The 60,948-nt window shown below is 34.3% G+C and overlaps 2 protein-coding genes across 2 annotated transcripts; both read left to right on the forward strand.

Moving 5' to 3' along the window:
* Window positions 1-39,289: 39,289 nt before the first annotated feature.
* On the forward strand, window positions 39,290-44,132 carry LOC123699752. Its single transcript, XM_045646771.1, has 10 exons — window positions 39,290-39,454; window positions 39,754-39,952; window positions 40,180-40,272; window positions 40,348-40,577; window positions 40,727-40,925; window positions 41,046-41,138; window positions 41,252-41,481; window positions 41,721-41,937; window positions 42,583-42,690; window positions 43,737-44,132. The coding sequence occupies exons 1-10, from the start codon at window positions 39,293-39,295 to the stop codon at window positions 43,949-43,951; spliced, it is 1,746 nt and encodes a 581-aa protein (XP_045502727.1). The 5' UTR covers window positions 39,290-39,292; the 3' UTR covers window positions 43,952-44,132.
* A 1,153-nt stretch (window positions 44,133-45,285) lies between these two features.
* LOC123699891 lies at window positions 45,286-60,489 on the forward strand. The gene is made up of 22 exons (XM_045646939.1): window positions 45,286-45,306; window positions 48,084-48,291; window positions 48,970-49,059; window positions 49,564-49,799; window positions 50,002-50,200; window positions 50,431-50,523; window positions 50,615-50,844; window positions 51,007-51,205; window positions 51,437-51,529; window positions 51,612-51,841; window positions 51,997-52,195; window positions 52,453-52,545; window positions 52,628-52,857; window positions 53,421-53,619; window positions 53,741-53,833; window positions 53,913-54,142; window positions 54,381-54,576; window positions 54,797-54,889; window positions 56,197-56,426; window positions 58,244-58,460; window positions 59,274-59,381; window positions 60,061-60,489. Exons 1-22 carry the CDS (start codon window positions 45,286-45,288, stop codon window positions 60,273-60,275), a joined length of 3,702 nt encoding a protein of 1,233 aa, XP_045502895.1. The 3' UTR covers window positions 60,276-60,489.
* Window positions 60,490-60,948: the final 459 nt, after the last annotated feature.

Genomic DNA, 60,948 nt, shown 5'->3' on the forward strand with positions numbered 1-60,948 from the left:
AAGTTAATAATAATATACACACATACTTATTTTCATTATGATATTTTGTGCCGCTTACATAAAAAAAAAATTACCCGCACAAAGTACAAAATAACATGTGCGTGCCTTTCGAGAGGCCTCCGCGCCGTAGAAAACGAAGGTTTCGTTTACATAAAGATTTAGCAAAACCTCTTAAACAATTGTAGCCAGAAGGATAAAGTAGGTGTTGTAAATTGTTTTAGTAAACATAACTACACTGATACCAATGCATACGCGGGCTGGCTTTATTTCTCGAGCGTATGGTGCCTGTATGATAAATACACTGTACAGTGTACGGGTATACAGCTAGCGTCGTCCAGTATGTACTACTCACGTAGTCATGCATAGGACTGTAACTGCGTTATGCGAGACTAAATGTGATATTTTGTTTAGTCGATGCTGTAGATTATTATTTTGGGACATTTGTTTACATATAAATTTATTAATACTGATATGTAAGAACCTGCTTAGAGGATTGGTTAAACATGATTAAATGAGCTAAGAAGGTTCGATTCCCGATCAGCTCAGAATAGACTTGTCTGATTACAAAATAGAATTATACCAAATACCCACTTATATCTTATTTAATTACTCGATGTGAAGTTGCACGAGTATTATTTAAGATTATTCATTATTGCATAAAAGAAGTAATTAATGGCTATCACGCAAGGAACGTAAGTTTCCTAGACAGGCTAATTAGTAAATTACCAGATAATGCCTGGTGGTCAAGAAAAATCGGGTGACGCCCGTGTGTATTTTGTAATGTTATATCAGATGATGCCTGGTAGTACAAAAAAAAAAAAAAGAGTGACGCCCGTGTGTACTTTGTAATGTTATACCAGATGATGCCTGGCAGTCGTAATATAATTACAATACAGTAGTACCTGTAGTGATGTGATACGGGTGATGCTCGTTTAAAATGTTTATATTTTGGGTGATGCCCATATTATGAATTTTAAGAGGAGGCTCCCTTTCTCATTTCTGGCACTGAGAGACCGGTTACTGTACTAGATGGTAATACAGCCGTAATAAAGTTGAATATCGCGTGCGCTCTTTGATCGCGTTCGAGCTCGAAAAGTAAGTCTCAATTCTTATTTCTTTTATAACTAAGTAAGGTAATAATTAATCTAGAGAAATAATATCTTGGGATTCGATAGTAAACTCTATTTTCTTACTGTTAACATTTATTTTAGACGTAAAGTCCAAGTAAATCTTTAAAAATGTAATAAATAATAATCCTTAAAAAAGGCATAATTTTTGAATAAAAAAAAATAAATGAAACGAGTGAAAATGTTACAATTACGTAACTGTCTTGTACATCGAAAGAAAAAGACCCAATATCATATACTACAGTTTCATTTTGATTGTACGTGCGCCTGTTTCGGAATATTAATGCAAAAACACATAAAATTTAGGGAGCTTCCCCTTAAATACGCGATTTAAAAAAAAAGATGTGATAGTTAGTCATCATTTCATAGTGTTTCTTTTAAGATTTATTGTATCTTCGAAAATACTTATGGTTAGTATTGTTATCCAAATAAAAAATTGAATAATACAATTTTAAGATTATAAATAGTAAATGCTAAAATATTTACAGTAGTTTTTATTATTCGTATCTAAAAGTGACTTAATATTTTCGTAATTTCATAGCAGATTTTGTTAACAAATAATCATAATGATAACAATGCCTAAAATATCTGCGATAGGTATTGCACATTTAACCGACAACTATAAAGTTAGTCAGGTTAAGTGATAGTATAATAATCATAAACAGGGTAAGGTAATAAAACAATGAGCATTCGAAAACAAAAATAAATGGAAAGAGACATACAGAGTAGTCTCAATATTTATTATTTCAAACTAGCCACCTGGCAGACGTTGTTATGCTCTTTGCTCTTTCTTTATCGGTTCGTTAAACGAATTGGAATATGAATATTATCCGAATTGGTCAAGCCGATACGCCGCGCGCCGAGGTTTGAGTTTTACACTTAGCAACATAATAGGTATTTGGCTATTCATTTTTATTGTATATACTATGTGGCGTTGTAGTTGAGGTGGAAACAAAAAAAAAATAATAACTACTCACCATACAGTCGACAATTAATTTAGTTAATTAATAAAATAAATACAAATATCAGTAACAATAAGCGTCGTGGTGTGTCTAGGACCAAACCCTCCGGTAGGGCTCTTCCTCTTACCGATATAGGTGGACCTAACATGGAGTGCGCGTCTCGTTGCGAAGGCCAGGCGGTAGGGTGTCTTTAGGGTGGTCGCTGAATTCCTTCAACAGGAATTAAGGAGCCGAAGCAAGCAAGACGTAGAAGGATTTCCTCAGCGGGAACGTTGCAGTAATCCTTCAGCGCAATCGTAGCAATGTCGTAGTACTACTGAAGATGGGTCTTAAGCGGTATGTAGCATCGTATGAGGTTCCTTATCGGAACGTGGCAAGGACGCGACAATTCCCTGCGCGGGAACGTTGCAGGTATGTAGAAGCTTTCTAAACGGAACGTAGCAGTAATATAATGTAACACTACTCCCTCAGCGGAAATGTAGCACCCCGGTTTGGGGTTATAACACACTGTTAATTATTACATGTTGGAACGTTGAAAACAACTTTTACGTAATTTATACAATAATATACCGTAAAAGACAATACTTGGACAGTAGACAATTGGCATAAAATATGAATCGTTAATTGTAGATAATAATTACTTTGATAGATAGTGTATAGTGACAAACAACCTGCCAAATATACACTTAAATATTTAGATAGATAATAAAGGTCAATTTCAAGACGAACATTTAATGTAAAATAAAAAAATGGATCATAACCACATCATACCGCAAATATTGGTATATATGCAAGTGCATCTAGTTATTACTATATTAATAACGACTGTTTTTATAATTTAAAACACCAATTTTATTAAAGATGAGAAAATCAGCAACAGAAACATCAACGTGAATAGATTAATAAATATTTAATATTATAAAAGTCAATACCTACACTAATAATCTTATCTAAAAGTTTAAAAAGTTATTAAGAATTTTATAAGATTTACAACGTAGCAATTCATATAAAATCCAAGTTTTAATGGTGGTTTGTAAGACTGGTCTGATTTCATATTCATAAAGTACTTACGTAATACATCTTTTAAGAGCTCATATTATATATGAGAAATATCGTACTAGATTGAAAATAAAAAGATATTATCAATTAAGAAATACGTTAAAGATTTCTTGTCAAAAAAAAAAAATAAATAAATGTATTATCGCGAAAAGTTCACCATTCGTGCCTTAGTCAGAATATAAATTCCAAGTATTAATCTCTACAATATTGAGGTGGTAGTGGTATTGATTTCGAAATGCAAAATTGAATATTGCAAATACTTAATATAAATATAGGTAAAAAAAAATAATTGTATTATTGATTGTTACAGTTAACATTGTACAGTTAAAAAAAAACATTTTCAGACCATTAATGTGTGATTAATGTTTAGCCATTATTATTGTCATAAAGTTATCTTATTTTTCTCTTTTTTTAAACTGGCTATTACGTTGTCAGTAATACAAATACATACAAATGTTATCATAAGTAACAAATAAATTTAAAAAAATAAATAAAAAATGTCATCAACAAAATGATACATTGTGATTCGTTTTAGGTTCGTTACATTAATTAAATTTTAAATATGTGTTATTAATGTAATAACGATACAATGAACAACACCGCGTGTGTGTTGAGGTTACAAATAGAAGGTATAAAAAAAAGTAATAATCACGCTTTACTAAATATTAATTATTGTATTGTCAATAAATTGTTGTAATATTGTCACTGAAGTTAAATCTGTACGGTTTGGGTAGGTCATTAGCGAATCGAAAGGAATCGGTTGCATACAGTCATACGAACATACAGGAGAAGCTAAAAGCGGTTCAATAGAAGTCAATGGTACAATATAGTATGCTATTGTACTGTTGCAACTTGCAGAGCAAGCTCCACAAAGCCTGTAATTCTGTCAGAGTGATTTATACCCAAAAGTTGGTATTTAAATTATTGATAATTATCGAACTTAACATTGTAATACATGTGACATTTTAATATTGCGTGACCTATCGGAATTTATACAATTAGGAATTCAAATGCGAACCATAAATGCATGTCTCTGTATGAATTAAATATTTTTAATGCGCTATAAAAAAAAAGCTGCCACTTTCTAGCCTCTAAACTATCACCAAAAATATATCATAAATCGCTTTATTGCGATACTAAAGAGAGACGGACAAACGAATAGATAAACAAATCTTCCCTGTGCCTAAGGATCATATGATAACTTGTTGTTGCTTAAATAAGGATAAATAATGAACCAATTAATATTATGTTTGGTTAAAATTTTGCCGAATAATATTTATTATATTATTTAGGGTACAGATACCTATACATTTACATTCCGATTTTATTAGGTATATTGAATTAAAATTGGAACATATATTGTTTTAGTAACGAAGTACATATACAGAATATAGATATTAAATAATAACCGAGCATTTAAGTATATACCTAGTCTATAGGTATTTTACTTGGTAATAATTGTACCGAAGTTTTACTTAGATGGTTACTAATCCAATTATAAGGTCTACAGCTATTGTTTAATAATAATTTTAATATGTGGGAAAACAGTGGTAACTTAAATGGTGCAGATGCCGGTGCAGGTAAAGTGAATTAAATTATGCGTCAGAAGAAGCAGCATTCACCTCTTCTAAATGACCTGGAGTGCAGGTCATGATAAATAGTGAGGAAAAAAGAGAGAAGATAACCTATGTTAGTTCCACATCAACAAGGTAGTGCAATAGTCATGTAAGGAAAAAATAAAACACGTTAAGTACAGTACAGGATTTAGTCAAAAGTATAGTTAAGTTACAGAAGGAACATAGTTTAAACATTATACCTTACATATTATACATTAAGTTACCGAAAACGATTTCGTTCCATTGGTTAATAAATAAATAATGACTTAATAAACTTAAATACTTATAATTATACAACTTATTCATGATAGATTGTCGTATACTTAAATAAATTGCCATTATTGTTATTATAAATACCTATGTAAGATGTTACATTTCTATGATTTTGAAGGAGCAACTATGCCTATATTATATTCTTGCCGGCTCTTCTCTGTCGAGACGGCTTTCCGAACCAGTGGTAAATTCATATTTTTTCCTTATACTGACGATTTGAAAACGTTTCTGGACGAGGTCTGGTTGATGAATGAAGGTTTGAGTTTGAAAAAATTATTAATTAATATTGATTTGAATACATTATTGTAAAAATTATTATAATTTTGAATACACATTACGTATTGGAAAGAAAAAAGAAAAAAAAAAAAAAGAAAAGGAGAGATGTTGTATAAAGATAGAATTATATTACTATAGGCCAGGTGACACATTCTACTCTATCGCTGGTATGGAGCGGACGCGTCCCTGAGTTGTATGTACTAACTGATACTGGTGTTTAGGTATATAGACTAGCATACCCGAATAGAGCATATTTTATTTTATTTAATAAAATAATTGGAAAAAATTAAAAATTTCTAAAATAAAGGAGGGATGTAGTGTATGTGAGTGAAAGAGAGGGAAGTATTATGTCATCTCTTGCGCACGTGCAACGGTGACACCGCTCACACAGCGCAGTTGGCTGCAGGCGGTCGGAGTGAGAGGACGTGTGCGTCTAAGAGCCGATAATAGGGAAGGACATACACTACAGATACGAACGAAGATTGTAGTAAAAAGTGTTTATTATTTATTTTATACGGTTTGTTGATTGATCGTTTTATTTACCTATGTATGATCCATTAGTTGCTAGTGGTTAATAGTTATAATCTTCATCATCATCATCATCATCGTTGGTTGAATGTCGTCGAACTTTCGATTCTTCAACATGTCGGTGTCCGAGGTCTCACGACTGTGCCACCACTAAAATATGTGCCATACTTTATTTCAAATCTGGTTCATACCGGAAAAATCTGATTATATGCACTTCGTAATTCAGACCTCTTTATATAAACAGTCGTCGTAGTCGCTTGTCCTAGCTGGACAAATATAATAGGTACCTTGCATATTATTTTGCTCAGTAAATAAAAAAAATTAGAAACCGGTTCAGCAGTTTTTGAGCTTACTCGTCCTTTACAAAGTAGGTATATTAAATGATTTCCTCTTTGTAATATTGGCGGTTTCACCCGCGTGGCTCGCTCCTGTTGGTCTTAGCGTGATAATAATTATAAAGCCCATAGCCTTCCTCGATGAATGGGCTATCTAACGCTGAAAGAATTTTTCAAATCGGACCAGTAGTTCCCGTGATTAACGCGTTCAAACAAACAAACTATTCAGATTTATAATATTAAGTATAGATAGTCAAATCCCGAAGCACGGGCACTCGTAGGTTGGACTGGTCAAACCTCAGGTCTGGCATAATGACTTTATCAACTCCCAGATTGTAATTTATTACTAAAAAAAATTCGCCAATCGTTGTCTAGCTGCGGCGTCTTATGCGCGTGCGATGCCTATGCTGCGTTCTCCTACGCCCGAGACTGCTGACTTCAGTCAAAGGGTGAAATTCAAATGTATTTCGAGGATTGCTCGATGACTTTTGTCAAACCTAAGATAAAGCAGTCCTCGAAGAGATTGTGTTTCCTGATTTTACTATAACATATTATCAATATTGCTTTTGTATGAAAATCGGTAGCACAAGAGATTTATTTTATACTTCCATCAATCCTAATCATTAATATTACATAACATGGTAGTCATAAGGAAAATAGGAACAAAAATATAATTTAGATACCCGTTTTTCGGCGGGCTAATAAAAATAAAATAAAAAGATCATTTATAGGCTTAGGTGTTGATATTTCTAGAATGCTTTGAACCAGTATTTTTTTATTATATTTATCCTTGTATAATTTTAAATATTATTCATTAACTAATGTGTTACGTAATGTATTATGAAACCAAAAAGTTTAATGCCACTTTTTTGTCTATTTTTATGAATATTATATATTTATTTTTGAACTCTGTAACATTGAAATCTATAAGTCAATTTATAATTAAAAATTTTGAAAAATACAATAAATTGAACACGAGGCGGGATTTGAACCTACATCTTTAGACATTTTGGGGCGACGTCTCTTTCGGCCACCCGTGATCCCTATTTTTTCTATTCTTTACCTCCTCCTCCTATGGCCAACGGCCAACTGCTGCAACGTACAACGGCCAATGGCCAACGCTGCCCATTGTGAATCCTCTTCACAATGGGCAGCGTTGGCCCAACAAATAATTGTCGATGTTTGCCGCCATCACGGCGGCTATGAAAAAAATCAGCTGATCATCAGATCATAAATATCAATTTAAGTATAAATATCAATTCAAGCCTAGCCTTTATACTATCGTGATTGCCTCTACTGGCCCAACGCTGCCAATTGTGAAGAGCTGCCTATTAAAATGTATCTGTTGATGTTTAAAAACTAAAAATTTATTAACTCTGGCATACTTTCACACTTACTCATTTTATATTTCATACGTATGTTTGATAATAATCTTTTATTTAAAGTGAAAAGTTATTCATAGTTCCGCGATAATATTTCAGAAATATATCACATATAAAAGCAATATAAAAGTCATTTTCCTTTTTTAATAAATTTTCATAGTTTGATGATTCATATGTTCGTCTCCTAGGTACAGTGGTTGACCCATCGAGGGGTCCTAGATTCGATTCCCGGTGGAGACGAAGAAAAACAAATGTCTCGGTCTGGTAGGACACAAAGGGCTGATCACCTACTTGTCCCTAAAGAAAATCGATCAGTGAAACAGATGTATAATGCATCTGCCCCTTACCCCACTGGGATACATGATGATAGATGGACTTTACACAATTTTATCAAAATAATATGCGAAATACGCAATTTTAAAAAAACACAGGAGGAACGGTAATAATTATTGGAGCATTATAAACATTTTATAATGAGTAAGTACTATAGATAGTGCGCCGTGGTTATTATTTGTTATCAAATAATCACCTTTACAAGGCAATAGCGAAGTACACGGACGGCTCGAGCGGTCGGCGTCAACTGCTCGAGCCGTCGGTTGTTGACCGCTCGAGCTGTCACTACCAACCGCTCGAGCGGTTGATTTTTTTGACTAGTCAAGTCATTGATTTTCAGGGGGGAAGGGAGCCGTCGACGGCTCTAGCGGTCAACGGCTCGAGCAGTCAGTGTATGCCTCACGACCGCTCGCGAGCCGTCAACGGCACGGTGGAATTTCGTCATGCAGTTGACGGCTTGAAGCGGTCGCGACGGCTCGAGCCGTCACGTGTACTGCGGTGAATGAATGCCTATAGTTCACCGCGCGGTCGCGGCTTCAAGCGGTCGGTCTCAACTGCTTGAAGCGGTCCGTGTACGGCCGCCCTTATACCCGGAACTACATGATGAAATTCCATCGTGCCGTTGACGGCTCGCGAGCGGTTGTGAGGCATACACTGACTGCTCGAGCCGTTGACTGCGCTAGAGCCGTCGACGGCTTCCTCTCCCCATGAAAATCAATGACGCGACTAGTCAAAAAATCAACGGCTCGAGCGGTTGGTAGCGACGGCTCGAGCAGTCAAGAACCGACGGCTCGAGCCGTCAACGACCGACCGCTCGAGCCGTCCGTGTACGTCGCTCAGCCGTTAACTGCTCGAGCGGTCCGTGTACGGCCGCCCTAATATATAATATATAGGAAATTTGGAAGATTGTTTGAAATCTTATGTACCTTTAGGATTGATTTTATTTTTATAAGCTAAGTTTATAAGGGATGAAAGGTTTTCTCTGCAGGTGAAACCGCGTGAAAATTTTGATCGCTGTTTTAACATAAAAATGTTAAAACAATTATTATCCGATACGGAACGGAGACAAGTTAACAAAAGTATTTGCTATTAATTATGTAAGCCATCTTTTAAATACAATAAATAAGTTCAGTGGAACATTGTTAAATATTACTTCAGTTATCTTCCTTATTCCCAGTAGTTTATCTTGAAAATATATGTAATCGAGATTACATATATTTTATAGTTTACATATAGTTACTAGATTACATATAGTTTCGCATGAATGACTCGTCATTATTCAACTATGATATCGTTAATTGTAATTAGTTGTGTTATCATTTGAACAAAATTTGTTTTCAATAAATCGTTTACCTATAAAAACTGATAAGAGTCTTTTTTATATGTCCAGTATCTTCAATTAGAGCAGTACCTAGTTATTGAAAACAACACAAAATATGCTGTTACTTTTTGCACACATATACATACAATGGAGGTTTTTATAAAAGTTAAAATAAAACTCAAAATTAATTACTTACTTATAAATACATAGCAGATAGATTTTTTTCCGGATATAACAACAGTATCGTTGGGATATAAAATAAGGATGTTTAAAAAATTTATAGCCATCCATGATCCAGTTCAGAGATATATTCGTAATTTCATAGTTCAGAGAGATTAAAAAAAAATAACAATAGCTTTTTTGTTTATCATAATTTTATTAGCAGAATTATGCACATTCAAAAAGCATCTTATCGCTCGTTTATTATTTTTGTACAATCAGGAACAAAGTCCAAAGCAGTAGCGAATATACTTATATAAGACATTTTTGATATAAAAAAATCAATTACTGAAGAGTGAAGACCCGTAGATCCTAATAATTTTCAACCGTCCCAGTCCGTTAATTTTTTTCCATCTTCAATACTTTATGTATCCATTTCATTTTAAAAAGCTGGCAACGAATTTCATCATCATCATCATCAGCCCATATACTGGTGGGACACGGGCCTCCTATGAGGGTACAGGCCATAATCCACCACGCTGGCCAAGTGCGGGTTGGCGGATGACACATGTCGTCGAACTTTTTAATTCTTCGACATGTCGGTTTCCAAATTGGCAACGAATTTGTAGGTTATTTATTTACCTCTGCAAATGTTAATGGGCGGTGGTGGCTGCTTACCATCTGGTGACCCATCAGATCAATTGTCAACTTTTCATAGAAAATGCCTTAAAGTAGAGCTCTCTCGACATAAGCTCCGATGCTTTTTAGATTCGGTGACACATCTTATGAGGTCTCATAAATGCCTATAGCTGATTTTCTTACCACAGTCCACTACCTTGTTATCAACTTTCGTATTGAAAAATCTTTTATCAATACTAATATTATAAAGAGGAAAGATTTCATTGTTTGTTTGTTTAAATTGTAGACCCCGAAAATTATTGAACCGATAAAGAAGTAATTTTACGGTTATAACTCTACATTAGGTATACCTGATGAACATAGGCTATATTTTATGACGCACTAGCTGTGCCCTGCGGTTTTACCCGCAGTGCTCCACTCTTGTTGGTCTTAGCGTGATGATATAATATAGCCTATAGCCTTTCTCGATAAATGGGCTATCTAACATCGAAAGAATTTTTCAAATCGGATCAGTAGTTCCTGAGATTAGCGCGTTCAAACAAACAAACAAACTCTTCAGCTTTATAATAGTAGTATAGATAGATTTATCTCGGGCGGAGCCGGGACGAGCAGCTAGACTGACTTAAAGTAATCTACATTAATACCAACCTACATTTTCGCAAACCGCATTATGGATGCGTCAAGTTGTAGCTCGGGGGTTATTAACACGATTGCACTCTCATATCAAAATAAACAAACGAAGCTCACAAGAAACTACACGCTAGACACAATAAAATATTGTAGGAAATATAATAGTATAATCATAAACTAGTGGATGCCCGTGGCTTCGCCCGCGTGGTTAAAGGAAATTAAATAAATAGATAATAGCCTCTAATGAATGAATGAAATGAATGAATGAATGAATGAATGAAATACTCTTTATTGTACATACACAGTAGTAAATTTTGTTACATAGATAAGATAGCTTATAATATAGATGTACAAAGAGCGGCTTTATCGCTCGTGAGCGATTTCTTCCAAGCAACTCTATGTATGTATAGATATAGTGAGCAAGAATTAAAGAGTAGAGTAAGACAAGGAAAGAAGAAAGAGTAAACATAGACAAGTATTATACATAATGAAGGACACATAAGTTGATACATTAATATTACAATAAGATTAAAATTATACAGAAGGAAAGCTTAAATTTAGATTTATTTTAATGATTTGTCAGTGATCGAGCGAAGGTAGTAGTTCTTCAATTGACTTTTAAAGGAGTGAAGGGTCTGTGCTTTTCTTATCGTGACTGGCAAGGAGTTCCACAAGCGGATTGCTTGAACGGAAAAGGAAGAATGGAAAAAATTGGAAGAATGGGAAGGTATATGAAGGGTAAGATTTTCAGCTGATCGTAAGTTCGTATTCCTAGTGCCAAGGAATTCAAAATTAGCTTTTAAGTAGGAAGGTGATGTGGGATTAAAGATAATGGAATAAAGAGAGGCAAGGATATGTGTATTCCGGCGGAGGCGGATGGGGAGCCACTGAAGTCTTGACCGAAATTCCGAAACATGGTCATACTTGCGCAGACCATAAATGAACCGCACAGCAAAATTTTGTAACCGCTCAAGTTTATTAAGTTGTTCTTGAGTTAGATTAGTAAGACATACGTCAGCGTAGTCAAGGATTGGCAGAAGTAAGGATTGGGCCAGCAAAATTTTGGTGGGAATGGGAAGCAAATTACGCAATCGACGCAAACTAGAGGCGGCAGCAAATACTTTGGAACTTATGTTTTTAATCTGCTGAGACCATGACAAAGTTTCGTCTAGTATAATACCGAGATTTTTAACAGATTTACTGTAAGGAACAGTAGTACCATCAAGTACAATCGGTGGCAGAGTCGTCCAATTAATCCTAGAAAGGAGACTTTGGCTGCCAAATATAATTGTTTGAGATTTTGAAGGATTTAAACTCAGTCCAAAAGATTTACTCCAATCAGATATGTGTGAGAGGTTACGATTTATACAGTTCACAGCTTCAGGTAAATCAGTCAAAGTGGCTTGTGAATAAATTTGGAGATCATCAGCGTATAGGTGATAATGTGAGGTCAGTCTTGTGGTAACACAATTTATAAAAATCGCAAATAAGAGAGGTGATAGAACGCCCCCTTGTGGTACACCAGCACTTACGTCACACCAGGAAGAAAAAGTATTTTCAACCTTAACGCGTTGTCGACGGCCGTGCAAGTAGGAACGAAACCATTGCCACAGGGGATATATTGACGGAAAGCAGTACACTCAACAATACATCATTATCAACTGTATTGAACGCATTGCTAAAATCCAACAGTGTCAAAATTGTAAGCTCTTTGTTATCCATTCCTCGACGTATGTCATCAGTAATTTTCAAAAGGGCTGTAGTCGTACTATGACCGGGGCGGAAACCAGATTGATAGGGATCAAGGAGACAATTGGCATGAAGAAACTGGGATAGTTGTTGGTGGATGAGACGTTCAAGGAGCTTTGACAGGAAGGGTAAAATTGAGATAGGACGAAAATCGGATAGGGATGAAGGATTTCTTTTCTTAGGAATGCCTCTAATTACTAAATAGTTACTGGATAAATATAAGCCTCGTGCCTAACACTCTCTTGATACACAAGTCATACCACAAAATAGCTAAGTTACAGCGTGAAAGAAAAACAAACAGATAAACACTATCGCATTTATCCATACGAATATTATTAAATGCGAAAGTAACTCTGTCTGTCTGTTACTAAATCACGCTATAACTACTGAACCAATTTGCATGAAATTTGGTATAGAGATATTTTGATACCCGAGAAAGGACATACCTTCTACTACCTTCTAGGCTACTTTTTACCCCGGGAAATAGGTTAGTTTTTATCCCGGAAATCCCACGGGAACGGGAACTATGCGGGTTTTTCTTTGACTGCGCGGGCGAAGCTGCGAGTGGAAAGCTAGTAATATATAACTCAGAGCAGCATTTTTTGTTTACCAGATTGGATAGCTAGTCCACTCACAACCTCATTCCAGTAGGTATTAAATCCTTTATAAGAAATAAAATCAAGAAACTGTGAGATATATCGCCGCTAATAAAGCATAATTGCGTGGGTAAAATGATATGATATTAATCATGGTTGTGTTGGTGTACGGCTATCTGCACATATAATCGCTATACGGCATTGATAAATTAAAACATATGCAGTATACACCAAAAAACCTTTATAATAAATAAATAAGTTTTTTTTTTACTTTAATTGAATTACAGTTAGTGACGTAATATACACGCAGCGTACTTCATTCACTACATAGTACAAAACTAAGTCGCTTTCTCTGTCCCTATGTCCCTTTGTATGCTTAAATCTTTAAAACTACGAATCGGATATTGATGCGGTTTTAATTGATAGAATGATTCAAGAGGAACGTTTTAGTATATGATTTATTAGGTCTTAAACAAAGGGAGCGAAGCCGCCGTCGGACAGCTAGTAATAAATAATAATAAATAAATTAGGTAATAAAATAAATAAGGAATTTTTACTTAAATTGAATTACTGTTAATGACGTCATATGCAATATATTAAACAATGCTTTATCATCTTTTAAATGATTAAAAATTATTTCTCAGAAACGATGACTCTTACGGATATAGTTTCAACACTTTATAGATAACTGGATGGTCTATAATCCTACTAATATTATAAATACGACAGTGTGTGAATATGTAATATGTTTGTTAGTCTTTCACGCGAAAACCACTGAACGGATTTTGATAATACTTGGCACTGAATGAGCTTATGTAACAGAATAATACCTACATGAGCTACAGAAATACTTGATTGTTCCCGCTGGTTCGTCCGCAGGATAAATGATACGGCACGGCACAGCGTTAAAAATTTTCAACAGCTTAATGAAAAGCTGTTGAAAAAACTTAACGCTAAGCTGAAAAACAAAACAGCTATTAAAATGCTTTAACATTAATAATAATTGTAAAAAATAATATAAATTAAATGTCCATAGACAACATTACCATTGTGAATAAACAAGCAAATAACTTTATACCGAGTTATTATTACAACTACACATTAATTGTTATTGCTTTAGTTTTTATGCATTGTGTTACATAAAAACTGCATTCTAATACAATATTATAAAGCAGTAGAACTCAATCCATGTTGATATACCAATCATTCCATCCTACTTAATATTATATCCTACTTATATTATAAATGCGAAAGTTTGTGAGGATGTGTGTGTGTTTGTTACTCTTTCACGCAAATACTACTAAACCGATTACAAGGAAATTTAGCACACATATAGAGGATAACTTGGATTATCCCGGAAATCCTACGGGAACGGGAACTATGCGGGTTTTCTTTTGAAAACGCGGGTGAAGCAGCGGGCGGAAATCTAGTTAAATCATAAAGATATAACATATAATTGATAGAAACAGTTCCATACATTCTTTGAATAACATAACATTACAATTTCTTAACCGACTTCAAAAAAAGGAAGAGGTTATCAATTCGGCCGGTAGGTATGTTTTTTTTTTATGTATGTACACCGATTACTCCGAGGTTTATGAACCGATTTACGTGATTCTTTTATTGTTCGATGCGGAATGGTGTCGAATTGGTCCCATAAAAATTTTATTCGGATAGGCCCAGTAGTTTTTATTTTATCAGCATTTTTGTCTGTATTTGTAAATGTTGCAAGTGCAAGTTTGAAGTCGGTTGTTTTTAACGCAGTTATCACTTGGAATACCTACATGTAGCGACACCTCGCTCTGAATCGCACAAGCGAAATGTTTTCGCTACAGAGCATACATGCATACAACCCACAAGAGGATACGGCACTTATATATAAATATTTTTGATACTTAATATTCAAAGTAGGTATTCAGCGAACCCACAAGGAGATACGGCACTTATAATATATGAAAAAAATATTTTTCATTCGAAGTATTCAGCCGAATTGAAGCTATTATAAACTCATCGTGTTTTTAAAATATAATATGAAACTGACCAATATTATGTATTGTTTTATATAATTGTATAATCTTTATTATTTTTAAAATATTACCTAAGCTATAAAGATTTCAATTAATCATCGGTGTAATCACAATTATTGATAACTTGATGAATAAATAAAATAATACAAATATTTTTTTCAAAACTTTGAGTTCCGTATGTTTCTTTAATTTTAATAACTTGCTTTATATATTATAAAATTATATAGTTAAACCTTCCTCTTGAATCACTCTTTCTATTAAAGAAAACCGCATCAAAATCCGTTGCGTAGGTACCTAGTTTTAAAGCTTTAAGCACATATGGACATAGGGACAGAGAAAGTGACTTTGTTTTATACTATGTAGTGAATGAAGAGTACATTTATTTATAAGTCTTAAATCTACTAAATCTGTTAATATCACATAATATTATTATGATTTATAATAATATGCATATTCCGTTGGTCTAAGATTATATTGAAATGTATATTGGCCAATAATTTAGTTTTTCATAATATTTGCGGATCCCTAAATCACATTTTTGTTTTTTTTTATATGAATCACTAATTGCGGTATGTAAACTACATATTATTTCATATCAAAAATTCTAGAACTTTGTCACGTTGTACGACAATTCGAATATCTTATCATTTGTTTTTTCTTTTAGATAGCTTTTCAATAAATTATGAGTGTAAAAAATACAAACTATAGGTATGCATATAATAATGATGCCTATTTTCCTGAAAACTATGTAATTGTTTTCTAGTGTTTGATTTTACGCGAGTAGGTATTATACATTTAGAAATTAAAGACTTTTTAACGGATTTTAACCCATTGAGACCCAAGCGGCCCGATCGGTCCCAGACACAATAGATTTTCGCGATTTATTCATTGTATTACTTTCCCGACGTTTCGAACACTTTACAGCGAGAATGGTCACAGGGAGACAGACTCCCCGTAACCACGCTCGCGTTTAAAATCCGTTAAAAAGCATACATCGCGTTTAAAATCCATCTTTAATTTCTACATGTAATTGCTACTATCTAAATCATTCATATTGCATCTAAAACATTTTTTTTTTGCAACACAATATTGCATCTGTTTACCCATTGATGTCCAATGTCCTTTTTAATCAAATCCCCCATCAGTAAAGGGTATTAAAGATCAGTTAATACAAAATAAGTGCTTGTTTTCATGCAGATAATAAATTATATCGTATCCTTGAAGCCATCTTAGTCGTTAGCGTATGGGCGTCACAATCTGGAGTACTAGCTGTGCTTCGCGGTTTTATCTGCAGTGCTCCGCTCCTGTTGGTCTTAGCGAGATGATATATAGCCTATAGTCTTCCTCGATGAATGGGCTATCTAACACCGCTATCTAAATTTTTTTTTAAATCGGACCGGAGTAGTTCCCGAGATTTGCGCGTTCAAACAAACAAACAAACTCTTCGGCTTTATAATATTACTATAGAGATGTAAAATAAAATCCATACTAATATTATAAATGCGAAAGTAACTCTGTCTGTCTGTCTGTTACTCAATCACGCCTTAACTACTGAACCAATTTGCATGAAATTTGGTATAGAGATATTTTGATACCCGAGAAAGGACATAGGATAGGTTTTATCCCGGAAATCCTACGGGAACGGGTTTTTCTTTGAAAACGCGGGTGAAGCCGCGGGCGGAAAGCTAGTAATAAATAATTGAAATTTGCATTGCAAAAATACAAAATAAAATCTTATACTTTGTTCGTTAATCACTAGCTCACTCTGGCTTTTTTCCAGTAAACTTTTTTCAAGCAAGCTAATTAGAGATAATGAAAAATCTTTAAAATTCTTTCAGGCGTTTTTGAGATGTTGGTGCTATAACAAAATCGACATTCTTTTCTAAATCAAATTCCGAAGCATTATTTCAACTCTACATTATTCATATTATCTAAATAAATGTCGCTAATTTTGTATATACTTAAGCAAAATCGTATTTCCCACTTCCTACGAAACTATCAAAATCAAAAGCTTTAAAACTAAACAACGATAACAGACTGCAGTAAATAATATATTTAACCTGTCCATCATTATAAAAAATGCAGCGAGCGTTTCTCGCATCACTGAGACCGGTTCTCAAGCCACATATAAAACGAGTTCGCAATTTGTAAAATAAAACTTCATTATATTTATATACTACTAGCTGCGTCTCGCGGTCTTACACGCGGAAGAACTCGCGAGCAAAATCAAATATTTTTATAGCTCGTGAGACTTGACTTAACTTGACTTATATGTGGGGCAGAGGGCGTCTACAGTGCGCCGCCATCGCGTTCTGTCTTGGGCTACGCTCTTCACCTCCTGCCACGTCAACCCGATCGCCTTAGCCTCCGCCGCCACCGAGCGTCGCCAGGATTGTCTCGGACGGCCACGCTTCCTTTTTCCTTACGGAGTCCATTCCAGGGCTTGCCTAGGTACATGTGAAGTATTCCTTCTGAGGGTGTGGCCGATCCAAGTCCATTTTCGACGTAAGATTTGACGGGATATGGGAGTTTCATGGCAACGTACCAACAGATTGATAGCTCGTGAGAGGTAGACCTCAAAAGGATGGGATGGTAACGTAAAACAAGTGACACACACACTTGTGTGAAGTCCCGTGTACCCAAGTGGGGTACCCTTACCCCACTTGGGTACACGGGACATAAGCATTTAGAAAAAAGGTTATTTATTTATTACAAACAGACATTTCAATTTTATTATTGGTATAATTATAATACGTTAAAGGACGTGAAAGTTAAGCAGTGGATATAATTTCTTTATTCATTTCGATATGTTGTTTCCTGTGGTTGTTTCCAATTATATGAAATCTTGAAGTTTAGTGAAATGTATGACACTTCGATTAGCAATGAACATATGATTGGGTTTCATTAATGGGTCATTGACTTATAGTCATATGAAAGACGTCTTTAAAAAGGAATATTTATTGTGCTAGAGAGAATACTAAACACTTAATTATTAATTAAAAGCTGATTACCTTCTGGTACCTCCTGGATGCCTGGAAGAGATCACTACTAAGTCATAAGGCCGCCAAATACACTAAATTATTTTTTTGTGTATTTTAGTATTGACTGTTTAGTTGAAATAAATAAATACTTACTACAGGTTACAAAAAAAAACAGGCAGAATTTCCTTTCATTTGCCCCAAAAAAGTCTTATTCAATTGTAAATGAGATGAAAAAAAAACACACGCACAATTCAGAAAGTTCGATCTCAATGCCTGATAAAATTAAAAAAAAAGTTTTCAAAGAGATCTTATCATACAACGGGGGTCTTATCAATAACTGGTTAACATACATTGTATTAGCGAAGCGAGGCTAATTCACAAGTTAACATTACAGACAAATGATTATGAATAAAACATTAAATGACTTACTTGAGGTCATGTAAAAATCTAACACAGATAATATTGTGTTGGTCAATGTATTTTTTTTTAATCTGAATAAAAATATTATAATACTGTGTAATAATAAACCTTGTCTTTGTAAAGTTTTCATAGAAATTACCGTTTGAAATTTTTGATATCTACTTATATGTTTTACGAAAAAATTACGGACATAACATGGAGCAAATAATCCGCCATATTATAAAAATTTAGATTTAGATATAACCAATCAATCAATTAGGATAAATGTCACTCAACCAAATCCATCAAGTTATGCATAATCGCGCAAATCCATCAAGTTATGCTAAATCGCGTAAAGTTATTGATTTTCAAAACAAAAACAAACAAAAATAAAAAATAAGATAAAAATGAATCACTGTGAAATGAAATCGTGTTCAGACAGCTCTAAAGACTTGCATAGCGTGAAATATAAACTTGTTATTCGAAACATTGTATTTTAATGGGTAATTAAGGCGCATTGGAAAAAATGTGGCAATGCTATAATAACTTATATATTATTGATGTGATTAATTCCTAATGATCTTGTTTTCGTCCATTCTAGATACTGGTAAATAGGTCAAATTTAAAACCCTCTTTTATTATCCACTAGCTTAACGCCCGCGGTTTCGCCCGCTTTGTCTAAAACCTAATAAATTATATACTAAAACCTTCCTCTTGAATGACTCTATCTATTAACAAAACCGCATCAAAATCCGTTGCGTAGTTTTAAAGATTTAAGCATACAAAGGGACATAGGGACAGAGAAAGAGACTTTGTTTTATACTATGTAGTGATTTCAGAGCATTTAACGTTAGGTTAGTAATAATTAGCTGCAAATTAATCAATTTTAGTCAAAACTTATAAGCCGTTACCCATAATTGCTAATGAATTTAGAATTAATATATTAGAATAACTTATACACGTTTAAAGCTATTATTTATTATATATTATCTCCTCAAAATTGATTCACTTGTTTCGAAGTTAAGCCGGTACAAATAGATACATTTTAAAGCTTATAATAAGACATATAATATAAATGAAAAGCCGTTAGCTTCATTTTATTTATATGTATGTTTATATTAACATCATGAATCAGTGTCCCAGGAGTTGTCTGTTGTAATGAAACCTGACTATCAAAGATGGCAGAGTGATTAAAACAGCATGCCGTTCATTGAAGCTATCTTGAACGGTGGATTTTATACACAATCTAGTTTTTTATTCATAGCGGTAGTGACAACAAATAATTGTAAAAAAAGTAGTATTTTAGTTTTAAAATATTTAACAAGAAAAATTTTACTGTGGCGTTTTAAAATAGTACAAATTCAAACACTATGTATACCAACGTTTTGGAAAAAAAAATCTGTTCGAATACATTTTCGAATGAAACTCACATTTGTGTGCCGAAAGAATTTAACATAAATTTCCTTTCCCATCAGGTTGCCTGGTAGAGATTGCTGCTTAGCAATAAGGCCGCCTCTTGTACAAACTATGCCTTTCTTCTGTATTTATGTTATTTTTGTTCTATTTTTTTTGTGCAATAATGTGTTATAAATAAACAAATAAAACATAAATTGTATAATACACATTTAATATGATGCCAATAAGTACTCTTCGATATGCATCTGTAATAATGCTAGTAATCTCTACATATAAAATCTGTCAAGCCCTCGTGCCACACATACATATTATGATATAGGTAAACATTATACAAACTTAAAAACATCACCTCTCTTTCTGATTTAGTCGGTTAAATACTTGTTTATTAATGTTGTAGAGAAAATACAGAATCGTGTTAGTAAGACAGCTTCATAGCGATTAGAAACTACTAGGTACTATCGAGTCAGTTCATTTCATGCTATAAATGCAAATAATCGTGGTACACTTTATTTAACACGTTCACTGCGGCACAGAAATATCTGTACTTTCCATTACTGCGTTACGGGTCGTTTTAAACCTTGTCCTATACCAGAGATTGTGGCGGCACGAGGCATATTAAACCCCACCGCCCGTAGTAGACCAAAATCGTTTTTTTGGCGCCAAATAAGACAAAGTGTGTGGCTTTTGTCGTGATTATTATTAACAATGAGTTCATTAACCTAAATCTACCGTCGCCCGTGGTTAGATTAGTTAGTTTAGATTCTAGGGGTAAAATAAAATGTGGGGTCTGATGTACCCCATACCGCACTGAACAATAGAAGTTTTTCATATAATTTAGTGATGGGAAAAGAAATATCGATTTTATTTAATTGTATTTATTTATCAAACTTATGGATGTTTTTCATTAAAACAGGCCAAACAATAGGTAAAATATTGTTTGCAACCAGTGCATTCTGTGAGAATTTTCTTTACTTTTTTGTCAGCCTCACGACTTGTTAAGAAGGTGCGGAGTTTTTAGTAACATCCTACACGTCTCCTCTTCTTTGATCCCTTTAAGAGATGATGTGCCTTGTTTGTTGGCTTGTTGACTTGGGCAAGAGTTAAATTATGATGAGCCATACACCGATTGCCGGGTGTTTTGGATTTGCCGCTAGTTGATTCAATGAACAAACACACTAATAGTAATCATGATTATCAACCTATTTGAAGAAAGTTACTCAACATGTCACATTCACGTTTCTATTAACGATATTTATTATAACGAGTAGTTAGGATGTTTGTAAATTGGCGGCACGGGGCCATAACCTTCCGCCTTACGCAGATACTGTCCGGGCACGGCTGCTTCGGGCGGTACCTGTGTAAAGTCGCGAGGAGGGAGCCCAGCATGGTCTGCCACTGGTGTGCCTGCCCGGAGGACACGGCAGATCACACTCTTGCCGTGTGCCCCGCGTGGGCCGAGCCCCGTGCTCGCTTAGTCGCGATAATCGGGCCGGATCTCTCTCTACCCTCCGTTGTTCGTGCAATGGTGGATGGCGACAGATCCTGGCGTGCGGTGATCGCATTCTCGGAGAGCGTGATCTCGCAGAAAGAGGAGGCAGAGCGGGTGCGCGAGAGGGATCCTCACGCGGACCCGATCCGGCGCAGACGTCTTATTGGGCGTCGTCGCCGTGTTGCGGCCGCTTTACACGGTCGCAACGTGCCTCCTTGACGAAGGGCACCGGGCGGTGGAACGGGGAATGTAATCCATCGTCCGGTGCGGTGAGGCGACTTGAGACGTGTTCCGCTCATGCCGCCAACGGGAGGGAAGAGCAGGCAAACTACCTTTCCTGTTCTTGGCTTGCGCCTGGCCTGGAGATGGGCTGCCGCCGAGGGGGTTGCGGAAGAATTCTAACAAATACCCGCGGCCCCCTCATTAAAGCGGCTCGACGGAACACAGTGGGGTTTTAGTCGGTAAGAATCCGACATAACCCACGGCTCCTTCCCCGGGGGCCGTGGGTATCTTTGGAAGATTTCCCCACTATAAAAAAAAAAAAAAAAAAAAAAAAAAAAAAAAGGATGTTTGTAAATTACCTGTATCTACATTCAAGTCATTCTTTGTAAAAGCTTCAATAAGTTGTTCTACAAATAGTCTCGAATGCGTTGCACAACACTAACCGCGTGAGCTAGCTTAGGGTGCGGTACGAGGTGCGCGGTGGTACGAGGTGTTCGCAACCTCGTTCCGCACTGTGTTAGAATTTTTATTTGTTCAGTGCGGCACGAGGTCTAAGAAACCCGGTATTAAGGTCGGTATACCATTGAACTAGGAATCAATAGCACATCTTAGATATATAGATATCACTTTCCTACACTGAACCAGATGGAAGTTATGCCTCCCGCACGACAGAGAAGTTTACGTTTTTTCCTACCGCTATAACGACGAGACACGGACAGGGTGTTTCAAGCCCTGTTTCGCAGCTAACGTGTTAATAGAAGCGAATAAAAATATCAAAGAATTTTAATTAATGAGTATGCTAATTAATAACCTCTATCATTAACCGACTTCAAAAAAAGAGGAGGTTATCAATTCGGCCGGTATGTTTTTTTTTATGTATGTACACCGATTTCTCCGAGGTTTCTGAACCGATTTACGTGATTCTTTTTTTTATTCGACGCGGGATAGTGTCGAATTGGTCCCATAAAAATTTTATTCGGATAGGCCCAGTAGTTTTTATTTTATGAGCATTTTTGTCTGTATTTGTAAATGTTGCAAGTGCAAGTTTGAAGTCGGTTGTTTTTAACGCAGAATCTCGATTGAAAAGATGCTTCTCTAATTTAACAATATTCGATGAATTCAAATAACACTTATTTACTTTTTATAATGAAAATTTTGATAACTGTTAAATATTTATCACAAGCGTTGACAAACGCAGTAACAACTGAAGTTCATTTTTTCATATCTCTGAAATATCTTTTTAAACGTAGGCATACATAGTTCAACGACCGGGCTCAGTGGCGTACCATGACTGAGGCCTATGTCCAGCAGTAGACAAATGTAGGCTGATAATGATGATGATGTAGGCATTATTCGTAATTATAATTTGGGCGTATTATCCAAAACTATTTGAAAAATGTTATGTAGGTAATTGTTTTTTAACCAGTGCAAAAACAAATACTTAACGTAATACGATAAAAAGTTGAATGCACTGTAAAAATGAAGTCAAGAATGAATGGGATTTGCAATTTGCGCAGAACGGAAATTTTAATTAAGAAAATGTGCATACGTGCCACCTTACTCAATATTAAAACGTTTTTGTAACCACGTAAATAGTAGTTTTAAATGTTACTATGTAAAGGGACCCCCTTTACATAAAAATAATATAGAATATAATATTATTATCTATGGATTGTTATCTATAGGTATTAATATTAGAAATGCGAAAGTCTTATTTTGTTTCACTAACCACACCGCATTGGGAAAATAGGTGATTCTCGACTTAGTATGACACTTTAGTATTCAGCACGCACCACTTAGAGAATTAAAATAGGAAATTAAAGATACTTTTATCCTTGGATTTGTCTGCAGCTGAAACCGCGGAACACAACTAGTAGGTACTACAATATCATTACATAGTACAAAAAAAGCCACTGTCGCCGTCAGTCCGTCCCTATGTATGCTTATTTATTTATTTCATTAAGGATCACCAACATGACATACACTGATACATAGATAGATAGATACTTAAATCTTTTAAACGACGCAATGGATTTAGATTAAACTTTTTTTAATAGATAGAGTGATTCAAGACGAAGGTTTAAGTATATTTTTTACTAGCTTCCGCCCGCGACTTTTTTTTTTCTACGTATTTTTCCAGGATAAAAAGTATCCAATTTTACGCACAGGATAATAAGGTATAATTATACCAAGTTTCATCGAAATCGAACCGTTAGTTTTCACGTGATGCCTTCACATACAGACAGACAGACAGACAAAATTTTTTTAATCACATATTTGGGCTTGGTATCGATCCAGTAACACCCCCTGCTATTTATATTTTCAATATTTTCAATGTACAGAATTGACCCTTCTACAGATTTATTATATGGGTCATTATACAAAAATGGGGTAACTCAATGTCACCAGCTAATTTCTACAAAGTCTTATTATATTTTAATCAAATAACAATCTATTTTAAAACAATAAAGCGTCCTTTATTTGGTCACTCACTTTCACTTCTTTATTTAAAATACAAATTGATAAAAAAACAAAATTAATACTTAAATAATCAGTACTTTGGCATGTCACAACTCCGAAAACCAACAATCAAGTGACTATTTTATAAACATTATCATTGATTAGAGAAAACTTACTAACTCAGGACAATCTTTGATATACATAGTATTATATAGTATAACTTTCATAACGAAATGTTTAACATTTTATTTTAAAAATAAAAATAAACTTTGTCATCGTTTTTATTGGTCAGTCCGTTGTGTGTTTTTTAAATTTGAAATTCTCGCTAAATATCACCAAGTCGAGGTCAAATCCCTGTCTAAATATTAATGTTGGTAATGAAGTTACTTGTGCATCCCATATTTTGATGGCCGTCATAACTGTACCAGCGCTAGGGTTGAGTTTGTCCTCTAAATTCGTGCTGCGCCAGTCAACATTTCAGTCCTATGGTGAGTCGTTATTTTATTGTTAAACTGATTTTTATTTTCATTCATACATGGTTAAGTATGATTTGTAAAAATATAGTTTGTTGATATAAGAAATAAGGCAAAAAAACATAATTTGTGATTATAATCTCATATTAAGTCCCTTTTTATCAATCCGCTGGCATCAGTCCTATGTCAGATATCGCGCCAGTGGACTGACGCGACCCCATAGTACTGATGATTCTATCGTTTTTGAGAACTTTTATCTTGATTGCTATTGGTATAAGCATTTATATTTGATATTTCAGTTTAAAACATCATGCGCCACGCTAAAATAAACTGAATTTGACTAGGGAAGAAACATTTAAAAAAGAGTAGCAAAGAAAAGAGCTATTGAAACAAACTACTAATAATCTTATTTAAAAGATCTTATTTTATTTTAATTATTGATTTTGATGCTTTCAGGACATAGCTTGTTATATGTATTTATTAGATAAATACGTAAACGTATAATATTGTGAAGTAAAAATACCTCAAAATAACATAAAAGTTAATTATTTTAATAACATTATAAAAATGTCAAAAGGCTCTTATGAAAACTCAGATGAGACTTTCATTCAAGCCTTTGGTTAAAAACCATGAACCATTTTATGAAAATTAGTACTTTTAACATAAATAATGTTAGATTTTTAGGGCTCCGAACCTCAAAAGGAAAAAACAGCACCCTTATAGGATCACTTTGTTGTCCGTTTGTCTGTTATGACGTTTTTTTGAAGCGCGTGGAGGTATCAATTTGAAATTTATATTGAATACTCAACATTAAGAACCCTTGGGGCTGTAAAAAAATTAAACTTATAACGCAACGCAATTAAAAGATACCTACATCCGTTAATACTGCAAATTTCCGCAAATTTAAATATTCGCAAGGGAATAAAAAAATACACAGGATGCTTGCCGTGTATACAGTCTTAAAATATGGTAAAAAGCAACGTCTTATAACACAGATAAAGGAAAAATTGCTAAAAGTGTAAATTTTAAGTTACAAACATAATAAAAAATAGGTTTGTTAGGAGTCCAACTCGCACTTGGCCGTTTTTTTTGTTTCTATTGTTTGTGAATTACTTGAAATATTAAGTAAAACTAAGTCAAAGTAGTAAGTTAAGTAAGAGAGTAAGAATATTCACGTTGCGTTAAATGTCAGAAGGCTGTTTTGAAAATTGAGACATTGTTTTTTCCCAGTATCACAATATATTATCAATTATCATTTTTAAATGTAACTGAGTGATTTTAATACTTAAAAGACATGTGCCATTATTAAAACTGAGAGATTTGTAGTAATTTTCATTGAATTTCTTTAATAATATTACAAAATTGTGTTTTTTATCAGTACTATGTTAGCCTTGTCAGTCCCCTGGAGGCCAAATCCAGAAAATTTAAAATATCTCACAATCTACTTAAAAAAGTGGCTGGCCCGATTTGGAACAATATATTCATTAGATTAGCTATCACATACACCCTAATTTGTAATAATCTGATATAAAAAATATAGTAAACAAAATATCCTTAAAAGTTACCCCATTTTTGTATAATCACCCATATGTATAGATTAAGTTTTCTACAAAGCGTCGGAAAGGTAGTAATAATAATATATTGCAGTAATATGCAGTTATCTTTTCGCACGTAATATAAAGTGCTTTTTACATAATAGAAAGATATATTATAAATACATAATATCAATTATAATGCAGATTTGTCGAATATATATTTTTCTTCGATAGGTGCACTGCATACCAGGTGCTTATCATATATAGGAAGGTCGAACCAAAGTAGATTAGATTGATACACTAATTTGTAAATTCTTCACGAACATTTGAACTGACTTTCAAACTAATTTACGAGATATGACACTCAAAGATAACGATGTACGGAATCCTGACCGTGTAAGTACAACATGATTACGTTGTTAATTATATAATTGCTTATTTAATGTGTATTGCTTATTTATATATTATACTAGCGATCCGCCCCGGCTTCGCCCGTGGCGGATCGCTAGTTACATAAGTTACATATACCCGTTACATATTTCGCAATAAAAAGTAGCCTATGTCCTTTCTCGGGTATCAAAATATCTCCATACCAAATTTCATGCAAATTGGTTCAGTAGTTTAGGCGTGATTGAGTAACAGACAGACAGACAGACAGAGTTACTTTCGCATTTATAATATTAGTATGGATTATTCTTATTTATATGTTTCTGCCGTAATATAAATTATATGCATTTATTTAATTATTATTAATATTCATATACTTCCTTATCTACATATTTATTTTAAGTACCTAGATTTAATTCTTTTTTTATTTTAAGACGAACCGCAATAGCCGGTACAGCCTGAAAATCAGCGCTGCTTTTGTGCAGCATTTTGCTGAGGCTGTCTCCGTTTGCCTAATTGTAAGATAAATTTTATAATATTGTGTTTGGCTGTGTTTTTTTTTTGGCAATAAATTTCTTTTCTTTCTTTCTTTATTAACGGTGATTTGATTAACCTTAAATGTTTATGGTTTACAAGTTTTTCTTTGGAGACACAAACAGAAATCGGCGCCAGTTCAAAATATTGTTATCAAATAAGCAATAGGTAGGTACTACATTATGGAGGTCTCTGGGATGTAATTGTTTCATAATATTTTATAAAATTATTGGTTCAATAACGTTAGATATTGAAAACATGCTGGTTGAGTACATATTAACTATGGAGAATAAATTTTATGGGCTGACCAGAATGGACGTTTGCGTCGGTTGGCATATCGATTAGCTATAAAAAAAATAATATATTTTGTTATAAAAATGTAAAAATGATTAAGAGAACTGAAATCTGTTAAACTGTTATAAAAATTAGATTTTTTTTAGATATGAAGGAAAAGTGTAAGCAATATCAAAGAAAAAAAGGTGATCATAATTTGGAATACTATATTCCAAATTATCTGCACCACAAGTCAAATGAAGCTTTTGGAGTTTATTAGTTTCATTAAAATTTTAATCTTGTTCTTAGCTTTCGATTTGTTATTCTTTCTGCTATTAAAGTTTATTAATTTTCCAACCATTTGATGTATTTTTATTGGGCTTAAGCCATTTTATTTTCTACTTATTCCCAAAAAACAAACCGGTATTCCAAATTTGCTGCAGTTTCTTTACCTATTAGTTAAAATCTAACATGTCATATTGTGTTCCAAAGGTGAATAAAATCGTTTCTTACTTTCAAGTAAATACGTAACTCCTAAGCCTAACCTGATTTATCCAGAACTGATAAAAACTATTTTATTAGTGCATAAAGCAAGAAAAACGTTTAATGAGAAAGCAGTCGGTACCTATCGAGCTATCAAAAGTTACATAAATATTATGTCCAATTGACATAACACTACTTATAAACCGACTAGCTTTCCACCCGCGGCATCGGCCGCGCAGTCAAAGAAAAACCCGCATAGTTCCCGTTCCCGTGGGATTTCCGGGATTGCGTCATTTTCCCGGGATAAAAAGTAGCCTATGTCCTTTCTCGGGTATTAAAATATCTCCATACCAAGTTTCATGAAAATTGGTTCAGTAGTTTAAGCGTGATTGAGTAACAGACAGACAGAGTTACTTTCGCATTTATAATATTAGTATGGATTGAATTAAATAGGAATAAAATAATTGTTATCATGTGGCTCTAAATAAAGCTGAAGAGTTTGTTTGTTTAAACGCGCTGATCTCAGGAACTACTGATCTGATTAGAAAAATTATTTCGGTGTAAGAAAGCCCATTTATCGAGGAAGGCTAGGCTATAATATTATATCATCAAGCTAAAACCAACAGAGGCAGAACAAATCCGCGGGGCACAGCTTGTATCTTATATTCGTGCCGTATAAATTATCTACTTCTTTCGAAGTCAATTACAGAGCGTTAACCTTACAAACTTTGCATCCCGTTTGTATGATAATTTATCTGAGTGAAGTAACATTTATTTTTTCATATTATATCACTAGTATGTGTTTCTCCGGTTTGAAGTATTACCAATTTTCATATTATCGTCTTAAATTAAAAAAATCGAAGCTCGATCGAAGCAATACATATGAAACACGTTTCGCGTTGTCACGGCATCACGTGTGAACGGCTGAACCGATTTCGATAATTCTTTTTTTATTGTATACCTTGAAGAAGGACGGATAAACGTAAATATGTACCACGGGCGAAACCGGGGCGGATCGCTTGTTTATGATATTTGTGATTTACAATGGAATGTTAGGCAGAAAATAAATAAGATTCAGTAGTTAATGTCAGCAAGTTTGAGACAGTAAAGAAGCGAAAATTAAGTTGATTATATAATACATAATTTATCTATATTTTTATATGATTTCATGTTATCGATATTAACATGATATTAAAAAAACATAATTATACTTATATGATAAAGCTGAAGAGTTTTTTTGTTTGTTAATTGGTTTGTTTGAACGCGCTAATCTCAGGAACTACTGGACCGATTAGAAAAATTCTTATGTGCTTCTTCTTATATACCATCACGCTAAGAACAATAAGAGCGGAACAATGCCGGCAAAACTGTGGGGCACAGCTAGTTGAAATATAATCGTGCACTTGGCCAAAAGATAATGACCGATATTGCTGGCTGCAGGGGAAAGTAGGAAAAACTGGAATAAAATATCCGAAATATTCAACATCATCTTCATATATTTTATTACAACACTAGCTTTCCGCCTGCGTCTCCATAGTTCCCGTTCCCGTGGGATTTCCTGGATAAAACCTAGCCTATGTTGCTGAATGAAGATGCAGCTTTCTAATGGTGAAAGAATTTTTGAAATCGGTCCAGTAGTTTATGCGTGAAAACCATACATACATACATAATAACAAACCTTTCCTCTTTATAATATGTATTATAATATATAATATTATAAAAATAAACAAATAAACGTTTTAACAATAACATGCATATTTCTAAAGAATCCGCTTCGATTACCAGGGTCGTGTTAACATAACCTTTCAATTTGCTCTATCTCCGCCAAACAATATTGGCTGGCGGCTTCTTTTGTGAAATTTTTATACAAAACAAATATATAAAAATGTCATGCTACTGACCTCACACAATAACATGGGAACGTGACATCAAAAAGTATGGATTTACTAGCGGTCCGCCCCGGCTTCGCCCGTGGTACATATTAACGTTTTCTCTACATAAGAACTATCCTCGTACTTCAAGGAATATAATAAAAAAAGAATTATCGAAATCGGTTCAGCCGTTCTCGAGTTATGGAATTACAACGAAAAGTGGCATTGATTTTTATATATTAGATGTCTTTTCACAAAAAAATTAAGACATGCTTTACCTATCTGATAAAAGTACCTATTAACTGTTATCTGTTATTTTTTTTTTGTTTGAACGCGCTAGTCTCAGGAAGTACTAGTACGATATCCTACTAATATTATAAATGCGAAAGTTTGTATGGATGTATGGATGTATGGATGTTTGTTACTCTTTCACGTAAAAACTACTGAACCGATTACAATGAAATTTAGCACACATATAGAGGGTAACTTGGATTAACACATAGGATAGTTTTAATCCCGGAAATCCCACGGGAACGGGAACTATGCGGGTTTTCCTTTGCAAACGCGGGCGAAGCCGCGGGCGGAAATCTAGTTATGAAACATTATTTTAGTATTAGATAGTCAATTTATCGAGGAAAGCTGAAATATATATTTAACTAGATGCGCTTCACGGTTTCACCCGTCTTGCTCCGCTCCTGATGGAGTTAGCGTGATGATATTATAGAGCCTATAATAGCCTTCCTCGATAAATGGGCTATCTAACACCGAAATAATTTTTCGGCCCAGTAGTTACTGAGATTAGCGCGTTCAAACAAACAAACTCTTCAGCTTTATAGTAATATTAGTATAGACCGATAGGAGCGGAGCAATTCGGTTAAAAAAACCAAGGGGCATAACTTTTATGTTATGTTTCGTTTTCAAGTATTGATTTAATACGTTCTATATACGTTCTTTTATTAATCGCCTAATTTTCAAACCGACACAATTGTACCTATTGTTCACGTTCAAATGTCAGTTATAAAATATCATCTCATACAATACCAATTATCGAAGGATTACAAAATAACGGCATAAACAACAACTGTTAGTATATCAATGAATTATTAGTAGCATTGCTTCTCTTTACTTGTTAACATGGCCCTATAAGAAACACATCTCTTCGTTCGTAGCGGAAAAAAATTTTGAACATAATAAGTAGGTAATATTATATTGCTTCATAGCTTTCCACCCGTGGCTTCATCCACATTGCTTACAACTTAATTAGTCAATTATGTACTAAAGTCATGGACGTTCTATTGGTGACAATATAATTAAAATTGGTATAGTGCTTTTTGAGTCTATCACGAACAAACAGAGGCACCTAGCGATAGTTAACATATTTATTTAATGAATCAATAAAGTAAGTAAAATACGGTCAAAAGATAAAATATCATTTGAGAGAAAATGAAGATAATCTATACTTATAATCTTTCGGTGTTAGATAGCCCGTTTATCGAGGAAGGCTATAGGCTATATAGCCTATATATCATCACGCTAAGACCAAAAGAAGTGGAGCCACGCGGGTGAAACCGCGGGGCATAGCTAGTAATAAATTATTGAATAAATATTTCAGGACATTGTTCACACACGGCACGATCTGATCCCATACTAAGCTTTCGCTTGTGTTATGGAAACCACAGGGTTGATAAACATACATACATAATCCATACTAATATTATAAATGCGAAAGTAACTCTGTCTGTCTGTCTGTTACTCAATCGCGCCTTAACTACTGAACCAATCTGCATGAAATTTGGTATAGAGATATTTTGATACCCGAGAAAGGACATAGGCTACTTTTTACCCCGGGACATAGGATAGGTTTTATTCCGGAAATCCCACGGGAACGGGAACTATGCGGGTTTTTCTTTGCCTGCGTGGGCGATGCCGCGGGTGGAAAGCTAGTAGGCTATAATATATAATTACGCTAAGACCAAGAGACGCGGACACACGCGGGTGAAACCACGGGGCACAGCTAGTAATAAATTAATAAATAAATATTTCAGGACATTTTGCGCACATCTGATCCCATACTAAGCTTTCGCTTGTGTAATGGAAACCTAGGTTGAGTGTAAAATATATAATTGTAACAAGAATAGTAATATAAAGTAGTAATTATCGACCTTATTTTAAAATCAATATACTTTATTTAATCACAATTATTGTTCGAGCAATTAATTATTTCTTATCTATAATGCAGATAAAGTCAACATATTTTTTGCTATGCATTTTTTTGTAAATGGACGCAATATTTTGATACTTTAAATTAACGAAATATAATAATGAAACTATCTTTAACACTCGTAGCACAACGTGTTATATGATTTAACTGCTTTTAAACTAATGTAGTATCTTACCATTGAAATAACATATTGCACATAATAACACGCTTGTTACTTACCTAGGTACTGTGCTAGACCAAAATGATCGGACGAATCAATGTACAGTACTCCAAAAGTGATAATGCGCAAAGAAATCTTCATCACAGTTCGGTAACTGTCATATTCCCGGAGCTTTCGAAGACGATATTATGTATATAGAGTGATTAAATGCATTTTCTTCATGCATAATTTAGTAGATTTTGTTTAGTAAAATTAAATACATTTTGGAAATACGACAATTAGCGAAGATTTGCATGCATTAATTTTGGAGTACTGTAATATTGTACTAATGAATATACAAAAAATTATTCCCATAAAGTAACAATAACAGATTCATTCAACTATACTACGTTACACATGACACAAGATTTCTTGAGTTTAATTTTCCAGACCTGTTCAATAAATAAGGCAGAAGTGTTACCACAATGGTAATGTGACTGTTGTCACCAGCATTGTATATGGGATGTTGGCATTCTTATAAAAACATGCAAGCCTAAAGAATTCGATGAGTCTTGCTATGGTCTTGCTATGTTGTTCCTTAACCAAACCCCATCAATGTTTTCGTCAAAATACACGATTGAGTGAAATATAATCTGATGTATTAATTGATGCGAAATAAGGTTTTTTATAGAATTATTATACACTAGCTGTGCTCCGCGGTTTTACCCGCATTGCTGCGCTCCTGTGAGTCTTAGCGAGATGATATATAGCCTATAGCTTTCCTCGATAAATGGGCTATCTAACACTGAAAGAATTTTTCAAGAGAGAGATTAGCGCGTTCATACAAACAACAACTTTATAATATTAGTATAGACTATAGAGTATAGATAAATACATTGATAGGTTTAAAAGTTGACACAATTTTATTCAATTATGTGGTTTTCTTTAATTAGTCGTAGATATTATATACTTATATAGCATAGATAAAGATAAAGAAGTAAAGATTAGCCTTTAATGATGAGTAAATTTAAATGATATGTTATCATTATGACAAATCTATGAGTCAAGCACATAGGCTATGTTTATCGCGATACTACACGATTGAATTGAGCTGATTCTCATGCTAACTCCTAAGTCCTAATAACATTAATTACATTACATTAATTAAATTCAATTACATTTTAAAAATATAACATTACTAGCTTTCAGCCCGTGCTTCGCCCGCGTTTTGAAAGAAAAACCCGCATAGTTCCCGTTCCCGTGGGATTTCCGGGATGAAACCTATCCTATGTGTTAATCCAAGTTACCCTCTATATGTGTGCGAAATTTCATTGTTATCGGTTCAGTAGTATTTTCGTGAAAGAGTAATAAACACACACATACACACACACTTCCTCACAAACTTTATAATATTAATAGGACTTAGCTTTTCCCGCTTTGTCAAAACCTAATTATTTATATACCTAGTAAAGGTGTTATTGAGAATTAATTTATCAATTAAAAAACCGCATCAAAAAAACATTTCGTAGTTTTAAAGTTTAAAGCAAACCTAGGGACGGACAGACAGCGACAGCAACTTTGTTATATATTATGTAGTGATAATAATCAATCCAATTTATTGCTTAAAATAATTACTGATATATGAATTCCGCTTACTCTTTACAAACTACATTCGTTAGTAGAAATTTGATAAATTCAATATTAGTTCCAGGAATAGATTTGAAAAAATATAATATAATGTCTGTCGCTCTATGACTCAAATATGATGTTTTGCTTATCTGATTTGGGTAATGTTTATCTTAATCTATCTTTATTAGCAAATAAGATACTAACCGCCAAAACCATCCGCATCTCTCTTGCTTATTTTTCTACCAATTAATATATTATAAAGAAATGAAAAAGTTGATTGTGTTTCTAAAATTTGAAGAACCAAGCTACTTAAAATCAAGATTCCGCTTTCCTTTATCCAAAACTAGCTTACCGCCCGCGGCATCGCCCGCTTTGTCTAGAGCCTAACAAATTATAAACTAAAACTTTCCTCTTCAATCACTCTATCTATTAAAAAAACCCCATCAAAATCCGTTGCGTAGTTTTAAAGATTTAAGCATACAAAGGGACAAAGGGACATAGGGACAGAGAAAGCGACTCTGTTTTATACTATGCAGTGATAAACTCATGTATGACGTTCGGAAAACGACGGAAGGTCTCACAATAAAAATCTGAAACATCACATTGACAAAACTAAGCATAGTTAGGGCTTTTCTTTAAAGAAAGTAATTAATGAATAAACCAACACATTCGATATAAATAATTTTTAAACAGGTTCTTTCCAATAACTACTTCATCATCATCATCATTATAAGCCCATATAATGGCGAACCGAAAGGATTCAGGCCACCTTGCTGGCCAAGTGCGGATTGGCGGATGTCACATGTCGTCAAACTTTTGATTCTTCAAGATGCCGGTTCCCTCACAATGTTATCCTGCGCATTTAATATCGACTCTAGTTAAAATAAAGTTGACATCCTCATGGCTCTTAAGATAGAGAGTTCTTCTAGTTTAAGAGTCAGTGTACATAGTTTTGTAAGGTATAAGATTTTGGAAATATAAACATTTGATTTATTTATTACTACCTTTCCACCCGCGGCTTCGTCCGCGCAGTCAAAGAAAAACCCGCATAGTTCCCGTTCCCGTGGGATTTCCGGAATAAAACCTATCCTATGTCCCGGGGTGTGTCCTTTCTCGGGTATCAAAATATCTCTATACCAAATTTCATGCAAATTGGTTCAGTAGTTAAGGCGTGATCTTGAGTAACAGACAGATAGACAGAGTTACTTTCGCAATTATAATATTAGTATGGAAAGTATGGAATATTATACTTTTCTCAAATAGAGAGTATGGAATTTCTACTTCAGGCGAAATTGTGGTCAAAAGCTTCTCTATTGTCAATAAAAAAGGCAGAATTATAAAAACGATATTGTTTGTACCGATAAATTGTCCTGCACTACAATGACACCAAATTTTGTTATCTACGTATTACGCACAGATAGACAAACGATTAGTTCTCAATCAAGGGATTTGGCGGATTCATTATCAGAAAATGCCCTATATAATTGGCACATGAAATCGTAGTATAAAACTGTTAATCCTGAGCTGTCGCCACGTCAGCATCGTGGTGCGAAATATTTTAAAATGTTAATATTAATATTGAGTGTGGTATGTGCGAGCTTAAGTGTAACCCAAGGTGTTATATTCACGGGACAGTGTAGCACGACGATACCGGTGCAAACGAATTTCAACCTAACTGGGGTAAGGATTCGGAATTGTGTATTAACCTTACTTTAACAGTCTTTACTGAATACATTGTTTTCTTTTCCATATAAATGAGAGTTTCAAGTTCAAGAAAAACAATTATATTTCGTACTACACATAAATGCAAGGGAAACGTAAGGTGATGAAAACAGTAACCTGCAACGGTACATTTAGACCAAACGAACATAGAGCTAGAGCAAGAACATTAATCCTTAGTGTAAACAAAAACTCGTATTCTTTGTTGTTTACTATTTATTATAACACTAGCTTCCGCCCACGACTTTGTACGTGCATCCCCGTTTTTCCCCGTTCCCGCAAGAATTTCGGGAAATCCTTTCTTAGGGGACGCCTACGTTATGACATCTACCTGCACGCTAAATTTCAGCCCGATACCCTCCAGTGGTTTGGGCTGTGCGTTGATAGATCACTATATCAGTCACCTTTGAGTTTTATATATAATATCTATAGATTATTATTAAATTATTATCAGTGAGACGATCAGAAAGAAATCTGAGCATATACTGATCTTACAGTTTCAGCATAGATTTTCAAGAATGGGATTTTAATTTCAGTTAATTCCCATGTTTATTTTTAACTAACTATAAATAAATATAATATCCTACTAATATTATAAATGCGAAAGTTTATTAGGATGGATGTGTGTATGTGTAAGTGTGTATGTTTGTTACACAATCATATAGAGGGTTACTTAGATTAACACATAGGATAGGTTTTAACCCGGAAATCCCACGGGAACGGAAACTATGCGGGTTTTTCTTTACGCAGGCGAAGCCGCGGGCGGAAAGCTAGTATTTTAATAGATGTGAGATAATAATATATGGATGAGTAATACCTATGTGTCAGCATTGGGCGTGTCTATGCGATTATTTCAGTACCTATTTGAAAGATAATTATTAATCTATCTCTTTGACTTTTTGTAGTAGTCTACGGATTTGTTCGATGTAGCAAACATGTTTTCGCAATGCTGTATGTTTAATGCAAAATTAAAAATATTATTATTTTATGAAGAAGTTATAAAATTTAATTATATAGTTTAATACATAATTAATAACAATTAAATTTGCAATTATTAATTATTATTACCGCCGGCTGCCGGTACCAGCGCTCTGACCATCGTTTTTGTTTTTGTCACTGCTTACTTAGACCGCTGAAGGCAGACAATTAATTTTTTGTGTCAGTATCTACCGGCCTATAGTGTTTGCTATGTGATAAAAAATTGCATTCCACGAACTCTATTTATTATGTTAAGATTTTCAACAAAATCGTACTTTACTCAAATATTTCAATAAACATGTAAAGTATATTATTGTATACTAGCTGCGCTCCGCGGTTTCACCCGCGTGGCTCTGCTTCTGTTGGACTTAGCATAATGATATTGCCTTCCTAGATAAATGGGCCATCTAACACCGAAATAATTTTTCAAATCCGACCAGTAGTTCCCGAGATTAGCGCGTTCTAACAAACAAACTCTTCAGCTTTATGATATTAGTATAGATATAGCGAAGGGTTATCAAAAGTAACTTTTTAAAAACAATTTTTTTTTCCTCATAAATGTATATTTTATTGCAATTATATAACTAAAATCCAATTATTATATTTTGTAAGAATAATATTTTCCATGTATTAATCATATAAGCGAATGCAATATCAATAATTATCGATAAAGATACACGATATACCTAATTAAAAAATTAAGACACAATAACTTATCTGCACTTTTCGTAGAATTATTGATTTCACCTGTAACGGTGTTAAATTGATATGATACATCAAAAATGAGTTATTAAAAATGCAGCATTATCCGTGCATATATTTTTAAGTTCTTAGTCCAGCAGAGACGTAAATAAGAATTAAGTTCAAAAACTATAATAAAAGGCTTAACCCGATAATGTACTAAAACACGCTCTTAAAAGTAAAACAAGAATATATACTAGAATACAATACAATACAGTCGGTTAAAAATGAGTTATTAAAAGTTTTTTTTTTATTGTCGATTAGTAAAAAATAAAAGTTTAGAAAAGTTTGTTAATATTGTTTGTTATATTGTTTATAGTTTGCTGGAAAATGGAGACTTATCTCATCCTACGAGAATCCTAGACAATCCGGCGAATGCAACCAAGCTAACTATGAGCTTATTAATGCTAACACTTACAGCGTGGTAAACACCCACGTGCTCAATCAAAACCAGCTCTCTGTATCTGGAACCGCTGTTTTAGCTTCAAATGATGGAAGCGCCAGATTAACAGTGAATATTGGCACAAGTAAGTTTCTTGACATTGAACTAATAACGTCAACGTAAATGCTCTTAAGTTTTAATTTGGGATAATATCAATTCTACATTTCTACATTTATAATTACCTGTTATAAAATATAGCCTAGCAGTGTCTAACTAGTTCCATTTCATTTTAAATTCATATTTAAAAGTTTAAAATATGCATGTTAAATTCATGAATCTTGCAGCAAATTCCACACTCACCATAGGTTTTACCTCATTATTTTTCAGACCCTCAAGTCAATTATTGGATTCTTGGAACGGATTATAACAACTATGCTCTTGCCTACAGCTGTCAAAATCTGGCCAATAACCAACAAGACGGTAAGTAACATGCAGAACTTTGTATAATGTGTTGACTATGCTTAAAATAGCCTTCATGTCTACCACTAGCTGTGCCCCTCAGTTTTACCCACGTTGCTCTGCTCCCAACTCTTAGCGCTAAGATATATGCCTTTCTCGATAAATGGGCTATCTAACACCGAAGAATTTCAAATCGGATCAGTAGTTCCTGAGTGAAAAAAACAAACTCTCCAGCTTTATAATATTATTATAGATTTTCTGACTTATTTTTACAAATGCATTTCTGTTTGCAGTTAATGCTTGGAAACTTAGCCGCTATGCAACACTTGATGATGCATCCAACACCAGAATTAACACTCTTATCAGCAGTATCGCATCGCCTGTATTGGTTAATAACCGTTTCGTAAACGCAGACCAATCTGACGCAGCTTGCTTCTACTATCCTGATATTCCACTAGGACAACCTGTAATATTCCCTGGTCAATGCGATCCTAATATTGGTGTTGTCAGTAACTTGAATTTGACTGCAGTAAGTTCAAATCTTCTAATATCTAATATAAAAATTATAAAAGAACATTTGTAATGAAATAAAATTGTAGCGCTCATTAGACGTATTGAGACTACTGAGTCATCGAGGCTTAAGAAGTAATTTACTGAAAATCATAAGACAATATTGTTATATAAGACGATGATTCACAAGCATTTATCCTTTATAAAAAGATTGGAATCGCGAATGGTAAAAAATATCTTGATTTCAGTTCGAAGGGGACTGGGTACTGATCGAGTCATATTACGCTGAGAGGCAATCAGGCACTTGCAATCGTGCCAGATATACTGTGAATGGAAACTTTTTGAACGTTATCAACAGTCACGTGGTGAACCAAGACCGTATCTCAGTTACGGGAACAGCGGTATCCCTGACTGGTGACGGAAAATTGATTGTTAGCATCGGCTCAAGTATGTATAGTACTTTTTTGTCAGTAGGGTAATTCTGGAAAAGAAGTCTACAAATTGGCTACAAAAGTTCCCAAAAGACAGTTCTATAACTTTAATAAAATATAAATTTTGATTGTTTCGTCTGTACATCTTGTAATTCGTTTTATACAATGCCGTATTGAAGAAGAATGTAAGAAGGAAACAATATTTAAATAGAAACCAATTATTATTCAATCAATTATTATTCAATCAATTCAATAAATTTATATAGGTAGGTACAATTGATTATTCATCAGTTATAATTTTTATTCTAGATCCAGTCGTCAACTATTGGATTATTGGAACAAATTATGAGTCGTACGCTCTGGCTTACAGCTGCCAAAATGTAAACAGAGAGACGCGAAGAGGTATTTATTGTTAAATACAACAAAAATATTTGACGTGAACTGTACCTGAATTAACTAAAAACATTTTTATTTTTATAGTTTGGAGCTGGAAGCTAAGTCGTACTACTACGTTGAGTAGTGCAGATACTCTAGCCATAAATAACCTCATGAGCAACATAAATGTCCTGGATTCTAGATACTTCCAAAGAGCAGACCAATCTGACGCAGCTTGTTTCTTCTATCCTAATATCCCACTAGGACGACCTGTTATATTCCCTGGACAATGCGACCCTAATATAAATGTTGTTGCTAGTTTAAATTTGAACGATGTAAGTTGAATCTTAAAACTGTATAACACGACATTATAAACTCCAAGCTTTAGACCATTTTTATCATAGATTTTTATATTATTATAATTAATACTAGATATGCAGTATATCTTTTTTGCTGATAGAAAAATTACAGCGTCAATTAATAAGTTTAATTTGAATAGAGGCGATTTGGTTTGTAATTTTCTCAAATATTTTATATACAAGCTATATTACTATTATCTTGAATGCTATGCTATTGAGTGTCCAGAAATATCAACGTTTGAAATTGCGAATGGTAAAAACGACTTTAATTTCAGTTCCAAGGTCCATGGTACCTGATCCAGACGTACTATGCAGAACGGCAATCAGGCTCTTGTAATCGTGCCAGATACACTCTGAATGGAACTGTTTTGAACTTGGAAAACAGTCATGTGGTGAACCAAAGCCGACTCTCAGTTTCAGGAACAGCGACATCTCCTACTGGGAATGGAAAATTACTTGTGAACATCGGAACAAGTATGTTATCCTTTTTTTTAGTAGTGTAATTCTGCACTGGGTGGTTGTCTAGTGCTCAGGGGAAAGTTTAAATAAGATAACATACTTACTCATTGCCTCATTGTTTTGCCTTGTTAAAAGAATAGTCAACTTATAAAGCGTCCATTGCTAAGAATGCACAATATTTAAATACAAAACAATTATTATTCAACCAACTGATTATTCACCAGTTAAAATTTCTATTCCAGATCCAGTCGTCAACTATTGGATTATTGGAACAAATTATAACTCGTACGCTCTGGCTTATAGTTGTGAAAATTTGGACAGCGAAAGACGAAGAGGTAATTATTTTCAAATTTGAGATAAAAATAATCTCAACTTTACATAAATAAGCTCAAACATTATTATTTTTATAGTTTGGAGCTGGAAACTAAGTCGTTCACCTACGATGAGTAATGCAGATACTCAAGTTATAAATAATCTAATGAGCAACATAAATGTACTGGACGATAGATACTTCCAAAACACAAACCAAACTGACGCGGCTTGCTTCTACTATCCTGATATCCCACTAGAAGAACCTGTTATATTCCCTGGACAATGTGACCAAACTCTTCCTGTAGTAACGAACTTCAATATAACTGCTGTAAGTTAACTTACAATTTTATGAAATTTTAACAGAAATGTACATTCCAAAATCCATTCTACAAATACGTTTCTTGAAGTGTGGAAATTGAGATGAATCATAGACTATTTACGAATAGTATTTATATTATGTTAATATTAAAATTACAGTTCCTTGGTACTTGGCACCTCATGGCTACTTACTACGACCACCGGCAATCAGGCACATGCAACGTTGCAAGGTACTCCATGAATGGTAACGTCATCCAATTGGTGAACAGCCACGTCGTTAACGGAACGCAATTGAGCACATCCGGGACTGCAGTAGCCAGTGCTGATGGAAGTGCCAAACTTAGGGTCACGATAGGAAGTAAGTTGAAAGAAGCTATGAAACTGGATTTTGTCTTTAATATTTTTTTCATATCATTTTTTCTATTTCAACAACTGGGCTCCTATGAGATATATGATATACTTCTTTTATATTTTTCAGATAACAATGTCGATTATTGGATCTTAGCAACAGATTACAACGACTATGCCCTTGCTTATAGTTGTACTAACTTAGAAAACAATTACCGCAGAGGTAAGTTTATAATATAATCCCGATGGATCGTTCTCATATGTGACATTAAAATCGGTATTTATCTAATGACACATATGAGAACAAAACATTAAACATACGCCTGTAAATTTTAGTTTACAGTTGGAAGCTCAGTCGGACCAAGAATCTGACTCAAACAGCTAATAACGCAATGAACAACGTCATCAATAACATTAATGTGTTAGACGAGAGATACTATCAGAGTACAAATCAGACAGATGCTGGTTGCTTCCACCTGCCTGAATTTGCTGCAGGTCAAAAGGTTGTACTGCCAGGTCAATGCGACGAGAATATACCTGTAGTTGCCAAATTTGATGTGGAAAAAGTAAGTAATTTAAAAATAAGCCGTCACTAGATGAGACAAAGTATGTTATCGAATTTGGAACTGGCTTGTTGAAATAGATAAACATGATGTGAACGACGTATTTTTTTATCAAAACGTGAATTTTATTCGAACGGAAGCTCTATTATTAACGAGATAATACTAATCATCTAAAGATATTCCAAGATTACCAATTTGAATGTTTTTTACATACATTTAACACAAATTATTATTTTTCACAGTACTCTGGAACATGGTATCAAATCCAGAGGTATCCTCAGGTATTTGAAAATGGCAGTTGCACGGGAGCAAGATATACATTGAATGGTGACGTTGTTACTGTATTGAATTGGCAACGAGTCAATGGAGAATTGGACACTATTGAAGGAAATGCTACAATCATCTCTGCTGATCAAAGTGCTAAACTGAGAGTCGTTTTACCATCTCGAGCACCTAATGGTAAGCTTCAGTTAAACCCAGCATTTTTAAAATATTATTTTCTGAGATATGCGCATATCTCGCATTAAGCTATCTCATTCCTGAAGATAATTCTATTAGCCCTTGACATTAACCCTTGCTAATCGAAGTATTTCTGAGTAGTGAGTAACAAAGGTGAATTAGCTGATTTACTCACATTTTCTTTATATTCTCATATACGTATTGTTTAATAATTAATACCGAACATGTTCTTGACTAAAACTAAAAAAGATATCTTTTCTACACAGAAAATATATTTGAAAAGTCACTTCATTCACAACTTAACTTCAAACACAGCTCCATAATTAAACCTGAATACTTATACCTAACCATACATTTGTGCCTCTGCATGTCACAGTGTATGCACCTATAAAACCAAAATAATTCGTACCCTTAAAAAAAACGTGTGGCACTCGATGACTGCCGCGGTAAAGCTCTTACAAATATTGTAAAACTGTGCTATTACATAGCATCGCATCGCTGTGCCGGTTGGAGTGGGGGCTGTTAGGTTATTTCGTTACGGAATTTTTACATTCGGTCGCCGCGCTCAAAATCTGAGATAAAAGCTATGCAATAGCTTAAAAATTGATGATAACCTCCTATAATAATTTTTACTTTTCATTACAGCAACTCCTGGCCAAACCACCTCATTTGATCTGTACGTCCTTGACACTGACTATGAGACTTACTCACTGGCCTATTCTTGCGTGAACACAGATGCCTATCACCGTGCGAGTAAGTATCATTTATCCTAAGCATTTATCATACAATCTTAATATATATAAATCTCGTGTCACAATGTTTGTCCTCAATGGACTCCTAAACCACTTAACCGATTATAATAAAATTCGCACACCATGTGCAGTTCGATCCAACTTGAGAGATAGGATAGTTTAAATCTCAAATCGTTTTAGAGAAAGCGGGCGAAGCCGCAGGCGGTAATCTAGTATTCTATAGTTAATTCAATATTCAATATTCTATAGTGTATATCATGGGAATTCTTTAATATAGGTACATTTTTGTCGTTTCAAGATTTTTAACGAATTCAGAGAATGCAAAACTGTAATCTATTCCATTGAGCCTCTAGTAAAAGTTTCAAAATCTCTATCACTACATATTATAGTAGTTATAAAGCAAAGCCGCTATCTGCGTCTGTCCGTATACAGGGTTACTTGTAAAACACCGGCAACCTCGCAGGACAAGATAGCTAACATCATAAGCAACAACATTTGTTCTACGACTTTTGATAATTTGTTAGATTTTATTTTCATACAAAAATAAATATTCATTTAATTTTCCGTTTGAATATTATAAACTCTACGCCTCACAAAAATTACGTAAACAAGAAGCGAACGAGAGGGGGAAGGGGGTGTCGCGTCGTCCATCCAATAATGAATAGAACATAGACTTACAAATGTTAAGAGAGTACAATAAAAGTTTAAAAAATTATTTAAAAATAATTTATTGCGTTATGCCAAAAGTCGTACAACAATTATTAATGTTGTTGCATAATATGATGTTAGCTATCTTGTCCTGCGAGGTTGCTGGTGTTTTACAAGTAACTCTGTCTGTATATGTATGCTTAGATTTTTAAAACTACTGACACAGTGATTCAAGAGGTAGGCTTAAGTGTATAATTTATTAGGTTTTAGACAAGCGTTCGAAGCCACTGGCGAAAGCTAGACGTTATATAAAACTATTTTAAAGACAATATAGTAACAATTATGGTCTGTAAATTTATGTGTAATTGTGGAAAGGTATTAATGAAAATTCTTTTACAGTTGGTGCTTGGAAGCTCAGCCGCAGACGGACCATGTCACCAGCCGGGAACAACGCCATCGACTGCTACATGGAAAATCGCATGGAGCTCGAGAATAGATACTTTATTGACGTAGAACAAAACGACTCCTGCCCTGAGCCCAGCTCAGCTATGCTATTCAAGAGTAGCGTCACAGTATTATGCGCTTTGTTTTTAGGTCTTCTTAACTTGTCATAGATTAAGGGTTTGTATGCCTGTGAATGCCTCTGTTTATTTAATAAATGTTTAATTTTAACGACCGGTAAAGACCGGCTGTGACGTCGCATATATAAGTTATGGGTGTGTTTGAATAGAAATGTGAGTTAAATTAAGAATAATGTATTTATTAATTGTGAAAGCGAATATATTATATGTAAAATAATTGAATTTTATTATTACTTACCCTTTCTCCTGACCATGTCATCCGTTATTTTATCTGAAACAGCACGTGCATTCACGATGCTAACATAATAACACAATAATAAGAATTACATTGACATTGACAAAGTGGAAGCAGATTTTCGTGAATCTTTAAGCACATAAAAAATTTACACAGAATTTCATTAGACAGAATAAGATGGACTTTGTCTCTAGAATAAAGATGTGATGATGGCAGAAGATTAGTTTGAAGTAGCAGAAATTACTGTCCCAGGGTTAGCCTCATGATCGAATTTCGTCAATTTAAAAAAATCAAGATCATTTTATTTCTTCACAAAATGAAAGCAGGAAACTGGAATACAAACGACTAGTCTCCAATTAAGTGGTTTGTAAAAAATAATGTTTTTATCTTTATCATTCGCAGATAGAATGATGATTATTTCTCAATTAAGGTATTCCACGTTTTAGTATGATTATCCATACGTGACAGATATTCAGTGATACCTTATCAGAAAATGTCCTATATAATTGGCACATGAAATTTAATATATTCGTTAATTCACACCTACCGCACTTTTGCGGTGGATCTCATAATGTTAATATTAATATTGAGTGTGGTATGTGCGAGCTTAAGTGTAACTCAAGGTACTATATTCCCGGGACAGTGTAGCACGACGATACCGGTGGAAACAAATTTCGATTTAACTAAGGTATCTATAATTTAACATACTAATTAATACAAAATTCGATATATGTTTTCTGCGAAAATTCATCAAAATTGGTACAGCCATTTTGGTGTTAAGACAAGAAGGATATTTAGATTTAGAATTATTGAGGGGAATAACAATTGATAACATAATATTAAAACCTATACATAAGGCTGTCTGATACAAGAAAATATTTAAGCAGCATAATAAGACGTGGTTTGAGACATTCTAGTAAGTCAGAGATGTAAAAGTTACAAACAATTAAATCCTAAGAAAAACAGTCTTCACATGAATATCTCAAAAAGTAATCAAAAATTTAAAATATTTTTTGTAACTAACTTGATCCCGCACTCGCATACTACTCAAAAAGCCAAACTATAATAATTACGGACCAACGTGTTTTTGCACAAACAAACATCCATAAATTTTTACAACCTTCATACTAAAATGGCAAAAATATCGAACAAGGTATTTACATAAAAAATAGACCCCAATACTCCTAATATAGATTTCGCTGATACAGGAGTCTGTGCCTTCCCGATACAATATTTAAAAGTTCAATAATAAATTTGTTACAAAAAATCTATACATATAATAAATCTGTAGAAGGGTCAATTCTGTACATTGAAAATATTGAAAAAATAACTAGCAGGGGGTGTTACTGGATCGATACCAAACCCAAATATGTGATTAAAAAAATTTTTGTGTCTGTCTGTCTGTCTGTCTGTCTGTCTGTCTGTATGTGAAGACATCACGTGAAAACTACCGGTTCGATTTCGATGAAACTTGGTATAATTATACCTTATTATCCTGGGCGTAAAATAGGATACTTTTTATCCTGGAAAAATACGTAGAAAAAAAATTAATCTCAATTTTTCAGTTATCCATAGACGTTGTTCTGTAGTAGGTACCGCGAACACACGTTGCGTATTATTATAGACCTAGCCGTATTTGGGTCCAATAGATATTTATAAGATGTCATTGTCCGAGTTACTCAAAATGGAGAAATAAACCATCCACGCAAAGACCGACATCCGCGCGGACGGAGTCGCAGGCGGAAGCTAGTATTGACATAAAACTATTAAAATTCTATAAATCAATACATTATAATTCAATAATTACTGATTTGCGATTAATTACAGGAAGTACATGAGAAGACAAAAAATTTTATCGAAATTTTTCTATTGCATAAGCCAGTGCTGATAGCATTAACTAAAATATTAGATAAGAATTAGGAATCCGGTCTTTTCCTTCTACTTCTTTTATAGTAATACAGCTTATTTATTAACCGTCAAATTTGCTACTTATTAGTATTATATATTTTTAAAGTGAAACTTTTATTACGTCGTCCTAAACTTTTTGGTCTGTGTAGCGCATGTCGCGTGACGCACGATACGTACGATAATTATCGTACAAATACGATAATATTTTTTAGTTAAATGTCTATAGTGTGAAAAAAAGTTTCACTTTTGCCGTGGTTTCATAAAACGACACAACTTTTTTACTTATCTCCGATTCGTATTATAAATGTGGAAGAAACTCTTCCTGTCTGTCTGGCTCCTATTCATGCCAAAAACACTGAACCAATTTGGATTAAATTTGGTAAAAAATATAGTTTAAGATCTTAAAAAGGACAAGGGTAAGATTTTATGCATGCAATCTCACGGGTACTGGGAGTATGCGGTAACTTTGACCACGCCGGCGAAGACATAGGCAAAAAGGCTTTTGAAAAATACTTTCATCAATAATTATATTAACTACTTGCTCCAGCTATTCCATTATAATAATCGAACCCTCCTTGTAACCAAAAACGTTAAAATATATCCGAATTGGTAGATTTTTTAAGCTATTGCATAGCTTCTATCGCGGGCCTTGAGCGCGGGGACCGAATCCAGAAATTGCGTAACGAAAAACCTCACGCTCCCCACTCCGACGGGCTCGGAGGTGTGGCTTGAAGGCATAGCTTGTAATAGCTTTACCGCGGCAGTCCCCGAGTGCCACACGTATTTTTTTGTTGATTTTCTACTGTTTTACGCTTATCGACACATGTCAGCCATAATACCAAAGCGGCGGGAAATACCAACCTATAAATCTTGATAAATAATGATAACGTTTTTAAACACTTTGAAATACTCTTCATTGTTGTAATCATAATGATTTTCACTGTTAATTATTTCTATTTTAGGAAATACTTATCGTATTATCTTTGAAAAAATGCGACAATGTTATCTAAAAGATACTTATCTACTTTTTTACAATATAATAAAAATGCAACAGGTTCAATTTTGAAGAATGAAGATATTATTAAGAATTTTTAAGAGGGAGCGAATGATATAATAGTAAAGAGTAAATTAAAAAAATACATTTTGTCAAATATCTAGTACTAGCTTTCCGCCCGCGGCTTCGCCCGCGTTGGCTGAAACTTAACATAATATAGATTATTTATACTGAAACCTTCATCTTCAATCACTCTAACAGTTGAAGAAAAACAAAACTGCATCAAAATCCGTTGCTTAGTTTTATAGATTTAAGTATACATAGGTACAGAGAATGTGACTTTGTTTTACACTATGTAGACTTTGTTTTATATTATGTATGTCATTTATAGCGGTATTTAAGTGTTTGTTTATCAACTAATTTGGAAATGTATAACCCAGGGTAATCTATAATAAGTAGGAGCGCATCGCCAACAAACTGTTTTACAGTTTGGCGAAAATTTGTTAAGGTTATATAGTGTTAAAATATAGTGTAAATTAATAAATAAAAAAAAAAATCTTTCGCTTATCGGAGCTGGTATCTGATAAAAATTTAAAGAAAATATAAAGCCACTTTCGGTATTCTTATTATTTTTATCGCAGTAATGCCATAACTAATAAAAAAAATTGTATCCCGGAACGATCGGTTTTTCTTGTATTTCAAAAAAAAATTGCTCGCACATTTTTTTTCAAAAGTTTCAATCACGTATTGATTTATTATTATTATTTAGATAAATAGAATTGTATGTCCAGTGTAATATTTCTAGGAAATTTATCGTATTTTATAATATTCTAAAGATTCTAGCATACATTAATTACCAATCAGGGTTGCCTGGAAGAGATTGCTTTTGTGCAATAAGGCCGCCTTTTAGTACGTATATGCCGTGTGTTTTCATTGTAACTAATAATAGTATAGCTTATTTATGTTTGGTATATTATGTACAATAAAGAATAAATAAATAAATATTTATATTTGTTTTTTGTTTATAGTTTGCTGGAAGATGGCGACTAATCTCTTCCTACGAGAATCCTAGACAATCCGGCGAATGCAACCAAGCAAACTATGAGCTTATTAATGCTAACACTTACAGCGTGGTAAACACCCACGTGCTCAATCAAAACCAGCTCTCTGTATCTGGAACCGCTGTTTTAGCTTCAAATGATGGAAGCGCTAGGTTAACAGTAAATATTGGCACAAGTAAGTTTCTTGACACTGAAATAATAACCGAGCGGTTTCAGACTAGCGTATTTTTTGCGCCTATACGGTCGTTTCAGCATACGCGCTTATACGCGCGCTAGATTATGCAAGTAAAGGCAAAATAGGCAAAAATAGTAAATTCTGTAAACTAATATTTTCTATATATGTGATAGTCAAATACCGAAACACAATCTCTTCTGAAGGACTGGTTTATCTTAGGTTTGGCAAAAGCCATCGGGCAATCCTCGAAATACATTTGAATTGCACCCTTTGACTAAAGCAATCTCGGGCGTAGGCATAAGGCATAAGCATCTCACGCGCGACGCCTCAGCTAGACAACGACTGACGAAATTATTTTATAAATTTATAAAGAATAGAAATTATTTTAGTAAAAGACAAACGCAGGATAAGCATCTCATGCGCGACGCCTCAGCTACACAACGACTGACGAAATTATTTTAGTAAAAGGCCGAAATATTACGTTTATTTGGGCTTTGACAAAGTCATTATGCCAGTCCTGGGGTTTGACCAGTCTAACCTAGGAGTGCTCGAGATTCGGGGTTTGACTACAACCTATAGATATTACTTATAATAACATTTTGTGAGGAACCAATTTAAGCAATCATCAAGTCTAAGTATATTCAAAAGTCATTCCACCACAATGTATTGTTGTTTCAGCGTCAGTCAGCTATTGGATTCTTGAAACTGATTATGAAAACTATGCTCTTGCCTACAGCTGTCAAAATCTGGCCAATAACCAACAAGAAGGTAAGTGCGATGTTATTTTTAATATTATGAAATTCTGAACTATCCATACTAATATTATAAATGCGAAAGTAACTCTGTCTGTCTGTCTGTTACTCAATCACGCCCTAACTGCTGAACCAATTTGCATGAAATTTAGTATAGAGATATTTTGATACCCGAGAAAGGACATAGGATAGGTTTTATCCCGAAAATCCAACGGGAACGGGAAATATGCGGGTTTTTCTTTGACTGCGCGGGCGATGCCGCGGGTGGAAAGCTAGTGCTAAATAAATATCCTTCATGACTATAATTTCTTCTTATTTTATTTCATTCCTAAGTACAGCATACCCTTTTCTGATTTTGTAATTGGCTTAGTCCCCTTTTATAATATTTGATTTTTTTTATTAATGACAATTTTTATCAACATATACAACTTATTTACTATAAAAACTACGACGGGTTTCATCATCGATTGGTTTAGTTCACTACTAAGGTTCACTATGTAATGATTCATTTTTATTGCAGTTAATGCTTGGAAACTAAGCCGCTCTACCACACTTGATATTGATTCCAACAACAGAATCAACACTCTTATCACCAGTATCGCATCGCCTGTATTGGTCAATAACCTTTTCGTAAACGCAGACCAATCTGACGCAGCTTGCTTCTACTATCCTGATATTCCACTAGGACAGCCTGTTATATTCCCTGGACAATGCGATCCTAATATTAATGTTATCAGTAACTTGGATTTGAACGAAGTAAGTTCTTTCGTAATGCTGTATATTCTAATACAGACTTTCTAGATAAATATTATGATACATCAAATCTACAAGTACCGTGATATGCTCTTTGAAATAAATTCTTGAGATTAAATTTTTAGACCTGTTTATATTATCTAGTACTACCCCCAAAAATAACAATGATTGGAATCGTGAACGGTAAAAAATTCTTGAATTTCAGTTTCAAGGAGACTGGGTCCTGATCCAGACGTATTACGCTGAGCGGCAGTCAGGCACTTGCAACCGTGCCAGATACACTCTGAACGGCAATGTTTTGAACGTGGAGAACAGTCACGTGGTGAACCAAAACCGCGTCTCAGTTTCGGGAACAGCAACATCTCCTACTGGTGATGGCAAATTGGTCGTAAACATCGGAACAAGTATGTACTCCACCTTTTATCAGTAGGATTTTTAAGCTCTAGATGGCTTCCGTTAACAAGAGACTGGGCTATAGTTTCGAATAAGATTATAGTGCCTCAGTGGTTCTTTTAGAGAAAAGTCAACTTTTAATCAGTATGCATTCCAATACAACTATTATTAAGAAAGTAAAATATTTAATAGCAAAACATGTATTCATAAACAAATTATTCACTAGCAATTTCTATTCTAGATGCACCTGTCAACTATTGGATAATTGGAACAAATTATGAGTCGTACGCTCTGGCTTACAGCTGCCAAAATATAGACAGCCAAACGCGAAGAGGTATTTTTTTTTAATACTACAAAAATATTAAACGTGAATTTTAGCAAATTTTTTGGTTAATTTATAACCAAAAACATTATTCTTTTTATAGTTTGGAGTTGGAAACTAAGTCGTACAACTTCGTTGGATAACGCAGATGCCCAAATTATAAATAACCTAATGAGCAACATAGATGTCCTGGACAATAGATATTTCCAAAACGCAGAACAATCTGCCGCAGCTTGCTTCTACTATCCTGATATTCCACTAGGACAGCCTGTTATATTCCCTGGACAATGCGATCCTAATATTAATGTTATCAGTAACTTGGATTTGACCGAAGTAAGTTTTCTCGTAGACTTTCTAGAATCTAGATAAATATTAATATGCTCTTTGAAATAAATTCTTGAGATTCAAATTATAGACCTGTTTATATTGTGTAGTAGATATCCCAAAAATAGTAAGGATTGGAATGGTGAACGGTAAAAAATTCTTGAATTTCAGTTTCAAGGAGAATGGGTCCTGATCCAGACGTATTACGCTGAGCGGCAATCAGGCACTTGCAATCGTGCCAGCTATACTCTAAACGGAAATGTTTTGAACGTTGAGAATAGTCACGTGGTGAACCAAAACCGCGTCTCAGTTTCGGGAACAGCAACATCTCCTGCTGGTGATGGCAAATTGGTCGTAAACATCGGAACAAGTATGTACTCCACCTTTTATCAGTAGGATTCTTAAACTCTAGATGGCTTCCGTTATCAAGAAACTGGGCTATAGTTTCGAATAAGATTATAGTGCCTCAGTGGTTCTTTTAGAGAAATGTCAAATTTTAATCAGTATGCATACCAAAACAACTAGTATGACAGAAAAATTTTTATATAGCAAAACAATATGTACTCATAAACAAATTATTCACTAGCAATTTCTATTCTAGATGCACCTGTCAACTATTGGATAATTGGAACAAATTATGAGTCGTACGCTTTGGCTTACAGCTGCCAAAATATAGACAGCCAGACGCGAAGAGGTATTATTTTTTAAATACTACAAAAATATTCAACGTGAATTTTAGCTGAATTGGAATTACCCAAAAACATTTTTATTTATAGTTTGGAGTTGGAAACTAAGTCGTACAACTTCATTGAGTGATGCAGATACTCAAGCTATAAATAACCTTATGAGCAACATAGATGTCCTGGACAATAGATATTTCCAAAACGCAGAACAATCTGCCGCAGCTTGCTTCTACTATCCTGATATTCCACTAGGACAGCCTGTTATATTCCCTGGACAATGCGATCCTAATATTAATGTTATCAGTAACTTGGATTTGACCGAAGTAAGTTCTCTCGTAGACTTTCTAGATAAATATTAATATGCTCTTTGAAATAAATTCTTGAGATTCAAATTATAGACCTGTTTATATTGTGTAGTAGATATCCCAAAAATAGCAATGATTGGAATGGTGAACGGTAAAAAATTCTTGAATTTCAGTTTCAAGGAGAATGGGTCCTGATCCAGACGTATTACGCTGAGCGGCAATCAGGCACTTGCAATCGTGCCAGCTATACTCTAAACGGAAATATTTTGAACGTGGAGAACAGTCACGTTGTTAACCAGAGGCGTCTCTCAGTTTCGGGGACAGCGACATCTCCTTCCGGTGATGGAAAATTGGTCGTAAACATCGGCTCAAGTATGTACTCCACTTTTTTGTCGGTAGCGAAAATCTGGACAGATGTCCTAGAGAAATGGTAAATGCTTTTCAATTTCAACGAACATTTACGACTTGAAAATGTATTTAAAACTTTGATAGCCAAACGCACTACGAGTAGTAGAACGCACAGCCGAATAATAATCCGTTTATATTCCAATGTTATGTGAAACAAAATATTTTTATACAATCCATATTTTATTCGTTACCAAATTATTCACAAGCAATTTCTATTCCAGATCCAGCTGTCGATTATTGGATTATTGGAACAAATTATAACTCGTACGCTCTGGCTTACAGCTGCCAAAATATAGACAGCCAGACGCGAAGAGGTATTATTTTTTTAAATACTAGAAAAATATTCAACGTGAATTTTAGCTGAATTGGAATTACCCAAAAATATTTTTTTTATAGTTTGGAGTTGGAAACTAAGTCGTACAACCTCATTGAGTGATCCAGATACTCAAGCTATAAATAACCTTATGAGCAACATAGATGTATTGGACAATAGATACTTCCAAAACACAGAACAATCCGAAGCAGCTTGTTTTTACAATCCTGATATCCCACTAGGACAACCTGTTATACTGCCAGGACAGTGCGATCCTAATATAAATGTTGTCAATAGCTTGAATTTGGATCAAGTAAGTTGAATCTTTATGTTATATTATCCTCACACGGACTATTCTGGTAAATAATGCAATCCATCACATCTACATGTACACTACACAGACCATGATAATATAAGTTTACTTTTCTTTGAATGAAAACATGATTAGCTCGAAAGATTTTTTTTTATGTGTTGTCTCTCGAGGTTAGCCAGAAGGGCTTCTACATCTTAACGCGGACGCGTGGGTGAACTGAAGGTTCACCCTGGTAGCGATATGCGCAAAGGCGTCCCCCCTTGACGGGGATCTCGAACCTGGGCTTGGGCTGTCACTTGACTGGAGGAGGCCGGAAGGGCCCTAGTCGGACGGGAGCTCGGAAGTTATTTGGTTAATTTTACTAATACAGATTTCAAATTTGTTTGGGGAGAGTCTATATTCAATAGTAGACGTTTAAGACTACGATGACGAATGCAGATTTATGTTGTATTTTTCATAAATTCTTGAGTATCAAAATATAGAACTGTTTTTATTGAGTCCAAAAATAAAAACAATTAGGCAATTAAATGAGTCGCAAATTTTAAAAACATTTTGAATTTCAGTTCCAAGGACAATGGGTTCTGATCCAGACGTATTACGCTGAGCGGCAGTCAGGCACTTGCAACCGTGCCAGATACACTCTGAATGGCAATGTTTTGAACGTTGAGAACAGTCACGTGGTGAACCAAAACCGTCTCTCAGTTTCGGGAACAGCAACATCTCCTAATGGTGATGGAAAATTGGTCGTAAACATTGGCTCAAGTAAGTGCCCTGTAAATTTTTGTGGTAAATTATTTAATGGATGGCTGTAACAATGAAAAATATTTAAATTCAAACCTATTTTATTAGTAACCTAATTATTTCCTTACATTTTCTATTATAGATCCACCTGTCAACTATTGGATTCTAGGAACAAACTATAATTCATACGCTCTGGCTTACAGCTGTGAAAATCTAGACAGTCAGACACGAAGAGGTATTTATTTTTAAATTTTAGTTTAAATGATGTACACTTAACTTGAATAAAGTATAAACCAGAAACATAATAATTTTAGTTTGGAGCTGGAAACTAAGTCGCACAACTTCGTTAAGTGATGAAGATAATCAAGCTATAACTAACCTAATGAGAGACGTGGATGTCCTGGACCAAGGTTACTTCCAAAATGCAGACCAATCTGACGCAGCTTGCTTCTTCTATCCAGAATTTCAGGCGACTGAACCAGTTATATTCCCAGGACAATGTGATGTTAATATTCCTGTAGTCAGCAACTTTGACGTCTCCAGGGTGAGTTATACTAATCACACGTATGAATGGAAGTTTGTTCCTCTGTCAATCAAAATCAACTTTAACTTTACTTTAGGAAATTAGCTATATAATTAATATATTAGTTAGGTGACGTTAGAAATTTCAAGCGCCTAGATTTTCATTTAAATATGGGCATGAAGTGATCAGTATTGTTATTTATCATACCTTCTAATGTATACATGTATGAGTGCAACGGCTAATAGTATTTATGTTACAGTTCCAAAATGAATGGGTCTTGATCTCATCCTATTACTCTGCGCGGCAATCAGGCTCTTGCAATCGAGCTCGATATACGTTGGATGGATCTGTGCTGAACGTTGTCAACAGTCACGTGGTGAATGAAGCTCTTCTATCAGTGTCAGGGACCGCCAGAGTTGTGTCTAATGGAAAGCTGGTAGTAAATATTGGAAATAGTAAGTTTTCCTCAATTTGAAACCTAACACACGAAGTTTTTAAAAAGGCCTGTCAAGAGACTATCACATCAGTATTTTCATCAATATTTTTCAGTGCAAATTGACATTAAAAACTCACTAGTCTTGATTAAAATTAAATTTTAAGCAAATCAAATCAAGAACACACCTTCATTTAAAACTAGAAAAACAATTACTTACGTTACTTCTTATTTGTTTACAGATCCAGCTGCAGATTATTGGATTCTCGATACGGATTATGAGAACTTCGCTTTGGCATATTCTTGCGAAAACATCAACAGTGAACAACGCAGAAGTAAGCATCTAGTCAATTAAGAAAATTTAACAAATATGAAAGCACTTAATAGTAAACTATTCAACATTATTTATATTACAGTTTGGAGCTGGAAACTAAGTCGTACCACTTCCCTGACGGCCGAATCGAATCAAAGAATTGAATCAGTAATGAGTAACATTAACGTCCTGGACAATCGTTACTTCCAAAACGCTGATCAATCAGACGCAGCTTGTTTCTACTTGCCCGATATTCCACTAGGAGAAGCCGTCATATTCCCCGGACAATGTGACCCAAATATTGCTACAGTATCCAACTTTAATATGAGTGATGTAAGTTGTGCCGTGTACTCTATCATCGGTGTACGATAGTTCAGTTTACGGAAAAAATAATAATCTAAAATATTATAGTGAAGTAAAGTCCCATAAGCAAACTTCCATTTATAGTCATTAGGTTATTTTACTAAGAGAACAAATTTCAAGTCATAATACCAGCTAAAATTGCAGATATCAGATAAAATTAACGCGACGCTATGTAATTAACAAACAATTTTCAGTTCCTTGGTGACTGGCGCCTAATTTCAACTTACTACACCCACCGACAATCTGGAACTTGCAATAAGGCAAGTTACTCCTATAATGGTGACACGATCCGAGTGGTGAACAGTCATGTCGTGAACAGCAACCAAATGTCTGTATCAGGGACTGTAACAGAAGCGAGTTCCGATGGAAGCGGAAAACTACTTGTTTCGATATCACGTGAGTTCCAAAACATACACGTTACCACTGCGATGTTAATTTTAATGTCAGAATTACCAAATTGAAATCAAACTTCTTTAGGCGCATTGAGTATAACATTTCAAGGTCGCGTCATAACAATACCTTCACGTCGTGGAGAAAGGCGTCGATTTTGGTTTATTTGAATCTTGACAAAGAAGTGTCACTGCTGACACGTGTGCTTAGAACACACGCATTATTTAATAGCATTTCTCGTGTCTCCAATGGAATTTTATTTTCTTGTCCCTAATATACTGTAATTTGAATTTCCAGGCCGCACCGTCGACTACTGGATCCTAGCAACAGATTACCACGATTATGCCCTTGCATACAGTTGTAGTAATATGGCAAACAATCAGCGAAGAGGTAAGCATACATTTTAAATTGATGACGTCTAACATTTTTAGTAATAATTTAATAATTTTTTTTTTCATGGCATTTTAAAAAACACCAAAAATGTCCATAGATTAAAAAAAATTCTTACAAGACTAAACCATCACTGCTTTCTCCGAGCGTCAGTCAACAAAAAATGTAATATCAGAATGTAATTAGTTTACAGTTGGAAGCTCAGTCGGTCCAGGACTCTATCAGCCACGGGAAATACAGCAATAAATAACGTGATGAGCAACGTTAATGTGTTAAACGAGCGCTACTTTGAAAGAGCAGATCAGACAGACGCCGGTTGTTTCTACTTCCCTCCAGTAAACGAGAATGCACCAGTTATCTTCCCTAATCAATGTGACATGAGTGTCCGAGCACAATATAACTTCAATGTAACGGCGGTGAGTTTCGAAATCAAAGCAAATAAATCAAAACAACCCCATCGTATATCGACGTTGTAAAAAATGCAAATGTCAACGTAAATGTGTGTAAATGTTAATGTAAATGTGTGTAAATGCTAATGTATGTGTGTGTAAATGATATTGTAAATATGTGTTGTGTGTACTGTGTAAATGTGGTTGTAAAAAAAATTCTTGATTTTTAGTTCTTGGGAGTGTGGCACGAAGTTGAAATATACCCGACTGGAATGGCCAACGAACAGTGCGCTACCCAAGAGTACACTCAACAGTCGGCGACGTCTTTCACGTTGACGTCTAGATTTGTGAACGACGGTGTACAAGGATCGTTTCCTTGGCTTTTAGAACGAAGTGCTAGCGATACTACAGGATCGTTTATAGCCACCATTCAAACTCCTACAATGAGTAAGTGTCTAATTGCACTGTACAAATTTCCTGAATATTAAATGAAGAATTTAGGTTTTAATTCAGTTTACCATCTAAACTATTTGATAAAATATTTATTCATAGACACGAATGTATACAAAATGAATGTAGTTCAAACAATATTGTAGGATGGTACTTTTGTACTTAATTTTGCTGAGTTACATAAATCGATTCGATCAATCCGACAATTCGATCCATAAATACTCTTCACTTAAAATTAGCGGTAAGGCCTTCATACAGGATTTTTTCTTGTTTACTAATTAATGTGTATTAAAAATAAAACTTGTTTATTATTACAGGTATATCGTTCCCGTTCTGGATTCTTAGCACGGATTACGATAATTATGCTTTGGCATATGCATGCGCTAATATGGATGAGAATTCGAGGAGAAGTAATTAATTCTTTATTATTAAATTACAAATATTTATGTGATTTAACTCTATTTAATTACCTTAAATCTATTCAATCAGATTAAATCAAAAACAAAGTCATTAAACTGAAAGCTCCTTAATAAAAAAAATGTGTGCGTGTACTACAATTAATAGTGTACACACGTAAGAAGTGAAACAATTTACAGAAATACGTAAAAAAACGAAAAAGATGGCGCGTAACGGAAAAATGTCACGCGTTACGAAAAAATATTACACTAAATTTTTTTCCAACCCCAATACAGAAGTTGTACTTCAAAAATAAACAATTTAAGTTTTAAAATTTTGATCCAGTCGCTTTTCTTGTCTTGTCAATATCGTGAAATTTCCATTCAAAGCTACAGTCTGCACAACATTTTTTCAAAATTACTAATTGCTTTTCTCTCAGTTTACAGTTGGAAACTTGGCAGAACAAAGCAGTTATCTACAGCATCCAACACGGCTATCACATCTTCTATGGCGAATGTTCAAGTCCTAGACCAGAGGTACTTCAAGACTCTGAACCAATCTGACGAAGCTTGCTTCCACCTTCCTGACTTGGCTGAAGGTCAAACAGTCGTTCTGCCTGGACAATGTGATGTTAATATACCTGTAGTTGCCAATTTTGATGTGGAAAAAGTAAGTACTGAAGCATTGTTTAATGATATATCAGCTATAGATGAAACAAATTAGATTTATAGTGATAGGGATTAATGCTAACGATGGATTGTCGCCAAACTACATAGATGTAAGTAATGCTACAAATTTTAAAACGTAAAAAGAACTTAAGTTTAATTATTAAATGCATATTGAAATTACAACGATGACTGTAAACAAATTGTTTTCAAAGGATTTACTTTTCAAACATATCCCGGGTATAATTGCACAATTAACGAAGGGTCTCATTCATCATATTTCATAAGAAATGCGTTAAAAAGCACGACAGCTAATTCAATGTATTTTTGCAGTACTCAGGCACGTGGTATCAAATTCAAAGGTATCCTCAGCGATTTGAAAGTGGAGATTGTACGGGTGCAAGATATACATTGAACGGTGACGTCGTTACTCTATTGAACTGGCAACGAATTGACGGAGTATTGGATACTATTGAAGGAAATGCTACAATCATCTCTGCTGACGGCAGTGCTAAACTGAGAGTCACTTTGCCATCTCGAGCACCTAATGGTTAGTGTCAATGGTTTACTTTAGAGTATAAATAATAATAAGTCTAGAAGTTCATCAATTACTAAACGACTACTAACATAGAACTAACAAAAACTATTATATCTCAAGTACTCAAGTACTTTCATACTAAATTAAAATTGCATGCATTTGCGTAGTGCAAAAAATGGCAAACCGGTTATGCAAATGAATAAGTACAATAAAAATAGTTTTAAATTATAATTGCAATATTAATAAATAAACTTTCGAAATTTTTAATGGCATCCTATATTTTAATACTATGGAAATATTCTATGAAGGCGATAGTAATAGTAGTACGATAAAATCAACTTTAAAATCAGATTAGGCTGACGTATTAATTATTCGTAAAAAGTATTTAGATTTTGGATAAAATTCTTACTTTTTTACTCGATTTTCCTTGTCACAATATGTTTTATAATAATTCTATTAACGGAATTCCTTTTTATTGGCGTATTGTTCTATTATTATGTAATTATTGTATGAATAGCTGTAAGGAATCAGAAATAAATAAATAAATAAATAAATAAATATAAAAAAATAGATATCGAATAGTTACGACACTTTCGGCTTCTATGCAAAATGAAAAAAAAAACTATTGCTTCTGTAAATCGAGTTCAGAACTTTACACGTACCAAACAATTCGCTAATTCTTCTGAATTCTACATTTGTACTAGAATAGTCTACAAGCAATCCTAATGTTTCACTTCCAATCAGTAGAAGCAAAAATGAATCTTGCTTAGTTAATACAACGATCAATTTCCTTTGCACTCGACTAATTTTCACCTTCTATTACAGCATCTCCCGACGACGTGAACATAAGTGAATTATACGTTCTGACCACAGACTACGAGACGTACTCCCTCGTCTATAGTTGCGTCAACGTGGACGCCTATCACCGTGCGAGTAAGTTATATTCAAGCCTAATTTTTTGTATTATAATAATATTATAATCATAGAAATGATATAACAATTTCTGTGTTAATATTAAAGCTTTTGCATTGTGCATCAGCTATACTCCAGACCCTTTAATTACCTCTAATTACGTGCTTCTAACGTGCTTTCTAAACCAACACGTGAAAATGTTCTTCGTTTCTTTAACTTAATTTGCTTAAGTTTTCATCCACCAAATAGCAGATCTGAGAAAGTGGGGTTACAATTTTTGGTTGGTAAAGTTGGTACAGAGTTAGAATATAGTCAGAATTTGATTAGCAACTTTTTTCGTGTGAGTGAAACCGCAGGATAAAACTTGTTTCAAATAGGCGATAGCTAAGACTCCTTAATATGTCTATACTAATATTATAAAGCTGAAGAGTTTGTTTGTTTGAATGTGCTAATCTCAGGAGCTACTAGTCCGATTTGAAAAATTATTTCGGTGTTAGATAGCCCATTTATCGAGGAAGGCTATAGGCTATATTATATCATCACGCTAAGACCAACAGGAGCGGAGCAATGCGGGGAACAGCTAGTATATTAATAATTGATGAACTACAGAATCAAGTTCCTAATTATAGGTATTTCATAATAATCATTAGACGTATCTATAAACCTAAACAATATACTAATATTAGAAACATTTTAACAGTTGGCGCGTGGAAGCTCAGTCGAACGCGCAGCATGCCGCCAGCCGGTACCACCGCCATCGACGCCTACATGGCAAATAGACAGGAACTCGAAAATAGATACTTTGTCTCAGTACAACATAGCGACGAATGCCCAGAACCCAGCTCAGCCATGCTGTACAAGAGCAGCTTTACTATATTATTCGTATTGTTCCTAGCCCTTCTTAACTTGTCCTAGATATTAAACTAGTTGTAATTATTATATCGTGTTAAGAGTTAAGTATTATCTAATCATATTTAAACTTATCAGTAATTTAAAAACGCCGGCGCTGACGTCATACTGCTATAAAGATTTAATCATTATGGCTGTGTAAAGAAGTGGGTGTCGAATTTAGATAAATGTATTTATTGAATGTAAAATCGAATGTATATGTGAAATAAATAAATTATTATACAAACCATGGTTTTATTCCTTTTTTTAGAATTCCGTATCCAAAAGGACAAACGGGACGCAATTACTGTCTGTCTGTCTCCAGGCTGTATCTCATGAACCGTGATAGCTAGAAAGCTGAAATTTTTACAAATGATGTATGTATTTCCATTGCTTTTAATAAACAATTAAACAACAACAACAAATACTAAATATTAAAAAAAATATTAAGGGGGGTACGTATATTACGGAACCCTTCGTCTGTGAGTCCGACTCGCACTTGGCGGGTTTATTCTGTGATTGAATTAGGGCCAACTAACACTTAATGTATACAAAATGTGTATAAATATACACAAGTTAAATTGAGTGGTCTACATTAAAAAAACATACTTATGTTAATTTTTCGGATACCGTAACGGAAAAAAACATATTATGTGTAGGTACATAAGCTGTCGAGATAATTTTTTAATCGCGCTGGTTA

Source organism: Colias croceus, chromosome 18 (genome assembly GCF_905220415.1).
Source record: "Colias croceus chromosome 18, ilColCroc2.1".
Classification (NCBI taxonomy): Eukaryota; Metazoa; Arthropoda; class Insecta; order Lepidoptera; family Pieridae; genus Colias; species Colias croceus.

Coding starts and splice junctions, on each gene's coding strand:
- LOC123699891 (XM_045646939.1), top strand. CDS start 45,286: ATGGCAAAAATATCGAACAAG. Junction 49,060..49,563: donor GGCCAATAACCAACAAGAAG/GTAAGTGCGATG, acceptor TTTTTATTGCAG/TTAATGCTTGGAAACTAAGC. Junction 56,427..58,243: donor ATAACTTCAATGTAACGGCG/GTGAGTTTCGAA, acceptor GTATTTTTGCAG/TACTCAGGCACGTGGTATCA.
- LOC123699752 (XM_045646771.1), top strand. CDS start 39,293: ATGAGCAACATAAATGTCCTGGATTCTAGATACTTCCAAAGAGCAGAC. Junction 41,139..41,251: donor AGAAAACAATTACCGCAGAG/GTAAGTTTATAA, acceptor TGTAAATTTTAG/TTTACAGTTGGAAGCTCAGT. Junction 42,691..43,736: donor AGATGCCTATCACCGTGCGA/GTAAGTATCATT, acceptor ATTCTTTTACAG/TTGGTGCTTGGAAGCTCAGC.